General features: G+C 43.0%; 1 protein-coding gene across 1 annotated transcript; it reads right to left on the bottom strand.

Moving 5' to 3' along the window:
- Positions 1-25,599: 25,599 nt before the first annotated feature.
- LOC107119905 (proton myo-inositol cotransporter-like) lies at positions 25,600-61,639 on the bottom strand (the record flags this gene model as incomplete). Its single annotated transcript, XM_015422524.1, has 4 exons — positions 61,569-61,639; positions 61,150-61,538; positions 29,997-30,156; positions 25,600-25,808 (listed from the first exon to the last, which is right to left on the bottom strand). Coding segments are annotated over exons 1-4 (829 nt in total), but the record flags the coding sequence as incomplete, so codon positions are not given.
- Between the last annotated feature and the right edge of the window lie 10,450 nt (positions 61,640-72,089).

Genomic DNA, 72,089 nt, shown 5'->3' with positions numbered 1-72,089 from the left:
ATACCCCTTCCCTTCACTTGGGATGCCCAAATAAAAGCCAAATAATATTGGCTTTTATTCGGGTGGGGCTACTTAGGTAGCTGAACACCTGAAAAATACTGATAAGGTATTTTTCAGGTATTTATTCAGCTTGGTATATACTAAAGCAACTTGATGGCACACCCCAATAACCACTAAAAATGCCTGCTTATATGAAAGAAAAGGCAATTCAGACTTCACCATCAGTTCAAATGGTTTATAAATCAGCCTAGATAAAACTAGAGATAAACTCCATTGAGGGATGGGGTGTATAATAGGTGGGTATAAATTCAAGAAACCTTTAAGGAATCCTTTTGGACTTTGCAGCAGAAAAAATAGTAGAACCATTAACAGTGGCATGAAAAGCTGAAATCGCAGCTAAATGGATTTTGACTGATGAGATTGCTAAGACCTCATCCTTCACGGTAAAAAGCTACTCAAATATCATATATATACACACACATATATATACACATATATATACATACACACACAGAGTATATATGAAAATCACAGGATTCTGGGTTGAGAACCTTTTCCATTTATATCCATATGATTTTCTTGTAGAAGGTCTACGAGCTGCAACTAAAATCTCTGTCATCCTCCAAGTCAATGGCAGTTGAGGCTGAGCCACCAAGCCGTCAAATGTAGTGATCTCAGCCCTGGATGGCAGATAAGGCCTACTTGTAGAAGGTAATCTTCCAAAGGGAAGGGTTTGAACAGGTTCAAGAGAAATGGAAAAAAGACCCATCTTGGCCAGAAGCAAGGAGAATACAGGTTGTTTTGTCTGTGTTCAGTCTGGTGATCACCTCACGGAGAATACCAAAAAAACGGGAATGCATAAAACAGGTGCCCATGTCAACACAACTGGAAGGCATCTCCCACTGAATTGCAGTCCACTGATGCTCTAGAGCAAAAGCAAGTGCATTTGGTGTTAGCTGTAGTTGCAAACAGATCTATATCTGGGAATCCCTATTCCAGAAATGTTAGATGAAGTTAACAGTCTGTGATTGACCACTCTTGGGTTACAGATACATCTCTGCTGAGTATGTCTGCTAAGGTGCTGTATTGTCCTGCTATGCATATGGCTGTGAGATGCACATTGTAGCTTATCACCCGACACCAGACGTGGGCCGCCTCTCTGCATAGTTTGATGTCATCCCCCCCCCCCATTTGTTCATATAAAATTTTGCCGTCATGTTGTCCATAGCCAGGAGCACTCACCGACCTCAGAGGAATTTGGTAAAAGAAGCAAGAGCGTACCTCACAGCTCTTAGCTCCAACACATTAATCTGTAGCCTATCTTCAGAACAAAAGCCTTTGGCTGTATAGGCCCAACCATGTGCCTCCCAGCCTGTTAGGGAGGCATCCGTAAAGATTTGTAGATCATGCGGGTGGCTTTCTAGTGGGGTTCCCTTTGGAAGGTGGGGAAATTTGGTCCCCCAAGTAATAAATCTAAGGATTGATCTGGGGATTGAAAGCCTTTTCCATTGAGTGTCAAAGACTGGGTGGAATTCCCATAGGAACTAATTTTTTAGAGGTCTCATAAAAAGTCTAGAGTGCAGGATAACTGCTGTAGTGGATGCCATATACACTAATAACTTCTGAATATTTCTGGCTGACTGAAATCTACAGGCCAGGAATTTCTGAGCTAGAGCTTTAATACAATTAGCTCTAGGTAATGGTAGAAATGCCTTCCCCTTTATCGAGTCAAAATTAGCACCTATGGATTCTATGGACTGGGTGGAAGAAAGGTGAGATTTTTCTTCATTGATAAGGAACCCAGGATTGCTCAGTGTTTGTTGAGCACATTTCCCAGGAGTGGGCCTCAAAGTACCAATAATCCAAGAATGGGTATATGATGCATCCCTGTAATCTTAAATTCAAAACAACTACTGATGTGCATTTGGTGAAGCAGATGCTAGACCAAAAGGCAAGACTGTATATTCATACATATTGTCCTCATAATGGAACCTAAGGTACCTTCTACAGAATGAATGGATTGATATGTGGAAGTAGGCATCCTTTAAATCAATAATCACAAACCAGAGGTCATTGCCCAATAATGGAAGGACTTTCTTTAGGAACAGCATTGTGAACTTTGGCACGTGTATATATTTATTCAGGGCCCTGAAGTCTAAGATGGGTCTCTTAGCTCCCCCTTTTTTGTCTATCAGAAAGCATCTTGAAAAAATCTGTAAGGGCTGGAGTTTGGGGAAACCCTTAAGATAGACCCTCTTGTTAGTAGTGAAGTGACCTCTTGAGTGAGAAAAGCTGAAGACTGTGTGGGCCAATTCAGAGGTAGGTGGTAAGGAGGCAGAGAGTGAAATTCCAAAAATAACCAGTTTTTATTAATGATAATACCAAGGTATCATTAGTAAGCAGTTAATCAAAACTATGAAAATGCTGACAATCTATTCAGGAAGAAGTTATCACTGGTTCATCATGGTATTCCTGATGCCCTATGTGGTTGTTCCCTGGGAGACTGAGCCGGTTGCCTATTTCTGCTTCTATTCTGCCTCCTACCCCTGTGATTGCTGAGAGTAAGGGAGCATGAAAGTCTGCTGAGCAGGTGGAGTAGTTTGGTACCTATGCTCAAAGTACCTAAATGACCTTGAATAATGAAACCTTTGTGAACTTCTAGGGCAGTACCTGTGCTTGTTTTGCTGATTAGCACTGGATGTGACACCCAATGACTTTGCTGTAATCTTATACTTTCTGATACAGTCTAGGACTTCACCCATCTGGACACTGAAGAGTTCCCTACCCTCAAAGGTGAGGTCCTCAACTTTGGCTCTGGTGCCAGGCGGGAGGGCTGAGGATTTCAGCCAGGAATCCCTTCTCATAATGATTCCTGAGACCATGGACCTACTGTGGCAATCAGCGCTCAGAAGCTTTTAGTTGCTGCTTCCCCAGCTTTTGGCCTTCCAACATAACAATGCTGGCCAAAGGCTTCTTTTCATTTGGTATTAAGTCAACAAACTGAGACATCCTATCCCAAAGCAACACCTGATATTTGCCCAATATGGCCATAAAGTTCATCACCCTTAGTCCCATCGCTCCTGATGAGTAGATATTCTGGCCTACAAAGTCCAGTTTGCAGCCCTTCTTGTCCAACGAAGTAGAGTGGGCAACTGACCATCTTCTGGCTGGAAGAACTTTGGAGACCAGTGAGTTGGCTCTTAGGTGATGAAAGAGGTAAGTACAACCATCTTTCACCTTGTATAAATTCTCAACTTTTCTGCAATGGATGCTCTCACACAGGCTTTGCGTTGCAACGATCAGACTTCTACCCACTTGCTGGCATTCGCGGGGAGTCTGGATTGAGTCCCTTGCTTGGGCTCCTCTCCGGGGAGCCCAATGGAGATTCGGGTGGCCCCGATCCCCTCTAGAAGCCTGGTGATCCAGCCGCAGCACGGGGAGCTCATCCCGGTGCGACTGTCCTTGCCCCGATGAAACCAGAAGTGTAGCTGTGATTGCCGGACAAAAAGGGGGAAACAGCAGACCCCATTCAATACATCAAGATAACCAACACCGTAAGCTTTAAATGCACTAAGATCAGAAACTCTTCTATCAACTGAGCCCTTTAAATTCTACACTTTAAAAGTTAAGGGAAAGGAGGGTAATGGGACTCCCCCCCCCTTTCTACTGAAGTGGCTAGAAGGAGAACAAGAAAAGAACTTTCTAAATAAAAAATTGGGTGAAAGAAGAAACGGCTAACTTTAACTATTAACTACTAAATACCATATTGTGGATTACAAATATACTTAAAATCTCCCTTTTATTGGATTACAAGTTATGTTGCTAAAGTTTTCCTCTCATTGAGATTAAAAGAAGATTGTTTTTTACTAAAGTTTCCCATTAAGGGAATTATAAGTAACTATTTGGAACTATAAGAAGACTTCCTTGTGGATTACAAGTATGATCTGGATTGCAAATTAAACAAGAAAGAAGAAAATAAGGCTGAAATACTAATTAAAATTGACTCTTACTTCAAGGGGCTGGAGATCAGCCTGGTGGCTCTGCAGCGACCTGACCCCTATATCAGCGGTATCCTGGACGTGGCCAGCCAGGTGGCACGCTACACTTTTGGGCACTGAGCCAACGAGTGGGAAAAGACTGATGTTGAAGGGACACTGTTTGTTTATACCAGATCAGCTGCACCAAAATACACAATCGTACACAGCCAATAACTAAAGACCTGGATTTCCAGTTGCAGGACCCTTTCCTACTTTTTATGATAAGGAAGAATGCCAAAGAATTGCGGAGCTCATGAAAAACTTAACTAAGCAAGAGCAGCTAAAAGCACAGCAGGGGACTGGCATAGGACTCTCACTTTTAATGCATCACTTCCTTGTAACATAGACAAATTTGGTAATGTAATGTATTGCTTCTGCTTCTACTGACTGTTCTGTAAACAACTGATGAGATTTGTTACTGTGGGGAAAGCTTATGCTGATTATTATGACTACAATAATAGTGCAGTAATAGCATTAGTAACAGTTCTGTAAATTTTGTGAAACGGACTGCGCTAGATCTTTGTGTGGGGGAAAAAATCAGTGAGATTCTTTGTTTGAAATATCTTAAGATGGTTGCTGCAGAAGTTTAAAAAAGGTTCCTGTGATGTCACTTCTAGGTATTAACTTAGTAGACCGACAGGCCTTAATTCAAGAGACAGTGACCTCAGCTGTGGCAGTGGCATTAGAAACAGTTATGAATCCTACACAAGAAAAATAAACACATTTATCCAGAAAATGGAATTGCAAATGAAAGAAGACCAGAGAAAAGAGAAGAAACCAGAAGAACCAGACCTCAAACTGGAACCAGTAAAAAATAAACAAGACCTTAAAGAAAAAACCTTTATAAAATGGAGCCTGAGAAAACAGTCTACATATTAAAATTTCAAAATACTTTAAAAAAGAATGTTCAAGCTTTAAGAACAAAGATTCACACAACAACAAAATACATGGACACAGAAAAATTAGAAACAATCTACAATTAGATTGAATTTGCCTTGCTTACAGCTTCAATGTTTCAAAAGCAAAAATATCTTAAAGACCATATGACAATGAAGATACAATTCATATGGCAGAACAGGAGACCAAGAATAAAACTTAAAGATACATAAAACAAAGAGCTGGACTGGTACCAATACAGATGAAGACCTGAAATACTCCTAAAATAAGTAACAATAGACACTGATACCAACACAGAAGACAAAAAATACTCCTAAAATAAGCAATAATAGATATTAAACTTTAAAATCTCAATGATTTAAAAACTAAAATATCTGAAAAAAGTATAAAGAGCTGGACTGATTAACACTGAAGAAGATGTGATAAGATAAGAAATACAAAGTGTTGAAAAGAGAGGATAGACAACAAAATTTTTGAAAATATATAGTTAAGATTTTAAAAATGATTTGGAGAATATATCAAGTAAAATATATAGATTTACAGCCAATCTAGAAGATGATAAGCATTCTTTATTTTTAATTATTCGCAAAAGATATCCATAAGAATATAAAACAGAATTTAAAAGACAAGTATAGTGTACGAGGTCCTTGAATAGCCAATGTAATGATGTATGGAAATCCCCCAATGTATATGTGTGTATGTTTGTTTGTAATTGTTTGTCTTATAAAAAATAAAAAAAATTATGGAGAAACAAAATTCTCAAGTTTTCTTGCTAAAGCAGCATTGGAGACCAGTTTGGACCAGATGGGGGGAGGAGGAGGATATAATTTATACCCCGCCCTATCCCATGAATGGGCTCACAGCAGCTTATAGCATAAGATTCATAAAACAATAAAAGTGATAAAAATTAATAAAACAGATGGCACAATAAACAGTAACAGAAAGGACCCTTGCCTCATATCAGTTGAATAAAAATTCCAGTGCCCAGAATGGTTGAACATCCACCACTTCAACCAAAAGCCTGGTAAATCAGCTCCGCTTTACAGGCTTTGCAGAACTATAATAGGTCCCGCAAGGCCCTGATCTCGGTCGGAGCATGTTCCACCAGGTTGGGGCAAGGGCCAAAAAAGCCCTCACATTGGGTGAGGCTAAGTGGACATCCCTCGAACCGGGGATCTTTAGGAGATGCTGATTGGAAGAGAGTAAAGCTCTCCAGGGTTCATATGGGAAGAGGCAGTCCCGCAGTTATGATGGTCCCAGGCCACATAGGGTTTTAAAGGTCAAAACCATAACCTTGAACCAGATCCGATATTTGATCGGCAACCAGTGCAGTTGGCGCAACACTGGCTGAATGCATGCCTACAAAGGCATCACCATCAGTAAGCGTGTCGCCGCATTCTGCACTAGCTGCAATTTCTGAATCAAGCCCAAGGGTAGCCCCACATAATGTGAGCAACAGTAATCCAGCCTGGAAGTGATTTATATGCCTTGTAGAAATGGCAGAGCCATTTCTACAAGGTATATAAGACCAACGTACTGTGGAAAGGCACTCTAGGTTCAAAGCTTTAGCTATCCTAATGATTTGTTCAGCATAACACTTTGATTTATCAGTAGGCGATAGTGTCGATGACTCTCCCACTGTGTCATCCAGTGATGACACCAAGGTGTTTTCTGATTTGGAGTCTCAGGCTCAGTCTATGCCTCCAAGCCTGAGAAGTGTGATGCTGCATTGATGGCGGAGCGCTGACTACACAACTTGTTTCTGGCTCCCAGATTTTGAGGAGTGAGATGGTGTGTGCCACAGAGGAAACTGGTGCCGATCCCATGAGCCCCATTGTGTGGGGGAAATCACTGGAATTGGGACCCAACGCATATTTTGTAGTGGCCTATGATTTAAAAAATCTCTTCATCCGAAAGTATTGGAGATTGGCGCCACTGTCTCAATGAAGAGGTTCTGGGTCTCAGAGACAAATCAATCTAAATTGGTATCAGTGATGCCTGACGGCAAGGCATCATGGAATCGTGCTCAGTCGGCAAAGATGATCGGTTCTGGGACTTGGTATAGGGTTGGTAATGAACAGGTGACTCATCTTGGCCCTGAAACAAGAGAGACTGTCAACAACAAGGCAAGGGTGACTGATGATGTCGGGGCAACTGTTGGTGCCAAGTTGAGAAAAAATAGTGCAGTGAGGAGTGGCCTGTATACTTCATCTTTTTCTTGAATTTTTTAGGTGGCAGCTCCGATGCTGATCAGATAATAGCTGACTTTTCTCACAGTTGTGGCATTAAGGGGGTTGGTACTGAGCTTACCAAAGGGGCCCTTCATCTTTCCTCTGTGCCCAGGTGTTTATCTGAATTTGGGCGTGGGGCACCCAAAGCTTTCTCCCATAGAGCTGCTTTCAGTCTGACTGCCCTTCCCTCTCTGGCCTTCAGCATGTATAAGCAGCAGGCCAGGCATGAGGTACTATTATGACCTTCACCCAAACATAAGAGGTACAATTTGTGCTTGTCATTTTGAGCCATCTTGGCTCCACACTCTTCAAACTTCTTTAAAAGTGCCATTTTAAGTATGTTTTTAGAAGAATCCTTTCAGAAGCTTGCTGAGGTATGTCTTCTTTCGGTAGCAAGAAGAGAACTGAGGGAAGAGTGCTTCCCCCCACCTCACATGACCCTTGGGCAGGAAAGGCAACACTGACACCAGAAGGGAGGGGGAGTACTCTTGGGATCAATACTCTTCTTTGTAAAGCCTGCTAACTCCTCTCCATGGTCGGCCTGCAAAAATGCAGTCCTAAGTGGGACTGCACAGAAGCCACAAAGATGAAACTGATGCGCCTAAGACTACAAGATTTTGACAAAGGAAGGATTTGAATCTGAGATATTCTAGTTTCCAATTCAGTAAATTTCAAGACATTATACTAGAACTGCTAACATGCCATTTTGAAACATACAGTTAGCCTTCAATACAATTGCCTATATAATAATTTGGGAATTCGAAAAGGGAGGAGAAAAGCACTAATTCTAATAAACGGCCTCCCTCTGGCCATAGAGGAGATCCCTGATTCAAACACTCTCTTCTCCCCTTGATGAGAGATGCAAGGAAGAAACCCATAAGTCCAACAATAATCATGGGGAATCAATGCAAGCAAAAAGCTTAATTGCCAGAGTCAGGATTCTCTAAACAAAGAGATTATCAAGTGATGATCACTGGAATATAACAGCTATATAGAACTGAAGGGACCTGTGACAAAGATTTCATTTCATGTTAGTTTATAGCTGCTGCTCCCTGATAAGAGTTCAAGATGACAGTGGATAGAAATCCAGAGGTTACTGAGGAGCTTTTCCCTGATTATATATTTAGACTGCAATTCAAAGATTATAACTCAGACTTGTAGGTGCTACAACTGAAAGTCATTCTGACCTGTTGGTGAAAACAGGCCTTTCTAGGTTATAATCTTCAATATAATAAGACACAAGATCATTTGAAAATATCAGGCAACTTCCAGGATTGGGGAAAAAAGGTACTTTACTTCAGATTACATAGTACTTTCATAGTGTTAATGATATCTTTAGGTCATTTACTGAATTTGAACAGCTTCGGAACAATCCTTCATGCCAGCTCTGCTACCTTCATTTGATGTCTGCTGGAGCATAGACAAAGGCCATGTCTCTTTGTTGCTCTTACTGGATTTATCTTCAGCCTTTGATACAGTAGATTATACCATTTTGTTGAGGTACTTCAAGGCAGAAGTAGGTATCAGGGGATGTCCATTGAACTTGTTCGAATCATTGCTCACACACTGAACTCAAAAGGTTGCTACTAAAAACTAGTTATCATCACTTTGGGACCTACCCTCTGGGGTTTCACAGGGCACAATTCTATCCCCATGCTTTTCAGTCTCTATGTAAAGCTCTTAAAACAAATCATTCATAGCTGTGGGGTTGGTTGTCATCAATAAGTGGATGATATCCAACAGTATAAGCCTTATCCAAATTTCCTAGTGATGCGATAGAGGTCCTGAATAGGTGCCTGGTTGCTGCAGTTAATTGGTTAAGAATGGATAAATTGAAACTAAACCCTGAAAAGACACAGGTAATGCTGCTTGGGAAGGCAGAGATCTTGAAGAATATTGTGCTCCCCACTTCTGATGGATTTCAGCTGACCCTGAACTCTGTCAAAAGTGGGGAATATTACATATAGTGTATTTTTAAAAAAAATAAATTGAGGAATGTATGCAGTGTAGTCACCGTTTCAAATAAATACAACATATTTTTAATAAAAACTTTAGAGAAATTGGTCTAAGGATGACAAGATCTTTAACCCTTTTTACACAGCAAGGGTCTCAAAGAGATAGCTAATAAGCTACCAATAACTCACCGGATGCTGTAAAATAGGTCATGCATCCCCTAGAATATCCAGGAAAATGCAACAAAAAAGATATCCTCTGGGGTTTTTTTGTTGTTGTTGCTATTTTTAAGCAAACTTTTATTCATAAGATTTTTCTCCAGGCCAATTCACCAACAGCTTAATTTCTGATACTCTTGCCAGTTCATGTTGTTTCTAGGACATAACTAAGCTTCATAGCATGTTGGATGGGGGGGGGGCCTTGGGATCCTTTTCTATACAGAAATAGATCTCATTCAAGAAAAAGTTGGAGATCCTGATTCCCCTGAGGCCATCACCTTCTAGGGACCCCCATTTTTGGCATGGCTTGTTCCCCCTTTTTCTATGCAAATGTACACCTCAATGTGGGCCTAAGATTGATTTAAAAATAGCCTAAATTAAACTAATGATAAGCGGCAGGGAGTCATGATTTATCAAACATGCAGATACTCAACCTAACAGGGATTCAGTTAAGGGCCATTTTCTCCAAAGACCTCAGAGGCTCTTCCCAGATAGATAGATCCTAACTAATGACCCAGATTTCAAAAGCAATAAGCAACAGGCCATTTCTAGAAATCTCCCAGCTATCTCAATAACTGGAATTCTTCCCCAATCATGACAAGTACCTGGCTACAGATACTTACCTATTTAACTTCCAAATCTCCCCAAGGGAAATGATGTCTGGAAATATATGGCATCATATTCACCTGAACACCCAACATGTGATTACTCTCAATGCACAAGGGGAAAACTCCTCTCCATAGTAAAAAGGATTTTTATTTTTTTTAGGTTGGCTCATCTCATCTCTGAAAAACTACATTTTTATTATTTCCACATTCCTGTGCCAAACCACCTGTCCCTCCTGATCCCAGGCAAAAAGTTAGAGTTACCCCTCAGCCCCAACTCTTGTAGCCAGTTTGGAATGCATCCGGGTACCCCAGCCTCTCAGTTGGCCTCTTGCTTTTTTTCTGATTCATGGTCCTGTCTCTGCATCTCCTTCCCCTGCCTGGTCAGTTTCATCCCCCCCCCCCCCCCCCCCCTGGCTTTGACACCACTGAGGACAACTCCTCCCTTCTCTCCAGGAAAAGGCTCGTATGTCTTGATTTTCCCTTTATGTAGTTTTTATTTCCCAGTAAGCAGGCAGTTTTTCTAGGGAAAGGTTTTTGTGTGTCATTTACCACAGAATGGGATGTTGTTTCCATTCACCAAGATGTCCTCTGATGTTGTTGATGTTGGCATCCCCTTTTGAGCAGACTGCTGGTAGGGTGATTCTGTGGGCAGGGCAGGCACAGCAGGCCAACCAAGTCCCAGTTCTCGGCAACTTGTGTTCTTTCCTATGGCTCCTTTTACCACCCTGACCACATTGTCCACTCACATCCATCCCCTTTCACCCACACCACCAACAGGGCAACTGACTGCAAGGACACACCCTTGGTTGGATGTTCCTGGGAACAGGATGTTGGTGGGGGGGTTGATCCAAAGTTCCCACCGAATATGACCCGTCCCTCTCTCTTTGTCCCTGGGCTTTGGTTGTGTGTTGTTATGGCAGTGCACAACATAGGGTCTGACTGTCGTAACTGCCCCCCAATCAAGGTGATTGCCATGCCCACATTGCCAGAATTATTGCCAGGGACTCATCCTGACGTTTGGGTGGTCTGTTTCCTTTTCTTTCCTTCTTTGTCTCTTTGCTCCCTTTGGGCCTCGACTCTCAGCCCTTGTGTCACTCACAACTCTCTTCCACAACCCACTTCTACCTTTAGTGGGCAGAGCAATTACTAGGCCCAGACCTTTTGGCTTGAGTGATGACATCCACAGGTGTGGGACATCGCGGTGGCATCACCCTCATCTGCAATGGCATGGGGTCTCTCAAGGCAGCATGTCAATGCACATTGCTTGCATTGGTAGCTATGTGCCTTACTCAGCGTGGAGTACAAAAGGTTCTTGCTCCTGGGACCCAGGCCAACCCCTGTCACATGCACCACTAGCATGGTAATTTGTTGCCCAGCAAGCCTATCAATGTGTTTTTATGGAATATGAACTGTGCAAAGGGACTGTATAATATGGAGACCTAGGAATACCTGTTGAGACTGCACACCTGAAAGAGAAACACCTTCCTTTAGTGTTGCTGCCACAATGAGAGTCCAGAGTCACCAGCCATCTTACCTGCTGTGAGATGAAGCAGTTCCATAAGCCAGCACTAAGCCTCAGATGCCATGCCATGGAAAATCATGAGGACAGAGAACTCCAGACTCCATTAGGAGTTTCTTCCAGCACATGTAGGCAACCTCTCTTCCCCCCCTCCTCTTCCAGCTACCTGCAAATCTAATCAAGAGACAATAGCCCTAGCCTGATGACTCATTCAGCCTTCCTGATTCAATCATCCTTCATCCAGGTGCCAGTCTCCAGATCAAGTTTCTAGCTCTCAATATTGACCACTCCTTAGTCCCCCTCCTCTTTTCCAGCCAGCCAATAGTATGTTTTATGGGACGGACTTACAGGTAGTGTCACAGGGGGATGTGGCCAGCCTAGCCAGCCTCCCCACACCACGTTACAAAAGATACTGCCCGACCACATGGTCTCTCTCTATTACCCTCTCCACGACCCCTATCGAAGCTTTAACCCTCTTATGGCCAGCTTGCTATCCACATACCCTACCTCCATCTTTAAACTCGAGATCTGCAGCTAGAGTCCACGTGGTTCTGCTGGTTCAGAGCACGTGTTCCCCATTTTCTATTTCTAAACCCCTCCATTCTTCCATTGGAATGGCTCAACTAATGAAGACAGGTAAATATTGCCCAACCAACGAATATCCTGCTAAAGCAACTGTGTTAAGAATCTATCTTTATTTCCTAGCATATGTATAAATGTGTGTGTGTTTGTGTATTGTTTGAATGATACATACCTTCCAGTAAAGAGATATTATATTTCACTACATCCAGTCTCTGTGTCTGTTCAGATACTTACAGCAAGGGTGGCACTTCTGTACACACTGGTGAGAACCCAAATTTGCCTATTGCCCATTAATAATCATAACTTCACCTATACTAATTAATAATTTAAGGCAATTTGGCTAACAAATTGCAGCCATCCCTTCTCTTGCACTCTGCTGTAAAGGTGCTGCTTACTGGGCAGGGGCAAGGGCCTTGTTTTGGAGCTAGCTGGAAGCAGTCTCTGTGGACGACACTGTAAGGGGGCTCCATAGCCATCACTGCCTTCATTCGCTCCGCTATTGTGGTGATTGCAGGTTGGCCAACCATTTTCCCAGTGCCTTGCTTACGTTTAGGGATTGGCAGGTCTTCCTCATCATCATCATCCTAGAGCTCAAGTCATCTCCTATTCTCCTTTCACTCGCTCTCTGCTGTCAATCAAGGTGGTGGGGCTGTGTGCCTGGGCATGACCAAAGGGACCTGTTCAGGAGTGTCTTTCTTCTCCTCCTGTCCCCTTCCCCTTGTTCTAGGCTCCAGAGCCGTCCTGTTTGTTAGATGGCTCATCTTTCACTCTTGCCACCGGCAAAGTGACTGCAGTGCAGGTCGAATCCAATTCCAAGGGGTTCAAAATTCAGAACTGGTTCCACATTCGATGGACTGCATCCTCCTTTGCTTTTTCCTTTCTCTATTTTTCTACTTACATAGATTAATTTGGCCTTTTTGTCATTTATAAAATAAAACCCCTTTCTGTTGAAGCCCCCACCCACCCACACACACAATAATAATAATAAATAAATAATCTTTCAATTTATTAATCGCTCAATCCTGCAGAGTTGCTGGTTCTGAGCGATTTACAGTTACACATTTCACAAGGGACTAACAATGATTCATGGGGGTAAGGGAGGACAACATATATAAATCTTTTAAATCACACACGTTCGCAACCGACGGGGATTTTGTTCAGCTGTAGACTAGACATGTTCCATACGGCATTTTTCCACTCGGCTTGGCTTGATGATGTCAGCTTTCTCCAGGTCTGATTCGAGTCACAACGCTGCACTGCCACCACCTGGCCGGAATGGCCCATTACAGGTTTCTTGATGCCAAAGAGATCTTTCTAGGCTTCCGATCTTACGAGCTGGACATTCCATTCGCCGGCTAACACCTCCCCCACCGGGGGGTTTAGTGTGCCCTCCCTCTCTAAGGAGTGGTACCCATTTTATCTACTCGCCGAAGCTTTCGAACCACTGGGTGGACGGCGAGCTGGGGACAAGGCTGGTAGCTCACACCAGCACGGGGCTAGAACTGACTGCCGTTCCGTTCAGCTCAGATGTTACTATAACCAGAGGATAAATGCTCTGTGCCACCACAAGCAGGCAACTGACATACCTAGTCCCGACAAGTGTGACTCACAACCAGGGCTCTAGTCGGGGGGGAGCTCTCAGGTACGGAGCTCCGGAAGAGAACCTCTAGGGGGCGGGGCGGTCACGTGGTGAAGCCCCGCCCCCTTCTTTACCCCGCCCTCTGCTTCGATCCTCATTCCGTTTGGGAATGAGGATGAAGCAGGAGGGTAAGTAGCCGGGCCTTCTGACACACTTCCGGTGATGTCAGGGGGTGTGGCCTTCTGTCACTTCCGGTGATGTCAGGGGGCATGGCATATGCAAATAAGTTATGCTAATGAGTTATGCTAATGAGCTCCGGCAGCTCTTTTTCTACAACAAGACCCCTGCTCACAACCCACCTGAGGTTCCAAACAATGAAAAATCATGCTACCAAAATGAGCTACTCAAGCCTGAAGCTTACCAATACTTAGCCTGTAACTCTTTCCTATTTTCAATGAGACAAAAAACTACACACTAGAGCTTCATATTCTCTCGTTCTATAAAATTAGTGTTTCATTACTGCTAAATGAATTCTATCTGCACAAATGAAAAATCAGAGTTAATCAATATGACAATCAGTGCAATATATACCCACAGTAACTTAGCTTCATTTGTATTTAACAATTTTAGAAAGCTACTAAAATCTTGCTTTTCCAAAGGAACAAGCATCATGCAATTACAGCAACCAATAATACAATATTCTTTTCCACCTTAGCAGTTTTCTCATATTTCATATTGATTATGAAGTACATTTCTTTCCATTAATTTCAATGTATGGCATTGAGATGCCATGCAAATTAGTCAAAGTTTGGGTTTTTTGATACAGTCTGAAATTTTTTCAAAAATTGTAAAACGTGAATTTGTTTCCAGGCTTGATGGTACAGAACGAAGGCAATACCCAAATGCTGTTGGTTGCCTGCTGTAAATCTGACAGCTTTCTAAGTGAATCTGGCATCTGTTGGTACAAGGAGAGTTGTTTTATACTGTTTAACCCCTAGATTCATACCCCAGGCCCCTGAAGAAGTGGCAAACAATAATCATGGCCTCCTGCATCATATCTCTAAACTCTCTCCTCATTTCCACTCTTAACAAGTGAAGGAAATTAGACTTCACACCCTTCCAGCTCTTCCTGTGTTTCTGCAGATTCCTGAGTGGACATTGAAACAAAATATCTGGGCAGCTCAAATTTGCTAGGTGTGTTCCCCCTTGCTTGTGAACAGTCTTTGATCTCTTTGTTAGGGGGAAACCTAATAGGCAAAATGGCCGCCACCATTTCCCCCACCATTTTAGGGCCTTCTGTACCATCCTGTCCAGCTTCTCCTAATGCCCAGGATGTGGGAAAGTACTCCTTGTCCTTAGACTGCCCTAGGGAGGTTTCTGAGGGCAGCAGGAAGAGGGGCTTGTCCTTCCATTTGGACTAAGGCTCTCCCCCCCCTTTTGCTTTTTGTGCTTTCCTATGGGAAAAAAGGCCCCGGGTTCTCCAGGCCTTCCCAAGATTAAGCAACTGCCCTTTCCTCCTTTTGCCCTCAATGTCTTACCGAGGCTCAGGAAAGGACCGAGGTTCCTGGCCGTAGATCTATAGCACCAGTTCCTCCATGGCCTAGGGAGCTACTGGAGCTTCAGTGCTGCCCTACCACTCCCGCAGGCTCTACCACTTCCCCTGGAGCTCGCTGGCTGGTGAAAGGAATCACTGCCCTAAAGCTGGAGTCCAGTGGGAGCCTGCCTCTCTGCTGCAGCTGTCAGGGATCATCAGTGCTGTTGGCATAATTTTCCTTTCACTGCTGCCTGCGGCTGGAGTCATCTTTCTCCTCTTCCCCGTGGGTTCCTGGATCTCTGCACTCAAGGAGTGCAGCCAAGACACATTCTACATAATCGGCAGGGCCAGAAAGACTGGGAGGATCCCAGGGGATAAGCCCCTCCCCACCTGGATCGAAGCTTCAAGGTCAACCCTGCTTCAGGAGTCAGGGACTGTCCCACTCACTGAGCCACCGGAGAAAAGATTATAACCTTCTTTTTTGTTCCAGTAATATATCTGCCCTTCTTTTGCTGTCAACAGTGGACATAGATTGGTTTGTGGCAGTTAGAAACATCCAAGAACTGCCCACATCCCTGGCTCTTCCCTCATTTTACATCCATTCTCCCTACTACAGTGAGTAGCAGGAAACTCGTATAGTAGTTACTCACTAACAGTGAGCCAGCAGGATACTCTAGTGACTAACTTGTCCAGATCTTTCACAAACCTTTGAGAAAATCATGTAAAAGGAAACCTAGTGTGTTACCAATATCATTGCCAGCATTGTCAGGGGAATTAATGCTAATAAATGGAACAATACTGATTACACATAATAAAATGAGCACCATGATTCTCCTTCTAGCCTGGTGGAAGATGACTGCAGTGGCCAGAACAAATTACCACCAGCCCATGCACTTTAGCCATAAAGTTGTATGACTAAAGATACCACCCAACATAAAACATCCTGCAGTATTTTCCTGCCTTCGGATCTACACTATACTTGGCTATTCAGTAACCAAAAGTTTTCTTGTCAGTGACTGTTTTGACAGACAAGCCTCAATACAATACAAGGGGTAAATTCAGACACTGACATTCTTCTTGCTACACCAACAGCAACACAGAATCACTCATGTTACAAATAGTGTCAGTTAATTTAGCTGTGATGATTCTCTGTGTGACTGCTCCATTACTGTAGTCACTAGAGCACACTATTTGCTTTCAAAATAATTTACAGGGGAATTAATGTCTGAACAATCTCTTAAATAGTTGCCTTCCATGCAGGGCCGGCTCACTCACTAGGCAAACTAGGCATTCGCCTAGAGCAGGCCGGCCCTTAGGGGTGCCAAACTGCACCCGGCCTCCCCCGCCAAAAGCCCCCCTACCCAGTGCAGCCCATTCCTGTGACCTGCCAGCCTGTGGGAGGCTCCGCAAGCGGGGGCAGGAAAGGCGCTGGGCGGCTGGGCAGAAGCCAGGCAAAGTGGGTCAGTCGGTGCGGAAATCCTCTGGCCAGCAGCGGCGGCACCCGAGGGAGGGCGGCAGCCCTAACCAGCAGGGGCATTGCAAACTTTTGAACATTAATTGCTTTATGTGCTGGTCAAGAACATGAGAAGGCATCCTGACACAGACTGAGGGCTGTTTGTCTACATAACTACAGTCTTCCCCAGAGAAATAACTAGAACTTCCTACAAAGGAAATGTGCTGGGTGAACTTGTTCTGGACACACACTCTCAGCCTAATCCACCTCACTGGCTTGTTGTTATTCCTCCTCTAAAATAGTTCACATTGCTTTCTTACTGAGAAGGACTGGATCATGAGGGCATGAACACAGTGAAAAGGGGGAGGGAACCCAGTTGCACCCAGGAAAGCCCTGGCATAAGGAGCCCAACAAAACCCACACACAGAGAGAGCATAAGGAGCCAAACAGAATACACACTCACTGTAGCAAGGCACACAAAAGCTCATAATTTGAACAAACCTTTATTGGTCTTAAAGGTGCCTGGTATTTCTGCTGTGCAATTGAGACAGCCCAGCAAAGCAAGCTCTCCCTTGTTCTCTCCCTCCCTGCCTCCCTTCAGGGAGGAGCCTCAGCCGAAAGAGGAGGAGGAGATTGGATTTATACCCTGCCGTTCACTTGGAGTCTCAGAGTGGCTTACAAACTCCTTTCCCTTCCCCTTTCCACAACAGACACCCTGTGAGGTAGGTGGGGCTGAGAGAGGTCTGACAGAAACTGCTCTTTTCAAGGACAGCTCTGACAGAACTATGGCTTTCCCAAGGTCATCCAGCAGCTGTGAGTGGAGGAGTGGGGAATCAAACATGGTTCTCCCACTACACCAACTGGCTTCCCTTTGTCTCATATATGATTGAGGCAGCCTGGCCAGGAAGTATGCTCTGGCTAGTTCCTTCCCACACCCTGGGAGAAGGAGTGGAAGGAGCCTCAAGCCAGTGCTTTACCAGACTCTCTCAATCACACAGGAAAGGTTTGCCTATCTATCTCTCCTATGCGATTGAGAGAGTCTGATAAAGTAAGCTGTGATGTAGCAGCAGCAGCACTAGAAAAGGAAGCAGGAAACAGTCAGGGCCTTGTGGGCCAGATTGCAGCCCCCAAAGGCTTGATCCGACACCCGAGCCTCATGTTTGACACCCCTGTTCTAGAGGGCAGTGTTCCCTGAACAGGACCCTGTATGCAGGAGAAAACAGGTCCCTGCTGGAGACCGTATGTATGCAAGACCCTGTATGCAGGAGAAAACAGGTCCCTGCTGGAGGCCGTATGTATGCAGGACCCTGTATGCAGGAGAAAACAGGTCCCTCCTGGAGGCCGTAGCAGGCTGGCCGCTGGAGCACCCTAGGCCTAATGTCTTGGGTGACTTCAATGTCCATGCCGATGACGCGACCTCCATGCCGACAGCGGACCTGGTGTCGTCCATGGCGGCGCTGGGACTCTCCCAACTTGTAACAACCCCCACTCATCAGGCTGGACACACGCTCGATTTGAACTTCGCGGCTGGGGTAACAGTGGACCAGATTACAGCTTCGGCTGTACCATGGTCGGACCACCTAGCCCTGAAGGCCCATCTGAATATCCCTCCCTGACCCTGTTTAGGCGGCGAGCGTATTTTGGCTCACCCACGGAGCCTAATGGACCCTTTGTGGCTCCAGAGGGCTCTGCACAATCCGATGCCCCCCGGTGGCTTATTAGATGAGCTTGTGGAGGATTGGCATAGCCGACTCTCCACAGACATCGACGAGATCGCTCCCTGGCACCCTCTGCGCCTCCGCTCCAGACTCGCTCCCTGGTATACCCAGGAACTGAGGGATATGAAGCGGGAGATAAGATGGCTAGAGAGACAGTGGCAACGCATTCGCGACGAAGCTACAAGAGCATCTTATAGGATGTTTATGAGATCCTATGAGATGACAGTCAAAGCTGCTAAGAGAGAATTCTATGCAGCCGAGATTGCGTCTGCTAGTTCACGCCCAGCCCAATTGTTTAGGACAATTCGGTCATTAACAGCGTTGCCTCAGGGCAAGCCAAATGTTAGGGAATTGGAGATTGGCTGCAAGGCATTTGCAAGCTATTTTGTGGATAAAGTCTTGTCGTTCCGCCGTGACCTCCCACCGCCACAGTTGAAACAGTAAGGGAACTCGAGGCCCCTTCAACGTCCACGTCAGGTTTGGATCGTTTCAGCCTTGAGGAAGTTGACAGATTGCTTGTGACTGTACGCCCAACCACATGCGACCTCGATCCATGCCCTTCCTGGCTCATTAAAGCAGGCCACGAGAGGTTTCGAGGTGCCCTCAGGGAGATTATCAATAAGTCCCTCTCTGAGGGACAGTTCCCGGGGGCACTCAAGAATGCGATAGTCTATCCTCTCTGGAAAAAAACGTCTCTGGATCCGGCTGAATTGGCTAACTATCAGCCGGTTTCCAATTTGCCCTATTTGGGCAAATTAATCGAGAGGGAGGTGGCGGTACAGCCTTCTGGGTGAGGCTTCTGTGTTAGATCCCTTCCAGTCCAGCTTTCGCCCGGGACACGGGACGGAGATGGTGTTGGTCGCTCTTACTGACGACCTCCGAAGACACTTGGATTGAGGCGGTTCGGCAGTGCTGCTGCTGCTTGACCTGTCGGCTGCATTCAACATGGTCAATCACCAGCTGCTTGCTCGCTGCCTCGACGATGTGGGGATACAGGGGCTTGCCTTACAGTGGCTTGTCTCTTTTCTCCAGGGTCGGGGACAAAAAGTGGTGCTAGGGGAACAGCGGTCCGGGAGACACCCACTTGAGTGTGGGGTGCCTCAGGGTGTTGTGCTTTCCCTGATGTTGTTTAACATCTATATGCGCCCCCTTGCCCAGGTGGCTAGGAGATTTGGGTTGGGTTGTCATCAGTACGCTGATAACACTCAGCTCTACCTGATGTTGGGCGGCCGGTCGGACTCCAGACTGGAAAACCTGGGCTGGGCGTTGCAGGCCGTGGCTGGTTGGCTTAGGCTGAGCCGGTTGAAGCTGAATCCGGCGAAGATGGAGGTCCTATGCCTGAGTTGTGGCAGTAAGGGGTTGGGGCTCCCACTCCCGACCTTCGATGGGGCACTATTGGTGCCAGCGCCGGAGGTTAGGAGTTTGGGAGTGCACCTGGATCCCCTTCTGATGATGGAGGCCCAGGTAGCAGCCACTGCAAAATCGACCTTTTACCATCTTCGGCTGGTTCGGCAGTTGGTTCCCTTCCTCGACCGCTGCGACCTGGCTACGGTGATCCATTCGATGGTCACCTCGAGATTTGATTACTGTAATGCTCTCTACATAGGGCTGCCCTTGTCCTAAATCCAGAAGCTGCAGCTAGTGCTGAATGCTGCAGCCAGGCTGTTGATGGGCGTCCTGTGTCGGGAGCACATCCAGCCTGCACTTAGGCTGCTGCACTGGCTGCCAATTCCTTACCGGATTTGCTTCAAGGTGCTGGTGCCTACCTTTAAAGCCCTATATGGCCAGGGTCCGTCTTACCTGAGGGACCGCCTTTCCCCATTTGTGCCCCAGAGAGCACTACGGTCTGCGGTCCAACAACGTCTATCTATCCCAGGTCCCAAGGAGGCTAGACTTGCTGTTACCAGGGCCAGGGCATTTTCGGTGGTGGCTCCTTACTGGTGGAATGAGCTCCCAGATGAGATCAGGGCCCTGTGGGACCTCTCACAGATCCACAGGGCCTGCAAGATGGAGCTCTTTCGCCAGGCTTTCAAATAGGAGCCGCCACCAGTGTTCCCTCTAAGCTGAGTTAGTGTGAGCTAGCTCAGTTTTTTAGCCTCCGGTTCACACATTTTTGTCTTTGCTCAGGAAGGAGGGCTCCAGGACAAACTAATTGATGCAGTAGCCAAATCACCTGCTCACAACTTTAGTGCCAGTAGCTCACAAAGTAGAATTTTTGCTCACAAGACTCCACGGCTTAGAGGGAGCATTGGCCGCCACCACAGTTACCATCAATCCGGAATATCGGACTGGCCCACTCTGAGCCTCACCGGCGAACATCTGGACCATGGGACTGATTTTAAGATCTGAAGACAGAAGGAATGCAGATACAACGCCATTCATCTTAAGGTTACTCTGCTGTAGTGAGCACTTTATTGTTAAGATTGTTTTTTAAGGGATTTTAATATTTTTATTGTTTTATTTGTATCGGCCTGTCAGCCATCTCCTATAAGCTGCCCAGAGCCTGTTCACAGGGTGGGCGGGGTATAAATGTAAATATAAATAAATAAATAAGCACTCTAATAACTAAAGTATTGTTACAAGGCTCACACCGAGGTGGGGGAGTTTATCCTATCTGCCTTAACTTATATAGAAATAATTCTGCAGCTGTACAATTTGCCGGCCCTCCCCCCAAAAAACAACTGATCAGCTATGTATGAAAATTCAACACACCAAACTTTTCATTCTCTACTACTCTGGGAACATCCCACTACAAAATGCTTAACAAATAAAGCAAGCAACAAACCAAAATGTCATCGTAGAATTTCAGATTTAAATACAAAAGTTGAAAGATCTCAAAACCAAAATGCAGTAAACAGAGTTCTTCCTGATAAGATTAATAAGGTATAATGAAAACCAGAATGCTGAAGCCATGCAGTTCTGTATTTATTTATTCCATTTATTTCCCACTCCTTTCTCCTCAATGGGGACCCAAAGCAGCTAATATAAATTCCATTTTATCCTCAAAATAGCCCTGTGAGGCATGTTAGACTGAAAGGATGTGACTGGCCCAAGGTCATCCAGCAAGCTTCCATGGCAGAGAGGGGATTCAAATCTCATCCTCAATCCCTGTCCAACATGCTAACCACATCATTACACTGACTCTCAGTGCTTGACAAGCTTTAAAGCAAAGGGCAGTAAATTGCCAGTAATCATTTACTTCTTCACTGATTTTTAATGTGCGTTCATAGTCAACAAATAGTATTTATTTCTCAATAAGACCAATTCTCATCAGATCCCAGAAACTAAGCAGGTTCAGCCCTGGTGAGTACAAAGATGGGAAACCACCAAGGATCACTGAAAAGAGGCAGGTAATGGCAAACCGCATCAGAATGCCTTTTGCCTTGAAAATCCTAGGAGATCACCATTAGTCGGCTGTAACTTGGGGGCACTTTCCATCTAGGTCATCAAATTTACTTTTAATATCAATTTATAACCAAAATTACATGGCTAAATATTTTCAGATGTAATCAAAAGGTCAAAATTAATTCCCATAAACATGCTTCATTAGATTTGGAATATTGCGTTTCTGTAAGACATTTGCATATTATAGCAATGTAATTTTACTAGATTTTATTAATTAGTTTAAATGCTGTATCTTGACAGGACAGTGAAAAATCAGACTCTCTCTGTTTAAACTGGCAGAAATTGGAACCTTATTAGCAATTCTCACATCAGTAATGTCTTTCTGTTAAAATACGGAAGTATATTTGCATATTTTAACCAATAAAATTATAAGGAACAAGTTGCAAAAGGAGACAAGTTACCCACTGCTTCCTCACAGTACATGGTAGATCATGCACAGAACATGGTAGATCATGCCCAGTTACACAGCAATAAATCTCATTGGATGATCAAAGTGAAGGCCACTTTTTTGATCTGCCCTGTAGGCATTAACCACCTCTTGCACATTTTTATTGTTGTTGTTCTTGTTGTTGCTGTTCAGTCACACAGTCGAGTCCGACTCTTTGTGACCCCATGGACCACATCATTCTAGGCCCTCCTGTCTCCCGCTGTCCTCCGGAGTTTGCTCAATTTCATGTTCGTTGCATCGATAACAGTGTCTAACCATCTCACCCTTCTTCTTTTACTTTCAATCATTTCCAGCATCAGGGTCTTCTCCAGTGAGTGCTCCCTTCTCATTTGGTGGCCAAAGGATTTGAGCTTCAGCTTCAGTATCTGGCCTTCCAGGAAACAGTCAGGGTTGATTTTCTTTAGGACAGACTGATTTGATCTCCTTGCAGTCCAAGGGACTCTCAGGAGTCCTCTCCAGCACCATAATTCGAAAGCATCTATTCTTCAGTGCTCAGCCTTCTTTACAGTCCAACTCTGCATGAAACGTTCCCTTGATTTCTCCAACTTTCTTGAAAAAATCTCGAAGTCCTCCTCATTCTATTGTTTTCCTCTATTACTTTGCATTGTTCATTCAAGAAGTCCTCCTTATATCTCCTTGCTGTTCTGTGTAAATCTCTCCTTTTCACCTTTGACTTTCGCTTTCCCTCTTTCCTCTGCTATTTGTAAAGCCTCATCAGGCAGCCACTTCACTTTCTTGCATTTGTTTTTCTTTGGGATGGTGCTGATTGCTGCCTCCTGTATAATGTCATGAACCTCCATCCATAGTTATTCAGGCACTCTATCAAATCTAGTCCCTTAAATCTGTTCTTCACCTCCACTGTATATTCATAAGGGATGTGATCAAACCTGAATGGCCTAGTGGTTTTCCCAACTTTCTTCAGTTTAAGCCTGAATTTTGCAATAAGTAGCTCATGATCTGAGCCACAGTCAGCTCCAGGTCTTGTTTTTACTGATTGCATAGAGCTTCTCCATCTTTGACTGCAAATGATATAATCAATCTGATTTCTGTGTTGCCCATCTGGTGATGTCTATGTGTAGGTTGTTGGAAGAGGGTGTTTGCTATGACCGGTGTGTTCTCTTGACAAAACTATGTTAGCCTTTGCCTGGCTTCATTTTATTCTCCAAGGCCAAACTTGTCCATTATTCCGGTTACCTTTTGACTTCCTACTTGAGCATTCCAGTCCCCTACGATGAGAAGGACATCCCTTTTTTTGGTGTTAGTTCAAGGAGGTGTTATAAGTCTTCATAGAACTGTTCCACTTCAGCCTTCTCTGCATCAGTGGTTGTGACATAGACTTGGATTACTGTGATGTTGAATGGTTTGCCTTTGATTTGGACTGAGATCATTCTGTCATTTTTGAGACTCTATCCCATTACTGCCTTTTTCACTGTCTTGTTGACTAAAGGCCACCCAATTTTTTCTACGGGATTCTTGGCCACAGTAGTAGATATATTAGTCTTCTGAGTTGCCCATTCCTGTCCACTTTAGTTCACTTATTCCCAAGATGTTGATGTTCAGTCTTCTAATTCATTTTTGACCACATCTAGCTTACCTTGATTCATAGATCTTACCATGTTTTTTATGAGGGGGTTCAATTTATTGTGTTATTGAAATTACCAGAACACCAGACTATAAATCAAAGACTGAACGTGAGACCAAGTGTCATCTAAATTAAGTTGAACGATAGGGGTTTGAAATATGTCATTTAGAGAGCTTTTTGAAAGAAAAGACAGGTACAGATTAATCAATCCACCTACATTTAAACCTTTTCTGACCTTCATATGATGCATTAAGTCAAAACATTTTGAAATGTATTTGCAGCCATGATGGGGTTAAAAAAAAACAAGAAAAAATACAGAACACAAGTACCCTGGGGTTTCAAACAATTAATTGTAATCTGTGAATGCCTCAGAGAAGCTACAAAGTTTTCTTAAGACAATTCCCTCTGTCATATGTTAAACCCAAAATCAAATGAGGTAACTTTGCATATCATGTCACCATGTGCAGCTATTCAGGCAACAATGTGCAAAATGATCATTTTCTCCACACAATACTTTGTTCGCTCTTCAATTAAAATGCACATATGGCAATCTCACCCTGTTTCCTCCCTCACACAGAGGATTTTCCCTTTGCTTTTTCTTTCTTGCTGAGCAGCCTCTGTATCTATTTTCTTCTTATTTATTGGTTTATGGCTGTCCCACCCTGTCACATTATTATATATTTTAATGCTGGCCCAGCACAGGGACTTGAGGGAAGAGACAAAATCACCTTCTTATCTTCTGAAATGGCACACAAGAGGCTTCTAGAGGTTTAAAATAAAATATTTTATTTAACTTGGAGGGGAAAAGGTCAGGTGGAATCAGAGGTAGAATATATGAAGTAAAATAGACGATAAAAACTGAGGTAACTTTGTAATCACACCAACTCCAGATATTATGTTGCCAACAAGTGTTTTTGCTTTCCCACAAGGTCTTTGAAACTTTGAGGAGAGAGGCTTTCTTTTCAGTTTCTGCTTTAACTCACAAGCATAGGTTCCCGAGTTTCAGTGAAACTTCACATTTAGAAGGCAGGAATCTACAACCAAGTTCCCAAAATCCTTCTTCACACACAGACCAGGGATCGGTCCTCTTTCAAGAGCTATGTCCCTTTTCACTGGGCAGGGATTACTTCTCTTAACTTCCCTTTTCGCCTTGAATGGGGATCCTTATTGATCCAGGCCACTCCTTCCTTGCCTCTTTCCCAGTCCTCAGTCAGTGCCAAACTGTCTGTTCTTCCAGTTCCCAACTGTCATTTGTTAACTGACGCTCTCCATGGAATTCTGTATGAACTGCCTGTCACTCAAAGGTTTTCAAACTCTGTGGGGGATTAACCCTTGATAGTCCATCACAGCATGTCTAACAAAGAGTAAGCCACACTTCTAGCAAATACCTCTCCCAATACAGCCAGAAATGTTTATGTTAAAAGCTCCTCTACCAAGCACATAATGAACTCTGGAAAACACTCCCAATGCATACATTTTTATTTAAACAAAAGAACTGAAGGCTAAGCATCATTTTTTTTTTCTTTAGACCATTTTTTTTAAACATCACAAGCAAACTTTTGGGTATGCAGTCTACTGTGCTTTCATGTCTCCAGTTGCAATTCAGTGTATGTTACCTGGGAGTAAGCCCCATTACATACAGTGGGATTCATGACTGAGTGAACACATATAGGATTATGTCGGTAGTTACTATATGATAAAACTCTGGCAGCTCCCTTCAATCAAATGTTCATTCAATCTGAATCTTGTAACAAGCAATCCAAGAAACAGCTGCTACAAAGCTGGTCTTAATCTGCTCCTTGTTAATAATCATAATAAAAACAATTCAGCCTTACCTGAACCAACTTCTTTTTCTTCCTCTTCAATGTTATTCTTGATACTATCATATTCTTCATCTATTGTTTGGTTACCTCGCATCCGAGAAAGAATTCTACGTGCCTTTTGAGTTTGCCCTTTCTGAATAAGCCAGCGGGGACTTTCAGGAAGAAAGAGGAAGCCAAGAAATTGTATTACAGCTGGAATGGCTGAAAGGCCTAACATGTACCTGGAGGAGAGAAGGAAAAGGCTCTAATGCAGATTTACAAAATTCTCTTCGCAGTAAAACCAGCAAGAGTTTACAGCCGCAGCCATTTCCTGATGTATTTGTCTGAATAATAAAATGATGATGATTATTTAATTTATACCCCACCCTATCCCACAAGTGGGCTCAGGGCAGCTCACAACATAATATTCGTGAAACAATAAAAGCGATAAAACCAATAAAACAACAAATGGCACGATAAACAAGAACAGAAAGGGCATGCCTCATACCAGGTGAATAAAAAGCTCCAGTGTTCAAGTAATGTTACCTAAAGCAGCAGGGCTGCCTCAGCCAAAAGCCTGGTTGCCACTTTACTGTTGAACTATTAATATGAGCTGTCAGATGAGCTGTCAGATCAGTATGATCTGAGTGTCAGCAGTGAGACTGCTAGAAGCCTGTCTTGGCCGGTTTAGTCCAGATATGGTGTGAGGCCACAGGCATGACTCAGCTCTAAGCTGATTGGATGTAATTATGTATATAAGTGGACAAGTGCAGACCAGGGTATCCTCTTTGAAATTTATGGCGTCTGGCGAAGCACTCTGTCCGAGTGTAGTATATTCTGTATATTCTGTAAATAAACTGTATATAGTTCACCACAGAACTGAGTAGTGTGGTACTATATAAGGCTGGAATTACTACTGCCTGCTGGAGAGTGGCTGAAACTGTTGGTTTGGCTGCAATAGTCCTGGGGGTTGGCAAACACCTATCACTGGTACCCAGGCCGTCTGTAGCGCACGATAAACAAGAACAGAAAGGGCATGCCTCATACCAGGTGAATAAAAAGCTCCAGTGTTCAAGTAATGTTACCTAAAGCAGCAGGGCTGCCTCAGCCAAAAGCCTGGTTGCCACTTTACAGGCTCTGCAGAACTGTAATAGGTCCCACAGGGCCCTGATCTTGGGTGAGAGCATGTTCCACCAGGTTGGGACAAGGGCCAAAAAAGCCCTTGCCTTGGTTGAGGCTAAGCGGACATCCCTCAGGCCGGGGATGGGAGAACTCAGAATTTGTAACGTTCAACATTAGTAAGAGTAGAACAAGAAAACACGAAAAAGAAAAACAAGTTGAACTCACCTATAACTGTTGTTAGTGGGATGTGTTAGAACAGGGGTCCCCAACTCATACCTAACTCTTTTAACTGCAGATACTGAGGATGGAACCTGGGACCTTCTGCACCTAAAGCAAATTCTCTACCACTGAGCCCCTCCCAATAAAAAATTAATTCCATAGTCTTTCTGATCCAGCTTCAGTTCTGAGGGACCAAGAATGCAGACAGCCACAGAAAAATCTATTACCTCTATACTCTACCCTTGCCCATATGACTTATAACAATATCTAACTAAAGGTGATTTCCCTGCCGAAATAAATGCTTACTTAAAAGGAAATGGGAAGGCCTTCAGTGCCTTTCCTTCTAAAGAAGCATTCCTAAGCCTAATAAGCCTGTGTGGCAAACATCCACTTCTTGGAACAGGTACTCAAGCGAACGGTACCTACACAAATCCAGGTTCTCTTCGATGAAAATCATTCTCTATGACAATCATTGCCTGGGTCACAACACTCATCAGGAGACTGAAAGGCTAAGTCGATGTCCTTAGACTCTAGAACCTGCAGCTGGTGCAAAATGCGGTGGCTAGGCTGTTGATGGGTCTCACTATGCGGGAACGCATCCAGCCTGTGCTAAAGGCATTGCACTGGCTGCCAATAGTGTTCCGAATTTGCTTCAAGGTGCTGGTTTTGAGCTTTAAAGCCCTTTATGGTCAGGGGCCTGTCTACCTGAGGGACTGCATTTCCCCGCATGTTCCCCAGAGAGCACTTCGATCAGGACTCCAAAACCACCTGGCCCTCCCTGGTCCAAAGGAAGCCAGATTGACATCAACTAGGACCAGGGCGTTTTCTTTAGTAGCACCGGCTTACTGGAATGAGCTCCCTGGTGAGATCAGGGCTCTGCGGGACCTCTGACAGTTCCGCAGGGCCGTGACAACGGAGATTTTCCAACAGGCCTTCCGATAACCTCTGGGCCAACCTAGAGCTGAAGCTTTTCAGAGCAGTAGTACAGTTGACAGCATGTGAACGCACTTTACTCAGAGAACCGTCATCGATAATAACGGTTTTAAATTGTATTATGCAGTGTTTTAGATATTTTTGTATTGAATATATATTGTTTTACTGGTTTTATGTGAGTCACCCTGAGCCTGCTTTGGCGGGGAGGGCGGGGTAAAAGTCAAAATAATAAATAAATAAATAAATAAATAATAGACCTCCCAACACCTTACAGTACTATCAACCATGATATCCTTCTGAGCCAACTGATTCAGCTGGATATCAGAGCACCATGCACCAGTGATTCTAGTGCCGTCTAATAAATTCCAGAATGTGATGCAAGCAGATAGCTGCTTAATCAGCTGACTCTTATGCTGTGGGGCCCTGAAACTATAATCGAGAGTTATTGAATAAAATCTCCTAAGAATGCTCAACGCTTCTCCTTTTCAGATGAGTCAGATTTGACAATGTAAGTTCCAAAAAACTGTATAGAAGCAGTAATGGAATAGAAGCAGTCAAATAAACTGAAGCTCAACAGACCAGAAGGAGGTACTTTTTGTTATCAATATGGCCAAAGAACTCTGAAGTCAGACTGTTTGGAGGAGGCAAATTCTAAGCTTGAGAGAGCTATTAGAACTGTACTTACAGATAGACATCTGAGTCTGTTCTGTGACTTTTAGTTGTTTTGCTCGCTTACAGCTACTGAACCAGCTGGAGTCTTTTTCAATAGCTGAGACCTCCTCACAGTTCTCTACGCTCTAATGACATGTATGCTGGACTATTACATTCTCCAGGAACTGCACCCTTAAACACTAATTGAAAATTTCAATTAGTGTAAACCTCAGCAACAAGATCACTGACTGGTGGGGAAAAGGCACTCACATGAAGCAAGACACCATTTACATAATTTTGTGGTGTACCATCCAAAGCATCTATAGGGAACACTTTCTACATAGGCTGCCTAGGAAGAGGGAAAAAGCACATGCAACCTGAATAATTGGGGGAATGCAGAAAATAAACCTCATAGCTTGAAACAACATGCAAAATAAGCAGGAAGAAGACAAAGCAAAATAAGCAGGAAGAAGAAAAACCAGAAATTGCTAAGCCCTCCTTAAGCTCTATTCATGTATCCCTGTCACAACTGATCTCCAATAGGGATCCCTTTGAAAATGGACATTTCAGCTCATTCAAGCTCATAGCGGCCAAAAGTGGAGAAATCTCAGACAGAAGCAATCCTTAAAGCTCAGGTGGATACCTGACAGAATCTCCTCTAACACCACAGGAGCAACTGTGGGTATCTGCTTCCTTCTACTGTTCCTGAGAAACCTGAACAACACAGTTGCTGCCACGGAACTGAATGGCTGGGCTGCTCAGCATCTCTCAGCAGGCACCATATGAACATGGATGAGGTAATATAACCAACTAAAGCACATACAGTGTGTTATTTGTTGTTGCTGGAATGTTGTGATATTGTGCCTAATAAAGCTGGTTTTAAATCATGACACTAGTAGCCATGGTTTTGTCTTTGTCCAGCTAGGATCCACAAAGAATACTATGTGCACTTGAATCTAAACATGATCTTCTGCTTACATGAGGGAGATAATTTTCAGTTTCTCCTTTTCACTACAGCCTCCCCATGAAATATCCCCATGCACTTCTTCAGGGGCACCTGTTCAAGGGCACTTGTTTGGGGGTGGGGGTGGGAAATACAGCAGGGAAATACATAAGCCGGTGTCCCAAGATAGTATTTTTCTTTGTTCAGCCCATGAATATATTTTAAATGGATATGCCCAAAACATACAGTAACTATTCAGACAGACTGAACTGCCAAAATCACAAAAGGAGATAAGATTCTAAATCACAATTTTTTTAAAAAAGTTATAAAACAACTTATAAAATATTTGAAATGTTCATGGGCTGGTTCTTGTATAAATATATTTGAGTGGGATTTCTGCTATGCCCTTGGAATCTTTCTTCCTTGTTGCAGCTATTCAAAAGGGGGAGCTAAACTTTCACAGTTCGACTCTGCAAAAGAAACTGCCACTAAGAAGACTATTACGCAATTTGTTATGGCAACTTCATTTGTAGCTTTAAATGTTAAAAAAAATCATACCAACCTCCATCCATTTTTTGGAAGGTAACTGAAGGCTCCATCTATCACACTCGCAAAAAACTGGCCACCTGTGATGAAGAGTGCATTTATAGTAACTAATCTGCCTCTCAGATGGGGTGGAGCAACTTCTGCAATGTATACTGGAACTGTCATAGAAGCAATACCTGCAAGGGAGACATTAAATCAGTAATCATCTCAACAAGACTCTAAGCATGAAAGCAGAGCATGTCCTTAATATCATAACAGTTATCTAACAATCATGACACTTGCCCTTAAAGAGGAAAAAACGTATTCATATCTAAGTACTGGCTGGTAATATTTATAAGCAAACTGACTGTAACATCCAAAATAGACACAAGATTATTCAAGTGGAAAATAAAGTTTAAAAGCAGGTCACTGAAAACAGCTGAAACATAAAGGATGTCTAATATGTAACCACGTATTGTTAGTCATCTTGTGTCTGACAAGAGGAGGTAGAATATAAATGTTTTAAATTAAATAAAATAAATATATACACACACATACCTAGAGACAAGTCTGAGCTAGTTACTTCTAACAAACCATTCTCACACAAACGATCCTCATTCCATATATACAAATGACAGACACAAGAAAAAAAATCAGTTTTTATTTCTGAAAAGACATATTTGTATCATGGTTACAGGGTTACAGACCACACCAATCCTACTCCCCAGCTCCTTCCATAAAGCATACCCAGGTGCTTGGGCACCACAGAGGATTTCTATGGACAAAAGAGGATTTTTACAAATACCCCCTTCCCTTTGCTCTGCTTCCCCCAGGAGAACAATTTCAGGAGATAATTTGGGCTGCAGTGAGAGGAGAGAGGTGGGGAAGTCCTGCTCCATGGACAAAAATCCCTTCCTTCTACAGAAATTTCCAATGAATACAAGTCATTCTCCCCCACCAAGAGCCCTAAATATACCTACAAAGATCAAGATGGTAATCATCTTGTATATTGCAGCATTTAAAGAAACATTAGCATCAGCATATATACTAATATCAATTACGAATACACATTCCCTGGGATAAACAAAAAGTACCAGAGCTCAACCTGGGCTGCAATTTCAGGGGGGGGGGAGGTAAGGCGTCTCCACATTATTTCTTCACTCTTAAGATATAGCATCTCACCATATTTCTAAAGCAACTTAAGAAAAAAAAAGTAAGCTAGCCAGTTGCTGGAGTTTTATTTTTTATATTTTTTCCAACTTGTTCTTCAAAGTGCATCCAGCAGTAAACCTAATTCCCTCCAGCCTCCAAAGTTATTTTGTTGATCACATGTTCAACAAAACAAGAGTTATATTGCCTGAACATTCAGTCAACAAACTTGCTCACAGCAAGTCTGAGGCCATTCTTTCTGGCTAAAAGCCAGAAAAACAACATCAAATAGTTGTATTTTAACTATTACCCCAAAACATGCTCTTAAATACCAACATGGTTGGGGGGAGGGGGACCATAACAGTAAGGAAATAATTATTTAAAATCAAAATGCTATTTATAAAAATGTAGTTGAATAGTGACTACATCTGTATATAGTTCAGGTATTGAACCACAGTTGTTGCAATTGCCCACTATGTAACTGCTCAAGTAGGGAATACCTTTGTCATGTTCTCACAGTATGTGTAGCTGCTAATCAGAAGTGGCTACCCAACATATTGCTCAAACCACCCACTGAGCTAAATTACAGGATACAAGAGCCCTAAGCATAACTGTAATAAACAGCCTAGTTTATTTGATCCATCTCTGGAAACACCTTTTTCTTGTAACACCTAATACAAAGTGTACATGATACGACATCATCATCTGGGCTTCGTTTCATCAGTGATGGCAATGGGAAGGTATCAGCAAAGCAAGGTCATGCACACTTTGTATGCAAAGAAATTCTCAAACATTTGCAACATACTTTAGGCAAATAATCAGTCACCTCTCTCCTATTTGTGTGTGCTGTCAAGTGTTATCTATAATTACAGTGAAACTGTGAAAAAAACCATTCCAAAGTTGATCTGAACTTCAGGAATATAACATATTAGCTATACATTTATCTATAAATGGTAAAAAAAAAAAAAAAAGTCCTTCTGACTGGCAGCTGTGCCAGCACTGAAGCCAGAATGGTTTCACAGTCAGGTTCATATTACGACTTCCTATCAGAAACATTTTTCTTAATGGCATGGGCCAACACAATACTCGAGGTAGATAATAAAATCAACCTTAATATTTGCCAGTTTTAAGAATTTGAGCATCTAAGACTAACCATTTCATATTAGAAAAATTAAACAATGTTGAATTAGCAATTAAATATATTCAGCATAAAGACACAAAGAATGGAAGACCATATCCACAAGCTCGTGTTCTAGATAATGGGTCCCCAACCTTTTTGAACCTGTGGGTACCTTTGGAATTCTGTCACAGTGTGGTGGGCACAGCCACAAAGCAACTGCCACCAAACAGTTTCTGCAGGAGGTGGAGCCAGCTACAAAATGGCTGCTGCAGCCTACCTTATTTATTTATTTATTTATACATTCGGCTTATATACCGCCCTGACCCCGAAGGGTCTCTGGGAGGTTTACATAGGAGTCTAGGTCTGCTTTCCCTATCTACGGCCACATAGTGCAGGGGCGGGGGGCTGCCTACTGGCACCCAGGTGGTGGGGCTCGCTGTTTTTCCGGCTCGGCTCCTTCCGGCGGCCTTCGGGTCGATGCTTCCGTCCTGGCAGCCAGGGATAGGTCTTCCCTTTTTTGGTGGCTTTATTTCTGGCGGGCCCATCTGGTGCACGGATTCGCGTCAGCACGGCTCCGGCTAATGTCACCTTCAGCCACACAATGAAGATCCTTGTGCTGTGATGGCAATTGCTGCCAAAGCAATGTTTTTTAAAAATGTGCACAGTCACTCAGAAGCCCTGCTGGGCAAGAGCCCCACCTGGCCCCACCCACTTTCTAAAAACACTTTGCAGGTACCAGGAAAGGTACTGGCAGGTGCCATAGCACCCACAGGAACCACGCTGGGGATCACTGTTCTACATGAACGAGGCAGGGTTACTTCAAATCAGTAATGTTTCTTAAGCATATTCCTTGAAGCAATCAATGTGCATCATCTCAAAGTAGTCACATATTAACTTCTGTGCAGTCCAAAAGAGGTACATTCCTAACAAAAGAAAGATGACTGGGGCATAATTATCCCACTGTCCCACAAGAGACTATTCTAAATTATGCCAAAGAGTGCTTATTAGTCCATTCTTTGACATGCTACATAAATGCAGTTTCCTCTGGCCAAGCACAGCAGCTGCATTATAGAGAAATATGCAGCAAAGATTAAGCTACACAATGCAATAAGACAGTCATTTTTCTACAAACTTTGCTCTATAGTGATCTGCTTAACTGATGAATGGGGGACAAATCTCTCTAAGTCTGCAGAAGCAAGTAAAAGGAGAGAGATATTTTATAGCTCATTTAAGATTTTAAGTATTTCCAACTATGTTAGCCAGGTAAACTCAATAGAACTTACTGAGTTTCCCAAGGCAACGAAGAGGATTTTAGCAAAACTAATTAGTAGTACGGGCTCATTCCTAGCAACATTTATTTTCACCAAACTAGCAGAATTACAGTGCCATCCTAAAAGTGTTACACCCTTCTAAACCCACTGACTTCAATAGACGCAGGATGGTGTAATTACCCTGTTTATTGATTATCTCGTTCTCTTCACCAAATAAGTATTTAAGTAATTTTTTTAAATCACAGCAGCGCAATTTCTGCCTTCACCCAAGCAATCTTTTAGCATGTGACTTGGGACCCATGGATGGACTGAAAAGTAGCATATGAACATAAAAAATAATAAATCATACACAGGACAAATGGATATGACCAGCACACAAAATTGTTAGTTTCTCTACCACAAGTTTGCTCAGATCATTCTATTACTACATGTGGTGTATTTTTCTTGCCACTCATTATCATGCACAATGAAGTTAGGGTTCTTTAGAACAACTTTGCAGCTTAGTATAGATAACAGTCAACAGTACCTTGGATAAGGTATTCTCCCCAGCTACCGAATTTCAAAATGTATTTATTTAGAAAATTTCTATACCGCCTTTATTTTATTTATTTTATTTATTTATTTATTTATTCTCCGCCCTTAAGACAGCTAATGTTTAAAAGTTTAATCATACAAAAGCAATGTAAAACAGTATCACATATCTAATTCTGAATAATGGCCCTAGAATGCAAATCAAACCATCCTCAAAGTATCTACACACCTGGGAGAGGGGGTGTTAAAAGTTTTAAAAACCTTACCAGGGGCAGGCTGAGAACTGACAGTGCTAGATCATGAGATCTCAGCTGCCATTTTGAGGACTGCTTAACAACCCAATAAGTAGGCAAAGATAGCAGGGACTGCAGGGATGTGCCACTGCCAGGAAAGTCAAACAGGCAGAGGAGACAGTGACTGTAAAGGTGGTGGAGAAGGTGACTGAGATGCCACTGCAGGGGAGGCATCTGCAGTGCTGCAAGTGAGTAGGCAGGCAAGGCAGAAATGGGAAATGCAGTGGGGGACAAATGAGGGAAGGGAGAAGGGTGGGGCAGGGAAGTGGAGAAAGGTAGTGAGGGAGTCACAAAAAGAAGTTGCAGGAGGAAGCAGGGAACAGTGGCCAGTAGCTCACAAAGTAGAATTTTTGCTCACAAGACTCCACGGCTTAGAGGGATCCAGGAATTCCCCCACCCAAAGAGCTGCTCACAGGTCCCAACTTGCAACCAACTATTTTTTTTTTAAATTCAAACAATATTGTATTGCCTCTACTGTATTCGCAACCAGAGTCATAAACAGCAAGAATTCAAACAATAAAATCCAAGATTTTAACGGTAGTAGAAATGTAATTTGCATGTGATTAAAAGCACGTGCAAACAAGGACATAACCTCCAGGTGCCTAAAATATGATAATTTAGGCACCAGGAGGCTTAAAAAGGGAGCTCCACAGTTAGGATGGCACCACAAAGAACGCCACCTCTGTAGTAGCCATTAAATTTCTAAAGGTTGGCATTCTCAGACAAGGACCTTTCTAAAATACCTTAACAAAGGGAAAGGAGCGCTAAGACCATGGGGCTGGATCCAAAGAAAAATCCCCTGCCGAGTAAAGGGATTTCTTTCAGTGGATTGGACCCTCCTCAGCTCCCGCCTCTCACTGTAGCCTAAAACGAACCCCAAAACACTGATCTGGTGACAGGGGAATCAGCAAAAATCATCTTCCCTTCCATCAGTGGAAGCTTCTGCTGGATTCAAGTCCTTAAGATATTCAGGTCCCAGACCATTCAGAGCCTCATACATCACTGCTGAGTTTCAACTGTGCCCTGAGAAGATGGGAGTCAAAGATGAAATTTAATAATGAGAAAAAAGTTGCTGTGGCTAGTCCCAGTCTGGCTGCCATATTCTGGACCAGATGCAGTTTGCAGTACAATGCATTACAGTGATCATCCTTGATGTTACCATTGTATGAACACTATGGCAAGTTCATTTCTATCCAGGTAGAATCTGAATTAGCAACCCATGGAAGGCTCTTTGTACAACAGTAACCACCAAATTAAGGAGCTGCGGTGGCTCAAGTGGTTAAGACGCTGAACTGCAGGCTGTAGAAGGTCAGTAGTTCAGCAGTTCGAGACCCGGGTGCCGCATGATGGAGTGAGCTCCCATCTCTAGTTCCAGCTGATGCCAACCTAGCAGTTCGAAAGCAAGAAATTGCAAGTAGATAAATAGGTACCACTTCGGTGGGAAGGTAACACAGCGTTCTGTGCGCCTTGGCGTTCAGTCATGCCGGCCACATGACCACGGAAACGTCTTTGGACAGCGCTGGCTCTTCGGCTTTGAAACGGAGATGAGCACCGCAACCCTAGAGTCGGATTCGACTGGCTTTCGAGCAAGGGAACCTTTACCTTTACCTAACCACCAAATTACATCACTTGTTTCTACAAGGCATCATAACCCCATCCCAAGTAAGAGAAAGATTACTATGCTGGGGTTACCAACAACACCATTGCCTTATTTGAATTATGCTCCAGCCTACCTGCAACCCCAAGTATTTACTTAGAACTTACACTTCACCTGCTCCAAATGGAAATATCATAGTTCACTAAGACCACAGTTTATTTGTGATTATTTACCTGGTCTAAGGAAGCAAGCAGTCGGGACCTCTATGCAGGAAGGATTACTAGGGTTTTGCTTGCTCTTTACAAGTTTAAACGTCACTTCTTAGGGGTTTTTTTAGAATTGCAACCCACGAATATTTGATTACCTGAACCCTGTTATACCTGAATTCTATACAGTGAAGAACAAACAACTGTATATAGAATTAAGTGCAAGATAAGAATTTGTTAACGAGTTGCTTAATAACTGGTATGTTTCTGTTTAAATAGTCCCGGGCATGGCTCAGAAAGGGGAGGGGGAGTTCCAGGCCAGTTAGTGAGCCTTTTAATGGCAGCCCTCCCCCTTTAAAGCAGTTTATGATGGATAATTATCTACAGCAATGTATATCAGATAAGAGACAAGTTAACAGCGTGTCTTGGACCTTTTACAACTTTTAATCACTTTAAGCATCTAGATGAGGAAGACATTTTTGATCCGCCTTGTGGACTTCAAATTAATGACAGTGTCCAAAACTTTTTTCCTGATTTATCTCAGTGTGCCAAGGAACAAACTATGTTTGATTTGGATTTCATGGGCACACAGTGTCTCACGATCAGTAAATTGGCTGCAAAGTTATTCAAGAATCTATCATAAATTAATATAAATATGGACATGATTAAATCCAGTATTGCTGACATACAAGGTTTTCTCACAACCTACTCATTACCGAAATCTACAGCAAAAGTATACTTCAGACAGAGGGTATCTCTGGATTGACTGGGATTAAAGAAAGGCAAATTATTGCTGAGGACTTCAATGCAAACTCCTCAAAAACCCAACCCAACAATAATGGTGGAAGCATGTACCTAATCAAGAATTCCTTGGCTTTTTTTTTAGTATTTCCATTGCCTGGTAGTCATACTTCTGGATGGAATTCAAAACTACAAATTAGAGCCAACTTGGAACACTTAATTCATCTGCCAGTTAGACTTAGTGGTATCATCAATGTAAATGTGCTATCAACTTCAAGGCCAAATAAGAGACATGTTGTTACCGTTGTTACAGCAGAGCTACCTTCAGTTATTCTGGAACGTAAGAATTCATTACTAAAATATAATGTGTAGGTTAAACATGTGTTCGGTTCTGGAACCATAACCCTTTATTGAGTGTAATGAGTAATGACATCATGGATAAACAGATAAATAGCAAGGGAAACCATAATGCTCAGATTCCATAAAATATGGACACCCAGGATAAGAAAAGGAAGCAATACCAAGTCGATGAGTAATCTAGGAAGAGCCTAGTACTGAGTTAATGATGGTGGAGGATATAGTTATTCTGCCTGAACAAATAAAAAATGATGCAGATAGGGCAATTATAATCTTAGCCCCTCTGAAATGACTAATATTTCTGTTTCAGCTCAAATTGATGATTTACTTAATCTATCTAATCATTCTGGCCCAGATAACTAAGTCTGAAACTATTCTTTTGTCACCTGTTAAATTAGCTGTTAAGAAGCCAAACAGAGTGGTTTATGCTGAGATCTATCAGCCCCATGAGTCCACTGAAATGGACTCAAGAAGGAATTTAGACCAACAAAGAGATAGTAACGTTCACCTTTGTCTTTCCTGAACTGTCCTGTAATAACCAATGCCAGTCACCTCTCAGATAGAGCAAGGGGCATAAGGGCCATATGATACGATCCCCTACAGTATATGTCTCCGATTTCCACTTTAGATCAGGGATCCAGTGGTAACATTGTTTAAACTGCATTTCAGGACTGGTGGGCACCAGTTCCATTAATATGTTCACCCATATCAATAGAACAGGTAAATTCCTCTATTGTTATACCCATCTAAAAGAAGGGAGAACGAAAAGATCCCGCTAACTATAGGCCAGTAAGCATACTCGACATTATAGGAAAACTCTATGCAAGGCATCTCTTATTTAAACTAGACATGTGGATGTCTGAAAGAGATCTACTGGTACCAGAGCAAATTGGATTTAGACCAGTACATTCAACCTTAGATCACTGTCTCTTATTCCAAAGCTTTTATTAACAAATATGAGAATGGACTATTTAGACAACTATATGTCGCATTCATTGACCTTAAAGCAGCTTTTGATTCTATCCCAAGAAAGCACCTTCAAGGTAAACGGAGTAATTTGAACATAGAGAATAAGTTACTGAAATGTATTAAAGAAATTTATACCAATACCACTCTTAAGGTTAGACTAGGTATTCACAGCCAATTGTTTAGCCTTGTTGCAACTTCAAAAGGAGTGTGCCAGAGTTGTATCTTGGCCCTTCTGCTTTTCAGTCTTTTTATAATGATATTGTTAAACATCTTCCAGGAGTACAACGTCTCCCAGTTAGACTTGGTAAGAAGCCCATTTCAGTACTTCTTTACACTGATGATATTCTGTTTATATCCCATACACAAGTTGGCCTTAAGGCTTCTGAAACAGTTTAGCCTTTACTGTAGAAATAATTTACTACATGTAAATTGTGACAAAACAATGATCATGGTCTTTAGTAGAAGGACCCATCTTCACAACTGGACAATGGTCAGGATCCCATCAGAGCAGGTGAGCTCTTTCAAATATCAAGGGATTACTCTTCTACAATTCTGGCTTTTGGTCAGTACATGATCTTGACCTTGAACATGCATAGCAGAATTTCAAAAAGATTCTGTTCAGCATCCTCAGATTTTATAGAAGAGGAGGCCAGTTGCTGCCCCCACTTTTGGAAATTTACAGAACAAAGTTACATTCTGAGCTATTACATGGAGCTCCAATCTGGGGATTTGGAAATTTCAACCCACTTTAAGTTATCCCATATCTCTCCCTTATAATAAAAGAGTTTTGGGTGCCAAAGTTCTAAAATGCACTCCTTTAGTGTTAGGCCGAAAAAACTGCCACTCGGAAGACACTGGCTGGGTTCATTGGCTGCTTTGTGCAGTCCCGGCCAGCGTTCCAAGGTCATTTACATATGGAAGCTGATTGGACTACACTCCATTCCACACCTGAAACTCCCCCCCCCCCCCGCAAGGCAGTTGGAATTTTCAGTTGGAAGAGCAGAATGATGTCAGCTGCTCCCTAGGCAGAGGCTGTGTGGGTGTGTGGGGGGGGGGGTTGTAAAACTTAAGACAGACAGGCAGATAGGGTTGCCAACTCCAGGTTGGAAACTTCCAGGATATTTTAGGGATGAAGCCTGCTGAGGGTGGGATTTGAGGAGGAGGAGGAAGAGGGGGCCCTCAGACAGATACAATGCCATGCTGCCCACACTCCAGACAAGCTGTTGCCAGTCTCCAGGTGACAGCTGGAGAGATCTTAAAGCTTTGGTGCTACTTCAAAGTTCCCCAGGAGCCCAAAACAGAGAAGTGTTTTGGAAAATCTTGAGGAATTGTTTGGTGCATTTACGATGGGGCTCCTGGGGAACTATTGTTGCCAATCTTGGCCCAGCAACCATCAAACCATTCTCTTCAACCCCCTGCTGTGCAGCTGACTTCCCCCTAGGGTTGCCAATCTCCAGGTGAGGGCTGGAGAGCACTCAGTATTACAACTGTTCTGCAGAAGGGAGGGCAGAAGTCAGCTGAAGTCAAAGGGGCAGATAATGGTAGGTTGATGGCTAGCTGGGAAGGAGATGGGGTTGCCAACTACATCCTGACAAATTCCTGGGGATTTGAGGGGTGGAGCCTGGAGCGGGTGGGGTTTGCAGAGGGGTGGGACCTCAGACAGGTACACTGCCATAGACTCCACCCTCCAAACCAGCCATTTTGTCCTGGGTAACAATTGTTGCCAATCTCCAGGTGAGGGCTGGAGAGCACTCAGTATTACAACTGTTCTGCAGAAGGGAGGGCAGAAGTCAGCTGAAGTCAAAGGGGCAGATAATGGTAGGTTGATGGCTAGCTGGGAAGGAGATGGGGTTGCCAACTACATCCTGACAAATTCCTGGGGATTTGAGGGGTGGAGCCTGGAGCGGGTGGGGTTTGCAGAGGGGTGGGACCTCAGACAGGTACACTGCCATAGACTCCACCCTCCAAACCAGCCATTTTGTCCTGGGTAACAATTGTTGCCAATCTCCAGGTGAGGGCTGGAGAGCACTCAGTATTACAACTGTTCTGCAGAAGGGAGGGCAGAAGTCAGCTGAAGTCAAAGGGGCAGATAATGGTAGGTTGATGGCTAGCTGGGAAGGAGATGGGGTTGCCAACTACATCCTGACAAATTCCTGGGGATTTGAGGGGTGGAGCCTGGAGCGGGTGGGGTTTGCAGAGGGGTGGGACCTCAGACAGGTACACTGCCATAGACTCCACCCTCCAAACCAGCCATTTTGTCCTGGGTAACAATTGTTGCCAATCTCCAGGTGAGGGCTGGAGAGCACTCAGTATTACAACTGTTCTGCAGAAGGGAGGGCAGAAGTCAGCTGAAGTCAAAGGGGCAGATAATGGTAGGTTGATGGCTAGCTGGGAAGGAGATGGGGTTGCCAACTACATCCTGACAAATTCCTGGGGATTTGAGGGGTGGAGCCTGGAGCGGGTGGGGTTTGCAGAGGGGTGGGACCTCAGACAGGTACACTGCCATAGACTCCACCCTCCAAACCAGCCATTTTGTCCTGGGTAACAATTGTTGCCAATCTCCAGGTGAGGGCTGGAGAGCACTCAGTATTACAACTGTTCTGCAGAAGGGAGGGCAGAAGTCAGCTGAAGTCAAAGGGGCAGATAATGGTAGGTTGATGGCTAGCTGGGAAGGAGATGGGGTTGCCAACTACATCCTGACAAATTCCTGGGGATTTGAGGGGTGGAGCCTGGAGCGGGTGGGGTTTGCAGAGGGGTGGGACCTCAGACAGGTACACTGCCATAGACTCCACCCTCCAAACCAGCCATTTTGTCCTGGGTAACAATTGTTGCCAATCTCCAGGTGAGGGCTGGAGAGCACTCAGTATTACAACTGTTCTGCAGAAGGGAGGGCAGAAGTCAGCTGAAGTCAAAGGGGCAGATAATGGTAGGTTGATGGCTAGCTGGGAAGGAGATGGGGTTGCCAACTACATCCTGACAAATTCCTGGGGATTTGAGGGGTGGAGCCTGGAGCGGGTGGGGTTTGCAGAGGGGTGGGACCTCAGACAGGTACACTGCCATAGACTCCACCCTCCAAACCAGCCATTTTGTCCTGGGTAACAATTGTTGCCAATCTCCAGGTGAGGGCTACAGATTACTCACAATTACAACTGCTCTTCAGGTAGCAGAGATCAGTTCCTCTGGAGAAAACAGTGGACTCTGTCATTATACCCTGCTAAGGTCACCACAGCAAATTGACACTGTTTGCCCAAAGCCAGAGCACTGCCCCAGAGCCTCTTTCTAGATCCCGTTGTATTGCTTTCACAACGGGCTTTACTGCTAGTATATATATATATATACACACACACACACAATGTATTGACACTTTCCGGCTCTCCCATTGGCTGTGCTCTGCGCAACTACCACTCAAGAGTACTCGCGTGCCATATGGCTGTGTGCTGAGTTCGCTCCTCTCCTCCACAGCTGGCTTGGTCACTTCCCTGTCAGAATAAACTACCAACACTGCTGTCTCTCCTAACAAAGACACTTCTACTGCTGCTTGGCACCTCCACAACTGGCTGGCTACTGAGGTGAGCCACCGACCATAAAACCATTCTCTTCTCCTCCTGCTATGGGGCTCATTCTCCCCTCAGTGGCTGTTGCTAGGCAACCAAGCTTAGTTCTGTCAGTAAAAAGTCAGGGTAGGAGGCCCTTTCCAGGTCTACTTTGGCCTTTGTGGGGAACTCATTGGGGACAGTTGTCTCGAGTTCAGTTGTGATACTAGGCAATACCACACCCACTGTGGCATAGCAGTTAGCACTTCAGAACAGGGTCTGCCAGACCCAGATTCTTGCTGTGTAAACTGTGTGTGGTTTCGGACCAGTCATAGACTTTCAGCCTAACCTACCTCACAGGGTTGCTGTGCAGATCAAAAGGGGGAGAGGAGGAGGATGTAAGTTGCTTTGGTCCCCACTGCAGAGAAAGACTGTATTCTTCCTAGATAGAGGCTGTAGAGAGGGGGAAGGAGATGGAAAGCTGAAGTCAGAGGGGCAGATAAAGGTAGGATGATGGTTGGCTGGGAAGGAGATAAAGTTGCCAACTCCAGGTTGGGAAATTCATGGAGATTTGAGGGGTGGAGCCTGGAGAGGGTGGTGTTTGAGGAGGGGTGGGACCTCAGGCAGGTACAATGCCATAGACTCCACCCCCAAACCAGCCATTTCCTCCTGGGGAACCATTGTTGCCAATCTCCAGGTGAGGGCTGGAGATCACTCAGAATTACAACTGCTCTTCAAGTAGCAGAGATTAGTTCCCCTGGAGAAAACGGTGGACTCTGTGTCATTATAGCCTGCTGAGGTAGCCACAACAAATTGATGCTGAGTACCCAAAGCCAGAGCCTCTTTCTAGAGCCAGTTGTATTTATTTCCACAACAGGCCTTATTCCTAGTTCCTACTTCAGAATAAATTCATCCACATTTTGTTAGCAGTCCCAAATTCAACAGCATCAGCTATAGTTAGTTCTGAGTTGTCCTTACCCCTCCAATATCAACTCTAATCTCAAAGTTATCATTAATTTTTGGTTGAAAATAATTTTCTGCCGACTTTCAAGTTTTTTAACCCTGGCTTACAAGATGAAATTTAACTCATGAAGAAGTCGTGTTATGTTTAGAAGGTGTGATATATGTTTGTATGTATGCATGTCCTTGTTAATGTTATAAAAAATAAAAAACTTTAAAAAAGAAGTCATGTATTAAATTGTCAGTTAACAAAACAAATGCTGTTGGATATAAGTGGGACTGCACAGAAGCCATAAAGATGAACATGCTAGATCTTCAGAGCCCCAAGGCTCTACATCAGGCACATAGCATCAGTCTATAAAACAGACTCTCTCCTTATCTCAGTGAGTTCACCTAACAAGGGCCAGAAAATGTCTACATGTTAATATGTCTGAGGCAGTGTATACTACATGCTTACTAAACTAGTAAGCTCCAGGAACCACCTGGAACCACAGTTCATTCTACTCACAGCAAACACTAAATACAGTGGGACCACAGAGATACTGAGTACAATAACAAAAACAAAATACACCATGGAGAGCACAAATTACTCAAGGTCAGATAACATTCAAGTGCTGCTTAAACACATATGTCTCAAATTCAATTAAGGAAAAAATCATGCATAGAGACTGGAATGTAAATCCTTTAGCATGATCCACAAAAACTTATTACTTATTAAAGTAATAAGCAGGACCAATAAACGGGCTATATGCAGTCCTTGAAAACAACTGTTATCTCCTGACTGCTTCTTAATTTCCACGCTTTCAGGTCTGCAGAGAGGCTAAAAAACTGGCTGATGTCTCGTCGGCTGTGAAAATTTCGATCATTCTTCTTCATAAACAATGTATTCTTATGGAACTAATACAGATAACAAAACAAGCAAAGCATCTTGTATGCAGATATTCAAAACACACTTCAAACCTTATTACAAACAATATGAACCCTGACTCACCCACAAGGTTTACATATTTTGCATGCCTTATCAAACTCCCACATGGGCTCAGTTGCACTCCTTTCAGCAAAGTGGTTCTCAAATGCATAAACTCAGCTTGCGTGCTTAAAGCTAATCACGCCTGAATTATTTAAAGTCACAGAATGCATTTAAAGTCACAGAGTACATTTATCAGAAAAAAATGAAAGGTCTACAAATAAGAGGATAAGTCAAGTTCATTATTTAGACCACAAGGTGAAAAAGTTCTGTATTCAAAGATGTATCTTGCTTCTTTTTGCCATAGAAATTTCTGTATATCATGACAATTGTATTTTTGTGGTGTATATTTGTAAATAAAACATTTTAACTTCTCATAGTGGGTCATAACAAAATACTCAACGAGAGGAGCTGTCATAACAGAATTGCTAATTTGAGAAAGATGTTCCAGAATTCTGACTTTAATTATTCCCATGGAAGTGCCAACGTATTGCATCTTACACTCACATTCCAAAAGATACACAGAATGGTGTGTTCTGCAATTAGAATAATGTAGAAGTTGAATTATATATCCTTTCTGTGGATGTGCATATGCCTTAATGTCCAAAGAATATTTACAGGCTGCACAATTTTGAAAGCATTTATGATGCCCTAATAATATAGGGGTTACCTTGTTCTCCTTCTGAAAATCAGATCTTATAATGATTTCTCTTCTGTTTCAGCCCCTTCTGTATCCAATTTTTGGAGTCCCAAAACATCCAGCAATTCCTGACACCAAATGCCAATGCCTGTGAATTATGTTACTAATTTGTTTGGCCATAGGTGAAAAATCAAAAGCAAAAGACATATTTATTTAACTCTTTGGGTACATTTATCCTGGAGCAGAGTCTTCCTGTCAGTATGTGCTGCTCTTCTTTTAGCCTTTGTCACTATGTCACTATGGTACCCTCGCTCTAGAACATGGGCTTCCATAATCTTGGCTTCATTATTATAATCATAATGGTTGGTGGAATTTCTTTTTATGTGGAGGAACTGCGCATATGGTATATTATTTCTAAGATGAATAGGATGATTCAATTTTAAATGCAGTTAAGTATTTCTGTCAGTGCGCTTTTTATAAGATTTAAATGCCAGTTTATTCAGATGATCCCTGTAAATGATGGTGTCCAGGAAATTGATTTCAGCCTCACTGGCTTTACCCTCAAACTTAATGGTAATGTGTAAACTATTAAGCCACTTCAAAAAATCCTCAAAAAAGCAGGTTCTGTAAATACCAGGAACAGATCATTAATAAATCTATGGTAAATTGTAATGTACTTTTTGAACCTATTTGACTCATTATTCAAAAAATATTTGGATTTTTTTAAAAAATCATGAAAATATTTGCCAAACTGGGAGCACATGGGCTCCCCATGGAAATGCCACAAATTTGCAAATAGAAATCACTGGGGGAATCTAAAATATTTTTTTTTTCAAAAACAATGTCTACAATCTCTATCAGAAAAAAGTGATTCCAGTAGGTTCTCAACTATAGTCTAATTTGTTCATGGGGGAAGAAATTCCACTCATAGTGCTGCACTAACACAGCACTGGATACTGAAGCTTCCACTGAGGAAATTTATAAGGTGGCCACATGGTCACCTCTCTCAACCTTTTATCAGGCCCTACAGAATGAATATCCTTGCTCAGCTGACAGAGCCTTACTCTGTCTTTTATTACAGCAAGTTGTGCAGGGTATTACAGCAAGTTGTGCAGGTGGACTGATTTTCCCACCAGCATGAAGTACAACTGCTTTTGGATATCATTCCTAGCCCCACAACTAACATTTCTCGAGATGAGATGTAGGAGGGAAGAGGTCCGAACAGTACAGTACCTCCAATCTCCTCCATTCCGTTTAATGGAATGTCTCCTAAATCCAATGCTGTATCTCCCCCGCCCCTCTATCACTGGTATCCCCAAACCCTGCATGGCCTCCCTGCTGGATGTTATCGGCTCCTAATTGACCCACCTAGCATCCAACAGAGGACCCAAGTACAAAGGCTACCTGAACCCCAACTAACTACTTCTAAAAAGCTAGCCCCAACCCAACCCCGACCTCCTTGACTCACTAACTCAACATCCCCAAAAGTTCATCCAATTGAACAGTAAACAACAATTTCCTACTCTAATTAATCAAATAATCCAATTAATTAATTGACTAATAAATCTAATCAAATCAGCAGGGGGAAAAACATTTAAATAGGCTACGGGACAAAACATTTAATTATCCACTATCTCCCTCCTTCTAACTCACAACCCACCCTACTAGTAAATACCCTAATACATTGATCACTAACAATATAAAATGTAATCTAAAAAATCAATTTACAAGTTAAAGTAATCAAAGCAGGCAATCAATTACAAATTTTGGCTATAAGTTAAGGTCAAGTTAATATAAGTATTCTATGGCAGTGTTCCCTCTAAGCTGAGTTAGTGTGAGCTAGCTCACAGTTTTTAAGCCTCTGGCTCACACGTTTTTGTCTTAGCTCAAGAAGGATGGCTCCAGAGCAAAGTAATTTATGCAGTAGCCAAATAGCTCTCTCACAACTTTAATGCCAGTAGCTCACAAAGTGGAATTTTTGCTCACAAGACTCCACAGCTTAGCAGGAGCATTGCTCTATGGGACTTGGGTTTAAAATAATCAGACCAGCTTCCTAGTTAGTACATCCTCTCTGGAGCGTGTGGTAACCCACCCGTCAGTTCACTGATACCAGCTGTAGTCACAAACAGCTTTGTTGAAGATCAGTAACAGGTCTGTGATCTTTTAACAGCTTCCTCAAGCCTTGCTGGGGATCAGTAGCAGTTCTGTGATTTCTTAAATAGAGTTTTATTAGTTTATATATAGAAAGGGGGGAAGGGAAAAGAAGGGGGGAAGAGTACAGAGTTGTATTAAAAAATTAAAATTAGCATTCTGCATGTAAAGCCTCTCCTGAAAGTTTCACAACTATAACCATCTTTCTTATTGTTCTTCATTAAGTCTTAGTTTCTTACTACTTATGTTTTAACCAGTCATAAAACGCCCTCCATGGTCCCATAAATTCTTCTCCCATTTTTCCTTTTAGCATATTTGTCAATCTGTCCATTTCAGCACATTCCATAATCTTCGTTATCAACTCATTAAGCATTGGGATTTTCAATGTCCTCCATGTCATTGCAAATAAGATTCTGGCTGCTAGCTCTATGATCTTTTAACAGTCCCCCCCAGTCTCCCCAAGGTGGTAGAGAGAGGCAACAGTCTTACAGCAAGACAGTGACACAGCATAGCAGCAAACTGACCAGGCTCCTTCATTCTTCACCACAGTCGCCCAGCTTGTGACCATTTGGCCCTTTGCTGCAGCTGCTTGTTGTACCTCCACCTCTGAGTACAGGGGGAGACCAGGACCAGTTCAGAACATGTCGGAGCACCAGATTTGTGCTTTCGGGGTGCAGACCTGGGGCGCCAGGCCCAAAGATTACGGAGGACTGCCTGAATGCAAGTCCCAGCCACAAGCTTGCCCTCTCATCCCAGTCTGCTTACCAATATTTTCTTCCAAATGAGGACCCACATTAGCGACTTCTCTAACACAGGCAGGCTAATCACAGATGTTTTCAGCCCCTGTGCGATGATGGAATTCTCAGCCTGTGCGGCAATGTTCTCCACCCGTATAGCAGCATCGATCTCTGCAATCAGCAAGCCAGCCTCAGTCAGCCACCATCCGGAGAAAGAGCTGGGAAAGTCCACGGCTGTGCAAACGAAGTGGGTATCTGCCAGGCTGCTCAGTGAGTGTGCAAAAGATTAGCTTTGCCGTCCCATTCTTTCAGCCGCCCAGAAGAAATTCATCAGTGTCAGGTCACAACGTGAGTCAGTCTGATTTCCAATTAATTTCAGTCCACCTTCCATTACATTTTGGGCTAGAGTGAGGTAGTTAGATAAAGAAAACCAGGAGCTCCCTTTCAGATCTCCTTAGTAGTCACCATCTCAGGTAGTAGGTCCAATGCCTTCTCATTTCCTGTCCCGTCTTTCCTGTTTCCTAAAATGCTGAATGATTTACTTAGTATTTTAGTATAGATACTGCTTTGGGAGTTACCAAACTGAGGGAAATGGATGACTCCAACCAGGAGACAAGAAGCCTGGAAGAATTTTAGTCCTGCCTCTCTGATGGGCGGATGGGAATCACTCATGTCAAGATGCCCTCCCTTCCTCAGAGCAAAAGGAACCCTCATGGTAAGTACCAATGTTCCTCTTTCATTTTGTAGAATGAAATATTACATTCATCTTCCCAAGTCTTTAATAACTAGTCCTGAACTCAGTCATTAAAGACACCATATCTCGCAGAAAATGAAATGAAAATTAACAGAAAGGATAAAATCTTAAACATGCAAAGTTTAATGCATGTATATGCTAGCCACAGTATTGGAATAAAAGCTTAACAATGTTACAGAGTGGGAAAATATAATAGCATGGTGCATTGAATGGTGCTGTGATGAGACTGAGCAAAAATTCTGAAGCTGGTATTAAAGTTAATTTCCAAATACCCCAAACAGCAGAGAAAAGAGGTGCAAAAAACGTGACACAATTACAGAGCATAAACTAAACCCTTTAAGTGCAACACTGAAGTTCTCTTAGCCAATGTCAACCTGAGGAGCATGTAAAGCTACAAACAGTTTTCTGGTTGTACCATGTTGGCCAAATACAGAGCTCACTAGGTGACCTTGGCCCAGCCAACACATTCTCAGTCTAACCTACCTCACACGGTTTTTGAATAGATACAACAGAGGACAGGAGAATGATATAAGCCATTCTGGGTCCCCAATGAGGAGAAAGGAAAGGCTTAAATAAAGTAAATAACTTAAGTAAAAAGTACTACCAATGTCTTCACTGAACTGGTTTTAAAAAATCAGGGAGAATGCTCACATGCTCCCTCCCCACCCTCTCTTCTATCTCTGACATTAATTCTTGCTCCTTCCCCATATCAGCATTAATAACAGTTATGCAAACCATGGTTAACATTTACAAGGATGAAGTTTAGCCAGGGTTTTCAAATCTGCTTTAAAACCTAATAAAGAGCTAGCCATGGTTTTCTATAAACCATGATTAGCATTTGTGCAGGCATAATCCTACATCATGTTTAATGCCAAAAGAAATGGAATGAATCCACACAGGCACAAACTTTGCACCAGCTCCACCTCTCTCTGGATACATCCAAAACTGTCAAGGGGGTGCTGTTGGTTCTCTGGACAACTTCAACCACTTCAAGAATAAGTGATACACCCTAATGCAGCTTGTCAATGTCTCATCTCACTTCACACTCAGTTGGCAGAGAGCTTATTTGTTTCAACAGGATGCATTCATTATCTTCTCCACACCACCATGCAACAGAATGAGAAGCTCTGAAGCAGGTACAATACAATACATACCTCAGGAGGACACCCATTTTTTAAAAAGAAATGAGGAAATGTTTGTCAGATTTCCCTGAAATTGTACATAGTAACTCAGAGATCTAGTGTGCTGACATGGCGGAATCCTCAAAAGTGCAACAATGAATCATGGCAAGCATCTGCTTGTTGTTTTTCAGACATTCAAATATTAAAATATCTTTCTTCCATAACTAATTATGATTTCCATGCTGACTTGACAAAAAGCAAAAATTCACTATGGTTCTAAAAGTGTTTCAGTATCAATTCTTAAACAATACTAAAATGTTCAGTCTCCTATGTACACTAAACAATACAACAATAAAACGAAGATGAAGTCTTTGTTTTATTAGATGCAGTGTACTAGGACTAACAGAAGCTCACTTTGTGACCCACCCCAAGCCTGCTTGCGGGAAGGGCGGGATATAAACTTAAATAATAAATACATTTTCATGAGCAATATTAGATTTGAGAGAAAGTTGTGCAGAGAAAGGCATCTGTGGAAATAAATGCTATCTGTCCTGGGAGCCTTGCTGCTTAATTCTGTATCACAGGGGTGTCGAAATCATTTGTTATGAGGCCCAGATCTGAAATAAATGGGACTTTGTCAGGCCAGGGCCATGTAAGGCCAGGTTGTGGAGATATTCCATTGGAGCCCCACATTAGAGAAGGGGGTGTTAAAACTAATATTTCTCTGCAAAACTGGAGTTCCTTGAGTGTAGTACTATATATTTTAACTGTGGTTGGTCCCAAACCTCCCTCCCCCACCCTTAAAAGACGCCTGCCTAAAATGGAAAGGCGGGAGGGAGTAAGATTTGGCAACACCGTTTTTAAAATGAAACATCAAGTAGAAGCACAAGGGATCACAGCAGAAAGACACCCCATGGCTCCTACCTGTGAGAAGGACGACAGAGGCCAGGAGCAGTGGCTGGGAGGAGGAGAGGAATACACCGAAATGCCGAGGGATCTGGAAAGTTCAGCAGCCCTTCCCTCTGCTCCCTGCACTCAGAAGCAGCCCCACCCTCTAATCCTTGCACTCAGAAGCAGCACCACCCTCAGCTCCCCACACTCAGCACCAGCTCAAGTTCAGAAGGGTCAGTACGGGCAGGGGGAGGGGGCAGGGGAGAGAAGAGAGCCCCACTCACAGGCCAGAGTAAAGCCCTGGGCAGGCCAGTTCTGGCCCATGGGCCGTAGGTTTGACACCCCTGCTATATCAGAAGAACTAAGTTCAGTGGTTGGTAACAATTCACTCTGAACATGTTTAGAGACATTTAACAGGAGAAACCAATGCTCCTATGAAGACATCTTTATGGATATTCTTTCAGTTATACAGAAGTCCTCCTCAAATGGACATCTGCAGTGTCAAGCTAGCAGTGAAAGAAATTTGAAATGGGTAGATAAACAATGAAATGAGTGTGTGTGAAAGAGAGAGGCACAAAATTCGTTAAGACATCTTTTGGCACTAGAAAAATCTGCCTTCTGCCATCTTTACCATCTTGTTCCATACTCAGAGTCCTAACGAAGAACAGTTCCCACTTAACCCACAGGCATACATACATAACTGGTACAAGGGATTCTACACTTCTAGTATTGTTGCAAGTAGTCCAGAATTATTAATTAAATAAAAGAGAGAGATTACTAATCCTGTGTCAGTTATTTCACATATGTGCTTATACTCCTTGTTAAATGTAATGACTTTGGCATTATGCAACTGATCACAGTTATGAAGAGATAATTATAAAGGAAGATAAAAGAAAGTACAAAAAACTTACTGCTCAGATATGAGATTCAAAATAATATTTCTGTTTTTCCTCTGTTTGCAAAAACACAACAGAAGGGGGAAATTGTAGGTTTCACCATCACAGTGGTTTCCATGGCAGCCTGGGTGTTTTGGATTTCAGTAGCATGCCCATTCATGATACATATAGGCCACCAGTCTAAGGGGAATGGAGTTAGGGATAAAGAAGATCACCTAGATTACCTAATTTAGAGAGAAGTATGTCTTAGGCTAGCCATGGTTTAGGAGAGATGAAACCTGCGCTCTCCCCCCCCCCCCCGAGTTCATACACACTAAAAATAATTGCTAAATGGTATTGGCCATCACAGGCCACCCCTTCGGTTGGAATACAAGTATTTAAACAACCAAGTAAATCCTTTTCCCCCTCCAAAATGAAGAGCACAGTTCCTGTCAAAGTCAGTTCACTCAAATATGGGTTCCATTCATTACATACTGGGGGAGGGGAGTTAAATCAAGACATTTAGTAAGAAGCGAGATACTGAAGCCTGTTGTTTTTTCTGAAGCCTGTTTAATTGGCTGTATTGACTATATCTGTTATTTCTTTTAATATCCATGTTGATATTTATTCCGTCAGTAACTGTAGATTAACTAACAATTCATTTTTTAAAAAAGGTGAGAGACTACCCCTAAGAATGCAAGGTTTAATGCCACTTCACTTCAACTGAAGAAGTGTGCTTTTACTTCTAAAAATGGGTAGCTGTTTTTGATTTTGTACATTTAGTGACTTCTCAAGCAATGTTATAATAGACCTCCAAGGCAACTCAAAACAGAGCTAATAGCTTTTCCAGGTATGACAACCACCCATAACAACTTAAAATGACTTCTACATGTACATCAGCTCTAACAAAAGCTTACTATATAACAGACATTAGGAAATAACCAAGACTAAATATCTTCTGGAAATATATATCAGAAGACACACATCCAAACCAGCAAAGGGTAATGTTCTAGCATTCCCTCTCATATTTTCGTACAGCCTACACAACCTGAAATCAGAACACACCTAGCACCACAAAAAATGAAACAGTAGCATGTAGTTCGACATCTTCCTATACTGTCAAATGATGGCCAACGGTCTCTGCATTCTTTAGATATATCTCTCGTTTTATTTGTCCTAGACACGATCCTTATGCAAGGATCCACATCTTCCTGAATTAATACAAAGACACAAAATTAGAAGTCCTCATAAATGCTCAATTGAAAGGTATAAATGGCATTTAGTGAGCTGATTTATTGCTAGAAAACTCATCAACAGCATGGCTTGAATGAAATTGTGCCCCTATACCACTAAGGGAGCAATCGTAGGAAAGTATGCTCAAAAGTAAGTCTCATTTTATTTAGTGGTGCTTACTCTAAGAAAAGTGTTCATAGGATTATAGCCTGTATCACCTACTGCAGGATTACAAGTAGCCACATGCCTGAATAACTATGGCAAGTAAGGACTGCCTTATTCTGGGAAGCCTTTCATTTGTGAACTGAAAATAGGTGGGCTTTTGCTTCCTTGTTTTTTTCCTGCCTATATGTCACAATGATATAGCTATCTGTAGGTAGGCTGTCCAGATATTGCTGTGGTCTTGCTTATTGGGCAATATAAATAATAAAGACAATACAAGAACTCGTGGGCACTCAATGAAATTGCTGGGGGCTGGGTGGGAGAAGAGAAATTTGGCATCTGCCTGCTGGACTTTGTACAATGCCTCAAATCGCTTTGACATTGGTGGAACTGATGCTGGTTTCTCCCAGGCATCTTTCAGACCCTCTACGTGGACTGGGAGCATTGGAAGGATTGCTCCAGCAGGAACCTCAGATTGGACCAGTTTGTGGACCACATCCGTCACTTTTGGTGTCTCAGAGGTCATCTGGATCTGCAGGATGGCCACCATCTGAAGGATGAGCTCCAAGTACACTTTCAAGCCCTCCAATGGAGACAGGGACCCTTGTGGAGCAACCTCAGAATCCAGAGAGGCAGGTGACATGGCACCAGTGTCAGAATCAGAATCACTGGAAGTGATGTCAGAAGGTTCCAGGGAAGTTTCCAGCTCATCAGGGAGGATCGGAACCTGAGGAACTAGGGGCATTGGCTGGGCAGGTGGCAGCATCAGTGCAGGATACGAGGTTGCATCATGATGCTTATGGTTGGAATGTGGCCCAGAGCTGTCCCTAGAATCTACTGGGGTGCGGGTACGAGGAGAGTAACCATGAGATGACTGGTATGAACAGGTGGAACGCTGGTTGCGATTGTGCCTTGAGGTGTAGGAACAGGAGTGAAACGGACATCAGTAGCAGTCCATGCTCGAATGAAATGCACCGACGGAGAATGGGAAGCAATAGGGATAACACCTCGTCCTGGTGAAATAAGGGCTGTTGGTGGAGGAGTCAGCTCTTCTAAGAGCGGAGATGGAGGTTCCCTAACCAATGTTGAAGAAGAGGGAGCATCCAAACACAGACGTTGGATTAATGACATTGAAGAAATGCTGGAGATGACCAGAGGTGCGATCAAAGTCATCGTGTCCGCCTGGATCAATTTAGGTTTCTTATGGCTAAGGCCATGATCAGAAAAAACAGAAGGATGCTTAGATGGTTTGTCAGACTTCTTCGGTACCAAGGACACCAGTGATGCCACTGTCGGTACCAACATGCCCATCCAAGCTTCAGATGGTGTAGAGGACATGGACTAAGTAGAGGACATCAGTGGAGCCAAGGTGGATTCAAAAAAATGACTTCTGAGCCTCGGGGCACAACTACAACGGGCTTGTTTGGTGCGCACAACGCGAACAGGAGTCGACTCAATGTCCCTCTCTAAGGCATAAAAAAAAGGGTTGGTAGCAGTCAGAGGACGGGAGCTTAGCCCTGCAGGAACGACACTTCTTGAAGAAATCCATACCTCCCATATACCAAATCCCAAGATTTCCACAGGGGAAGAGGAAAGGGAAGGAAGATGGGAGGGACAAAAAGATTGGAACACTGAACAGACTAACAAGATTTTTTTTTTAGGACGAAGATAGAAGAAAAAAGATGAAGTAATGATGAGGAGAGGAAGAACTGATGAGAAGACAAATGGAGGTCTGGCTCGTGTGGCAGTTGGAAAGGAACTGGGCAGAACGCGCCTTCCCCTCAGGTCTGGGCATGCACGGTGCATAACTACTCCCCAAGGCCTGAGGGCAGAGTGCACCAAAATGGCTGAGGACAGCTCTACAATTCCGACACCTGGTTTGGCATAGGTGCAGTAACCATGTGGGATTGCACTGAAGCCCCACAGAAGATCTTTTAAATTCCTTAAATATTTCAAATATTACAATTTTATACGCGAAGTAAGTTATAAACAATGCATTTTCTGTTGTTAAAGAATAATAATTTAGGTTCAATAAGACAGTAAGTAATTCATGTACTTCAATTTTTCCCAAAAGTTTGATTTTTTTTCCCCAAAAGGGGGGGAGGTACGCCCAGGGCTTCAAAAATTCTGGAAAATTTACATCCTTACATGTATATGCTGCATTCCAATTTAGAATTACAGTAATTACATTTGTATTTAAGTACTTTTCCAGCAGTAACTCAGGGGGTTTTCCCAGACACAAACTTGTCCATCAAAGTGCCTGACAGGCCTAATCTCTAATATTATAAGCAGACTTAACTATAGTAGACATTTTGATATCAACTAACACATTCAGACTTTGCAAGCTATTCCCTTACAATCCATTAACAAAAACAGTGTAGAGCTTGCTAAAAGCTGTACCAGATTCCATCTCCATTATCCAGATTTTCAGGCCATTTTTCTTATAGAAAAGCTAGTATGTTACAATGTTCTGATGATGTTGTTTCTGCTGCTGATATGCAACAATTTTGTATATAAGTTTACTAGTTGCATTCTGAGTTATAAAAGTTTACAGCAGTCAAACAAACCAATGCAAATATGTTCATACTAGCAATTGATACATTAAAATGAAACAGAAAATAGCAAAATCCAGAACACTAATGGATGTTAATTCTTCACATGTATGTCTACTTCTAAATCAACTTAATTGACCACCACAGCATTTCCAAGGTATTTTTTCAATCAAAGACATAGACTGCAAGCCATTACATGTAAATACTAAATTATGCATTTTATTTCACAAGTTAATTTATATGCCAACTTTGTGGGCATAATTCCTGCTCGATGCAGATATAAATAAAATAAAGTACAACTGCCAACAATTTTTTTTCTTATTCACATCTTATAATTTTAGACTAACCTCTCACTGGTAACATTTAACATGCTACATGTTTATGAAATTGTTACCCAAATGGCTGAGAAATTGCATTCTCTTGCTGTTAATAAACATGCAATTTGATGCTATCATCACTTGTTTTTTCACCCAGCACTAACAGTGCTGTAGAACAATAGAGTCTCCTTGTATCAATTTACAGAAAAAAAATGTTGCACTGTTTGAAAAGCTCATTGAGTGCTTTTGATGGTAAAGATGGCAGCAGTACAGTTTTAAGATTAAACTTGTAACATAAAACAGGACAACAACAGTTTAGAATTTCTATATATCTACTTGGTAAGTTCTGATTTAAAACAGGAATAAATTTGTGCATTAAACTGCATTATAACTAAGCAGTTATGACAAAACAGAAAAAAAAAACCATGCAGTTATCAACTAGTCAATCAAACTCATTTGCATTAGTGGTCCCGCCTTCTATCCAGGGTCCAAGTACTGATATCTATTCATATTGCCAAATATGAAACAAGGATAAATTTTTTTTCTAATCTTCTAGTCATCTTGAGTAACTCCACAGAAAGGCAACTATTCATTATCATCAGAAGCAGAAACAATATTGCCATATACCAGATTAATTTAGCTCTGAAAGCACAGGTGGATTAGGCATTGAACTTACTGGGAAATTTCCCAGAAGGCCAATGACAGAAGTCTCTCCTCTCAACCTTGGCTCCAAGGCACAAGGGGGTGACGGTCTTGGCAACCCAGCCCTCACACCGGCCCTAAGCACAGGAACCGAGTGCAAAAGGAACTGAGTGCAAGGGGAGAAAATGAAGCCAGTCACAAGGAGGTGCCCCTGCACTGACAGGAGACAGCTGGCCAGAGGCCCCAATTCCCTTCCATGGCAGAATCCCCCCCCCCATCCTTGGGGTTTCTCTGGCAATTCCAGCATAGCCCAGGTTTCTTGAACAGAAACCCCATGCTATTAAAACAAACTAAACCAACTATTTCCCAACTATGCTGTGCCTAGAATTGCAATCCAAGCCCATTGCATGTTTATTTGCAAGTCCTGTTGAATTCAATGGCTCCTACACCTTGGCAGGTGCGCACAGTGCATGAAAGCAGCAAAAATTGGCCAGACTCCCAAGGGTGAGGTAGTGATAAGGACAGTTCTTTCTTCCTGGAGGTGGGGCGGCCCTCAGAGGTGAAAGCATTTTTTTATTTACTCCATTTACACCCCACTTTTCTCTCCAATGGGGAACCAATATTTTCATATTTCTCTTCTCCCCCATTTCATCCTCACAACAACCCTGTAAGTAGGTTAGGCTAAGTGAGTGTGACTGGCCCAAGGTCACCCAGCAAGCTTCCATGGTAGAATGGGGATTCAAACCTGAACCTCCCATATCCTAGTCCATCACTTTAACCACTGTATAACACTACCAATACACTCCCCATCTGGCTTATCTGTTTGAAATTTGTAGTTCTTAATGGAGCTTTAAAAGACAAAGTTCCAGCCCTTAACAAACTGAAAGGTCTCTCGTAGATTCTGGGCAGGGATTCCTCACTACTTTGTGAGTTACACAGGGAGCATTCCAGGGGCTAACTGGAAAATAAGGGTGGATATTGTGTATAATTAAAATGTTATACCTTTCAGCCTGTGTGTTCTATTAAATAGATTACTTCAGAGGAATAAACTGACTTTTCTCCCTAATGAAATGATCCTTCATAACTAAATCCACAATCAGCTGCTGCTTTAAGTATAGGAAAGAGTCTGCACAACATAAGAGTCAGGAACTGGAAACCTCTGCCTCCAATTTCAAACAAAACTACATTTAGGAAGAGCCTCAGACCATTTCTGCAGTAGTGAAATTCCCCGCACTGACGTTTTTAAAACTGCATGTGAGGGACTAAGGGTTTGCCTGGTCCTTTCCAGCTGGTTCCAGGAAGGCAGAGTGGTTGATTTTAAGGCTGGGGAGCAATGTTCAGACACCTGCTTGTGCAGGACCAACAGGAGATTGTGTGTCTTGTGTTAAATAAGTTGCCTGAGCATCGCATTCTTCTGATAGTAAGTAGAGAGGTACTTCAGAGGCGGATGGGAAGAGCTGATGTGGGGAGGTGGGCTCCTCTGCCACACGGACTAAGTTCTACAGGGGATAATATCTTAAAGCAGATACATGCAGAAAGGAATCAAAGTTGTATATTTTACTACTGCTATATGCTTAACCTAAATTAACTTCAAATCATGGCCTTTTGCAAGGTAGCCAGTTCTCATCTCACTCCAGCCACACTAGGTGCCTTCAGAAAACCCTTTTCTCTCAATCCCCATCTAAAATATTTGACTGCCATTTGATGTAGCAGGTAGAGCACTGGACTAGGAACTGGAATGCCCAAGGCCAAATTCCCACTCAGTCACCGTTTACTTGGTGAGCCAGTTACTCCCCCTCAGCCCAATCTACCTCACACAGTGGTTGTGAGAATAAAATCAGAATCATATTCACTGTCCTAAGCTCCTTGGAAACCAAGTGAATTGGATTCCTCACAGGAGGAGATGCAACATATTCCTTCCATTCCTACTACTGCCAAGCACCTTACACTGTCGTTCTGTGACCTACAGATCAGAAACATGATCAGAAGCACAGAAGGGGGCCACAGTGGGGGGGGGGGTTGCATTTTAGTTACCCAACCAGTCCCTGCCTCAGAATCTTTCTGTGGGCAGCTTCCTTCCCCTCCTATCAAAAAGAATTCAGCTTTGCTAGTGCCCCGGAGACTGCAGAAACAATATGAATATGTTGCCACTGCGAGACTGCAAACTTGCCCACACCAGCAAGTAAAGATCTGCTTCCCTAACAGTATACAAATACTTCTACCTTTTCCATCCACACCCATTTTGTGTCTCATATTTAAGTCTGAGGGCAAGAGGGAGTTATGTATCTGACCAAACATGAATGCTTTGGAAGAAATTTATTTGAAAAACAGAAAATACAAAATTAAGATAGGCCCTGCCCATAGGCTCATATTAAATACTGAAGGGGAAGGAAACTGAAAGGAAAAAATGAAATTATTCAAATTACACTGGAAGTAATATGGTTTTGAGTAGCTGTAAGAGCTATGTGAAACAACAGTAATGTCTTCCCATAGGAAGCAGCAGAGAAGAAGCTTAAATGAAAAGAAGGGAAATATTTCATTATTTTGGTAAGTATACCTCACTTAAGCATGCAAGTACCTATGAGGTAGCTTTCAACATTTTTAAAGGAAGTTATCACAAGGTAAGTCATGAAAAGCTGCAGCAAAAAGAAGACAAAACTACTAATTAAAAGGATTAAAACAGCATCACATTAAGAGATTGATGTTAATGATCCTCCAGGTCTCCTAAAAGCAGAATACAAAAAAAGAGTTCAAACACACAAGTCAGTTACCACCAGCCTAATCTATTTTACAAAACTGTTAAGAATTGGGGGGCAAGCAAGATTCCTAGAACTCAAAGGCAGACCAACATAAAAACTAATAACTTCACACCCCTACAAATGTTAATACTTCTTCCAAATGCAGGGGGAGAGAAGAGAGAGAAAGATGTTACCTCCTGCATTCATTCATGGGTTTAGGGATTTCATGGCATGATAAAGTAAAGGTAAAGGTTCCCTTGCTCGAAAGCCAGTCGAATCCGACTGTAGGGTTGCGGTGCTCATCTCTGTTTCAAAGCCGAAGCGCCAGCGCTGTCCGAAGACGTTTCCGTGGTCATGTGGCCGGCATGACTAAACACCAAGGTGCACGGAACACTGTTACCTTCCCACTGAAGTGGTACCTATTTATCTACTTGCAATTTCTTCCTTTCGAACTGCTAGGTTGGCAGGAGCTGGAACTAGAGATGGGAGCTCACTCCGTCATGCGGCAACTCGGGTCTCGAACTGCTGAACTACCAACCTTCTACAGCCTGCAGTTCAGGGTCTTAACCAGTTGAGCCACCGCAGCTCCTTCATGGCATGATACTGAATACCAGAACAGGGGCAGCTGTTAGAGAGACCATTTCACAGCCACATGAATGTTCAACTGCATCAAAATGCGGGTGCTCTTCCATAAGGAGCAACAAATGTAACACATTCTTCTTTTGTTTGCTCACAGATCTACACATTAACTCTCACGGCAGTGATGGTAGTTGTTCAGATGAAGGGAATTTCTTAAGCAAATGGAATTGTTTCTTTGTCATGGCATGCACAATCATAGGTACAACTCAGGACCTCTGAGTCAGTAAGCCCTCCTGCACACTTCACCAAAAAGGTATGCAAAGACCACGGCCACTTTCAAGCAGGAGGAGTCATACACTTTTCACAAACTAGGCAAAGTAAGAGTTCTAGCGCCAAAGGACCATCCAGGGGCAGCCAAGGTGGTCTAGATTTAGGTTATTCAAAATAGACTTGCCAAATCTTGAACAATGGCTCAAGGTTACCAGAATAGGGCAAGCATGACTAATTTTCCTGAAGAACCATGACAAGAGCAATGGCAAAAGCCATGCAAAATCCTGACTGAATGACAGTAAATTTTCTTTCCAATTGCATTGGAAAGAGACCAACATTTTGTCAGTAGATAAAGGCACTGTGTTCAGGTCCCAATTCTTAGAGTTAAGTAGCTTAATTTTTTGTTGCTTAAAATCACATTACTGCAAAGGCTGAGACAAAATAAAAAATGTGAAGAACAACTTTGAGTTTAAAGAAGTGATAAGAACATTAGAAATGTAGATAGAATTTGAGCAATTTCTAAGTCACAGAGGAATAGCCCTATTGATTATATACTTAATTTGTACCCTACTTTTCTCCCCAGCAGGGAACCTAAAGCAGCATACACCATTCTCCTCTCTTCCATTTTATCCTCTCAACATCCCTGAAGGCAGATTTGGGCCAAGTGCGAGTGACTGGCCCAAAGGCACCCAAGCAAGTCTCCATGGCAGAGAGGCATTTCAACCCGGGGTCTCCCAAATCCAAGTCTAACATTAACCACTACACCATGCTGCCTCTGTTGAAACACTAATCCTGTGGCAGCTTGCAGGCACCAACATGTCTCTTAGGCATTTTGCAGCACCTGAAACACCAGCAAGATTTTGTTCCAGTATGAGCTTCCGTGGACATGAGTCTCTGATTAGATGCCTAGAAGCAAGTGCTTAAGAGTTGTTCAGTGTCCAGAAAAACTAATGAGATTTCAACACGTCATAAACTTTCATAGACAAGAGAATCACTTACTCAGGATAGGCTAGAACAAAATCCTGTCCACTCTTAAAAATCTTTTAGTTCCTTTAACCCATATGTTACTTTTGCCAATTTATGTGTGCTTTGGGGGTTTGGCTAACAAGGTATTATACCAACATGTCTCATTAGGCATTTTGCAGTACTTGAAAGACTAGCAAGATTTTGTTCCAGCATGAGCTTCTGTGGACATGAGTCTCTGGTTAGATGCCCAGAAGCATATGCTTAGAGTTGTTCAGTGTCCTGAAAAACTGATGAGATTTCAACAAAACATATGCTTTCATAGACAAGAGAATCACTTGTTCAGGATAGGCTAGAATAAAATCCTGTCTGTTCTTAAAACTCTTTTAGTTCCTTTAACCCATATGTTACTTCTGCCCATTTATGTGTGCTTTGGGGGAGCTGACAGCTTCAGGTGGATAGTTGTTGGTCTGCAGTAAAACAGCAAAATTAGAGTCCAGTAGCGCCTTAAACCAGATTTTCCTGGGTATAAGCTCTCCGGAGTCAATGATTCCTTCCTCAACTCCCCCAGAGCTGGGGAAGTTGAGCTTCCTCCCAGAACACTGACAGCCTTGAGCAAAGACTACTTTATGTTTCAGCAGCCACAAGGGTGGTAACTCAGCACATCCACGCCTGTACATAGAGAAGAGGAAAAGAAAAAGAAAGCCTGAGTTCAAAGGAGCAGGCAAGGAGAACTGGCAGCAAGGGGTGCACAGCTAGCCCCGACCGGGCAAAGCAGGATGCAAAGCAAGAGGGGGGAAAGTTTGCCGAGGCAGCGACGGCTGCTCTGGGCGCGCGCAAAGCTAGTTCTGGGGGGCGGGCCCCGACTCACCTATGCCGAGCCCCACCACGATGCGCCCCCCCAGCAAGGTCTCCTTGTTCTGGGCTGCCGCCAGCAAAACGGCACCGGCCATGAAGATGCAGCTGGCCAGAAGGATGCAGGGTCGGCGGCCCCAGCAGCCGTTGAGCGCCCCGCCGGCCAGCGCCGAGACGGCAGCAGCGCCCACCGTGCTGGAGACCAGGAGCTCCTGCCAGAAAGCGTCCAGGTGGAGCTCCTTCTTCAGGAGCAGAAGGGCTCCGGACACCACGCCGGTGTCGTAGCCGAAGAGGAAGCCGCCCAGGGCAGAGAAGACGGACACCACGTAGACGAAGGCCGGCGTCTCGTCCTGTTGGAACTGGCGCCGAGCCGCCCGCTCAAGGTCCGCGCAGCCGCCGCCGCCGCCGCCGCCGCCGCCGTGCTGCTGCTGCTGCCGGCGACGCTTCTCCCCCATCAGGTTGCTCAGGCTCCGCAGAGTGTACTCCACATTGGCCTTGCGGGACATGGAGCAGCCGCCGCCGCCGCCGCCGCCGCCGCCGCCGCCTCCTCAACCTCGCTCAGCGGCCTCTGGCGGCGGTGACGGGGAAGAGCCGGTGTGGCAGAGCGGAGCCGCTTCTCGGGGGAGGGAGGAGGAGGGGGGGGTTCAGCGTCGCTCGGACCGGCTGACTGGGCTAGTGCCACTTCGCCTGGCGGCCGGTGCTCATCGCCCTCCTGCGCGCTCCGACTGAGGAGAGGCAGCTCCGCTTCCCTCAGTCAGCCCGCGCCTGCGGCTGTTGCTGACGACGACAGTCACCTCCCCCTCGCACCCACCCGCGCCCGACTCCACAAGACCGGCGGGAGGAGGAGGGAGATAATAATCATATGCGCCTCACTGCCGCCGCCACCTCAACCGGGCTCTGGCCTTACGCGGAGCCGAACTGGGTGGGCAAGAGGCGTGACTAAAACGTCGAGAATGGGCGGGACAGAACATGTCCCTTTTAAATTGTATTTTAACGGGGAACGTTCCTTTCTTACTTTTCCACAGAGCAAGCGCAGGCCGGAAGGGGGGGGGGGCGCGGTTCTTTTGAGCACGCGTATTAAGCACGAGAGAAGCCGCCCGTCATGCCCTTACTTATGTTTGTCCATCCCGCCAGAAAAGGGCTCAAGAAGGAAGGAAGGAAGATTTAAATTCTGTTAACTGGCATAATAAACCTTTGTTGATCTTAAAGGTGCCACTCCACTCTAAATTTGTTCCTACTGCTTCAGACCAACACGGCTGCCCACCTGGAACTGACATAGCCAACCTGAGTCTGTTGCTGCAGTTCTCTGGAAGTATAGCCGAAAAATTAAAAGCCATCTGATATGGAGCTATATCTGTCATGTTTTTATCCTGCTACCTCGTTTCCCAGGCTTATGTCTATCAGTGGCTACTACCTAGTGTGGTATAATGTCAGACTAGCTCAACCTACCTCACAGGGTTGTTGTGAAGATACAATGGAGAGGGAAGACTCATGTAAACCACCTTGACCTCCTTAGAGCAGAGCAGGATATTTAAAATGCACTCAATAAATACTCCCTGAGAACCAGGAACTCCTTGCACCAGGCACACACCCAAGACTTCTGTCCAGTGGGCAGATAGTCATACATGTGACACTCTGTGCAAAACACTGGATAGCCCCCAACTGGATAGCAAAACACTGGAAGCCAACTGGATAGCATTCTGGCTTCATAATTGCTTTTAAAATAATTATATATAATCACCCTTTTAAAACACTTTGCATATATTTGGTTCTCCTTGTAGTTGTCTACTTACCTAGGACCCTGGCTTTCTGGCTCTTCCTGTGCTAAGAGCCAAAAGCCAAGAGCTCTTCAGCGCCTGCCTCTGGTAAGGTGCTGCCTTAAATAGAAGCTTCCCTCAGCAGAGGGTGTGGCTAGCAGCTATTCAAATTCACCCAGGCACTCAATCACAGTCAAACAATGACCCTTTCACACCCTATCTCAAGCAGCCAGGACTCTGCAACAACTCACCCACACACTCCCAAATACAGTACCCTCTCAGCTAAATCACCTCAGCTGAAAGTACATAAAAAACACTCACCCCTCTAGCAGCTCTATCTCCTGCTCCTTCTTAGAGCTCAGCTGGGTTAGCTCTGCTTCTGGCAATCCACAAGGCTTACTTTCCCTGATATTCCAGGATGATTTCCAATCCAGTTGGATCAAGACAGTTCACTACCATATTCATAGAATTGACTTCTCACCTCAGCTACTCTTATCCTGTGGATTTGAACAAGCCAAAGGGCTAATCAAACAAAGAGTTGAGGATATTGAGTGACAATCTGACATCTCTAAGGCTTCCAAACTAGGGGGGGTGTTAAATATCAAAAGCACCATTGAACTGGCAATATATTTGACTTCAGTGGAGGGAAAGAATTCTAGAAGGGCATTTGCCCTAGCTAGATATTCTGCCTTTCCATCTGTGGTTATTCAAGACAGGTATAATTAAAAAAAACCCTGCTCTGAAAGGCTATTTCCATGCCTTTTAAGCGAGGTTGAATCGGTAGAGCACATGTTCTTCAGCTGTCCATTTTATAGGGAGGTTCGTCTTAAAATTATTACCCCATTAGTCGATAGGGCACCTGGGCACATTAATACAAAGAAAGCAAGGCTTCACTGGCTCCTATCAGATAAGAATGCAGCGATTACACATTCAGTCACTGAGTTCTGTGCATTAATTCTTAGATTGTGGGAATCGCATTTTAAAAGTTCTTAAATTCAGATTTCTATTTTTGTATATTGTGACCAATGTTCCCTGTAAGCTGTGGAGTCTTGTGAGCAAAAATGCTGCTTTGTGAACTACTGGCATTAAAATTGTGAGTGAGTGATTTGGCTGCTGCATAAACTAGTTTGCTCTGGAGCTGTCCTTCCTGAGCTAAGTCAAAAATCTGTGAGCCAGAGGCTAAAAAACTGTGAGCTAGCTCACACTAACTCAGCTTAGAGGGAACACTGATTATGACTGTTTTTTTCTCTCCCTCACACATTATGCTTACTCTGTATGTTGGTCTTAAGACCGTAATAATAATAAAATTATGACTTATCTCCAAACAGAGATCAATTCCACTACAGAAAATTGCTGTTCTGGAGACTAGACTCTATGGGGTTACAGTTTTGAGGGCATGAATTCAAAACAATTCTCTGGTTTTCAAGTGCTGAGTCGTCTGCAGGGGGTTGCAAGGTCAAACATATTCCAGAGCAAAGAAAGAGAAGTCTCTGTCGTTGTGTCCTGCTGCAGCAAAGTGGTCGGTGAGGGGAGCATTTTTTCTTCTTCGTCTGATGCAACTTCTGTGTTCTGTGATTCTGATCTTTATCAGCCTTGAAGTACACCCTATGTACTTTTTTCACACTTACAGATGATACAATAGATAAGACCCTTTGAGTTACAGTTAAAAATGATCTAATAGAATACTTTTTCTGTTTAGCTGAATCATAACAAATGTTAGTACGTAACATCAAATCACAGACCTCACATCTTCCACAGGGAAAGTTGCCAGTTGGTAAATTTTGACCATCTATTCCCCTTTGTATTGCTGGTGAAGATTTTAAGCTGCTTCTCACTAACATATCTTTCAGATTTTTAGAACTTCAGTAGGCAAAGAGAGGAGCAGTCTCACATGAAAGAATGTTAGTTAATAAATGCCAATGTTTTCTGATGATGCTACTTTGGCCCCTGCCACACTGGGGGGGGGGGAGCATGGCCAAAGTGCAGCTTTTTAGAGCCGCCCCAAAAGAGACACTCGGCGGTGGGATCTGACAGGTCCCCTGAGCGGCCGCACAGTTGCTCCCTGGCACGATCAGATGCGGGGGGGGAAGCCACGGAAGGGAGCACGAGGCAGCCGGCTGCACATGTGTGCGCATGCGCAGTTCAGCCGGGAGCCTCGATTGCTCCTGAAGATGGGTGTGCCGGCAATCTCACGGCCACGCTTGCTGCGCCATTTCAGGTAGGTCCTACCTTTTTCTAGGTTTTTTTAATATGCGCATTTTCGGCCTAAAGGGCCAGATCGGGGATGGGTGCGCGCCACTTCCCAGATGTTGTGGTGTGATCGCGGCTGTTTGTTGCGCCCCTGATCCGTCCCTCTTCCAGGCCTAAACCTCCCATGTGACCAGGGCCTGACCTGTGTTGATCTTCCATCATAAATCAGTGGAATAATAATCCTGTCAGATTGACCTTGTCTTTTCATAGGTATCAAGAAGGAGGACCTACTAGTATTTTTTGTCTTATGAAAAGCCTGCTTAACAGTCCTAAAAGAGTAGCCCTTGTCTCTAAACTGGCCCATCAATATTTTAGCTTGTTCAACAAAGTCAGAATACTGGCTACAGTTTCTCCTAAGCCTCAACAGTTGGGAATAGGGTAGGTTCTTTTTTAGATATGGTGGGTGGAAGCTGTCACTAGACAAAAAGGAATTGGAATCTGAAGATTTTCTATAGGTGCTGGTCTGTATTATGTTTCCCATCCTTCTAATACTGACATCCAGGAAGTTAATTTCCTTGTAATCATATTTCATTTCAAAATTGATAGTTTCATGCAAGCCATTAATGAACTCTTTAAATGCCAATAAAAGTAGAACTGGACCTTTCCAGAGTAGAAAAATGTCATCCAAAAATCTCTTTAAAATAGTGATGTTCTCAGCATAGATGTTGTTTGCATTAAGGATGAATTGATTTTCAAATCTATTCATAAAAAGATTTGCCAATTCTGGTGCAAATTTGCACCCCATTGCAGTCCCAGACACTTGCCAAATTTTTTTTTTCTGAAATTGAAAATAATTCCATTTTAAACAAATTTCAGTTACATGGCATAAAAGAAAGTGGGAGGATTGGGATCTCCTTCCCTCATATTCAGTGTAGTTTGAAGTACCTCTAGGGCCTCACTGTGGTATATAGCAATACCACATCCAAAGTGATAAAGAGCATATCTTCATGTTCCATCCTGAGCTTATTAATATGTCCCAAAAAAATCCATAGTGTCCCTTAGGTATGTATTAATTTTTGGGATGAAGGGTTTTAAGAATTCATCCAAATTCAGGATGTGGGTCTGCCAGGAACAGGCAGTACGCCTTTGTGGATTTGGGGTAAAAGATAGAATTGTGGGGTTCTATTTTCAGATTGTAGAAGGAAGTCATAGGTGAATCTGGATATATAGCCTGCTAATAGGGCCTCATCCAATACTATAATTTCCTTCCTAATTTTCTGAATGGGATCCTCCTTGCTTACACTATAATGTAGGGTATTATTAAGCTGTATATTGGACTCCATAATAGTCTGTTTTATCCCATATAACCAAAGCACCCCCTTGTCTTCTGACTTAAAAATAACATCCTCTAGGTTTTTCAAACTGTTCAAAGATATTTTTTCTGTTCTAGTCAGATTGTGCCAAATTGTATTATTGGTATCATACATTTTACTTATATCCTCCATAACCAACTCCTGAAAGGTTAAGACTCTAGGGTTTTGGGAGGGTGGATTGAAGGTGGATTTTGGTTGAAACTTTACCACCTGCCCAATAGGTTGGTCAGTATTATTCTTTAAAAAATCAGCCAGTCTTATCTTTCAAAAAAGGTGTTGCATCTCCACCATAAGTTTGAAATCATCATGCTGAGGGGTGGAGACAAATTAGAGTCCTTTTTTCAAAACAGAAATTTCTGATTGGGTAAATTGTCTGTTGGATAGATTAACTACCTGTTTGTCTTCTGTATTTTCTTTCTGTGGAATATTCTTGGCTCCTGTTCTCTTGGTCTAAAAAACGTTTGTGGCTAGAAGTAGTGAGTATTGAGGTACTGGATTTATTGGAATTCCATCTATTGAAGCTGGTAGAAGGAGTCTCATCACCAGAATCACTCCTTTCATGCTCTGAACTAATATTGATAGTAGTATTAAAAGAAACTAACTTTCTTTTTGTGTTCTTCCTATAGTTATCATTCCAATCATAAACCCTGCCCTCCTCATAGTCTCCAAGGTCTCTCTGGAATTTTTAAAATTTAACCTCCTTGATGGTAGCAAATTCCTTTTCTATATTTCTCTCTAAAATAGACAATTTCTCAGACAAAGGTTTCTCACCCAAAGTTTTGTCAACATCCATTCTCAAAATTTTTATTTCTTGCTGCAATCTAGAGCTGTCAGTCTTGGCTGTCTCTATTAAAAGAGTCATCAAATCATGAGAACATTTGTCCATGATGGCATACAATTTCTCCTTAAATTCTGAATTGTGTGGGAACATGCCTGGTTGTTTCTTAATCCTTAACCCTCTAGGTTTCTCAAATAGTCACACAAAGCTCCTGAATGTAGGTCTATTTTCATTTTTCTAAAGCTCAAATTCTCACATTTATTCCAACCACTTTTATCATTTGAAGAAGCCCTTGTGTTGAAAAACTAAGGTTGTTGTAATAACGAGGCTATTTTTATTACTTTCGGAATTAAGTTTTAAAATTGTAGAATGCATTGGTTTATATATATTTTTTGTTTCTAGATTATTACCAGTGAAACACCACTTGGCATGTGATTGCATTTTTGGAGGCCTCATTTGTACTTTTATTCTATGCCTAGTGGTTTCATTTTGGAAGTCAGTCAATATGTTTTTTAGTAGAATATACTTATAATTTATGTATTCAATTTATTGTATGTATTTAATTTCCCATTTTTATATCTTTTACAGCAACTTTTTTCTGGTCCTTCTTGTATTTATATTTTATATCTGTATGATTGTACTGTACTATTATATAAGCCAATAAGTTCCTCACTGTGTTTAACCTCTGAAGAAGGCCTATGCAGGCCGAAACATGTCAGGTCAAGTCCATTAGCCCTTGAGTGTTAGATTCTGGTATTTTTACATGAGGTGTGATTGGGCCTTTATATATTTTAAAAATTCTTTTTTAAGAAATACATGTATCTTTTTATATACTATATATATTAAGCTTTTATTGTTGGCCCTCTTTTCTTTTTGACTCACCTTTTCAGGTTCTGGCAATCCTCCTAAAGGCATTTTCCAAGGACTGAGCCCCGTTGAATAACATGGGAATTGCGTTAGAGCAGATATTCTTATGGTGGTTCATTGAGAGTACAGTATTATGCACAGTTAGCTCAGTCAAACCCAATTAAAATCTATAGGTTTTGATTTGGCGTAAGTCTGCATAGGATTGCACTGTGACTAGGCAATGTAACAAAAATGGAACACAGTCCAGGGCCTATGCATGTAAGTCCTAGTGAATCAATGGGACTTACATACAAAGAAGTATGCCTAGGATCGCAAACATACTTTAAGATAAACAAAAATCACGTCCATTTATTCAGTTAATGTTCTGGATGTTTCCTGTAAATATTGAGTGAATTTAACATAAAACTAAGTTATAATAGTTAAACCTGAATTTTTATACAATCTGGATATTTGAAATGCACTGAAAATATTCTGCTATCTGGGCACATTTTGTTTCTGGAACTGTTAGAGATGTTGCACCTCCTAGTGGCTGGAAATGTTATTAACAAATTTCAAAAGGGAGAAAAATGCTTGAACTTTTCTTCCAATAGCATGTCTGTGGCTCTATATAGCAAAAGGGCCATCATGGAAGCATTTGGAGATTACTGGGTATTTCTACTGTCAATTTTAACTTGAAGAATTCAGTCACTGCTCAGTAGGAGAGCCAGTGTAGTGTAGGGGTTAGAGCGTGGGACTAAGATGTGAGAGACCTGGGTTCAGATTCCCATTCTCCCATGGAAGCTTGCTGTGTGACATAGAGCTAGTAATACACTCTCTGCCTGAAAAGTACTGAGCCTCATGCATAGCGAAGTGATTTCAGCTCATACTTTATTTAGAGATGTAGAACAAGATAGAGAATGCTGGCTCGCAGGCCAGCTTATATTTAGGAGTCAAACCACACCCAAGCACACACCCTTCACCAGTGATAGGGTATTTACAGTGGCCAAGAGTTCCATAGGTCCTACCTTGGATCCTAGCCCTCTGATAGGTGCAGCTAGAATCCGTTTGGTCTATTGTTCCTTAGAGCGAAGCGAGGGCTCTTCGCCTGACCACGTGTGGACCTGGCCTTAATGGAGCCTCACAAACTGATAATCTATATGTTTAGACTTGAACCTGGTACTCTTGTCTCCTGGAATGTTAACTATGCTCATATGCCAAGGGCATATACAGGGCAATGCTTTCTTGAAATATTATAGCACTAGCTAGGCTGCAAACCCTTGTGAGATATTGAAACAAAGACTACAAATAAAGAATGAATAAAATAAAAGTCTCAGTTACGTGTAATTTCTGCCACAGTCTGGTTGCCCTTTTGTGCACCTTTCCTAGCAGTAACAATATTCTTTTTGAGACATGACAGCCAGTACTGTACACAGTATTCCACTATATGCGAAGGATTAGTATTATCGAAAATAGATGCTTTATTCCAAAAAGATAGATTAGAGAAATCCTAATAATTTAATCTAAATGCTATTACTAACAACTGGTGGCATTATAAAAAAGAAATCAGCCATTACCTCTTTGTTCCTGGGATGCATATGTTAGTTTCACAGAAACAGTGCTAATAACCTCACAGTTCAAAACATATGCCTCTTTCCTCATTAGCTGGGAGCTTCCTGCAGAGAGTAAATATTAATAATAGCAATAAAAGCAAATTAAAATCAACAATGACAATAGACTCAAAAGGAACAGCCACAGCCTTTTGGAAATGGTAGGTCCTCTCTGAAGGGCTGCAAGAACAGAGCAGGTTCATACCTACAGTTGTCAGCTTCCTGGAGGGGTGTCCTGGAGATCTGGAATTATGTTTCCAGACTATAGAAATCAGCTCCCTTGGAGAAAATGTGCAAACAAATGACCAGAATAGTCTGTCACACTGTACAAATCACACTTGAGACCACTGTCTTCTTATACGGTTCTACTTACAACCGTAAATGATACACATAACAAATGGTTTTGCCACCATGCATAACTGTCATCTGCACCAGTTGAATAGCGACCTAATAGTCCTTGAAAGTACAAGTCACTCTTTAGAATGATGTAGTCACTGGCTCATGATGCACAGAAGAGTTTTCAAAAGAAAACACACAGTAGATGGCATGGGCTCAAGACGAGCTGTAGCGTGAGCCAAAGGAGCGGCGACAGCACGCCTAGGTTGCTTTGCTGTTTCTTAGGGCTTCATCAGGTTAATAATAATAATAATAATAATAATAATAATTCAATTTATTGATCGCTCAATCCCGCAGAGCTTGCTCCTCTGAGCGATTTACAGTTACTCATTTTTCACGAGGGACTAACAATGCAATGTGGGGTAAGGGAGGACAACATATATACATCTTTAATTGCACACATTCACAGCCGACGAGGGTTTCGTTCAGATGCAGATGAGACGTGATCCGGAAAGGCATTTTTCTCGGCCGTGTTTGATGGCGTCAACTTTCTCCAGACTCCTTGAGTTGTAGCACCACACTGCCATCACCTGGCATTACAGGCTTTATCTTAACGCCGAGGAGATCTCTCTAGGCTTTCCATCATGCGAGTTCGACTTCCGTTTGCCGGCTAACACCGCTCCACCCCACGAGGGGGGGGGGTTCAGTGTGCCCACTCTCTCTAAGGAGTGGTACCCATTTTATCTACTCGCCGAAGCTTTCGAACCGCTGGGTAGACGGTGAGCTGGGGACAAGGCTGGCAGCTCACACCAGCGCGGGGCTAGAACTGACAGCAAGCCTGTTCAGCTCAGATGTTACTATGCTAACCAGAGGATAAATCCTCTGTGCCACCGCTCCCCTCCTCTGTGCCACCGCTTCTTAGTGATGGAGCTGCAAACATTGAACTTGCTGTAAAACACATTCCATACTAATAGAGGAAGCAGACTGATGGACTTTTAGGACTTACCCCATCAAGCTTTGGCAAGATTCAAAATGTCATGAAGCCTACAAGTATATTCCAAATAGCTAGGAATCAGAGCAAACTCACCTGTCAGAAAAAGATTACCCTTATTTTTCTGCACAACACCAAACTCACACTCAAATAGACCCTATCTTGATATCAACATCACTATATAACAGAGTTGTTTCCACATCTATAGGGCCATCATACTGATCACTCCTGGTTAGAGTGCATTATCGCCAAAGATGAACCACTCCACAGAACCACGCAATGGTCTTTGAACAAATCTTTGTTATCTGATCCGCTTATACAAAAGGAACTAGAACAAGACATTAAACATTATTTTAAAGAAAACAGTCACAGTGTTACTTAGCCTTCTGTTTGCTGGGATGCTTTAAAACCAGTCCTGTGAGGCATAGTGATTTCTAAGGCCTCATGCCTGGTGGGGGGGGAGGGGGAGAAGAGTTAGAATCTATTATAATTGCCAAAATTAAAACCCTAGAACATTTACAAAAAGAGAGAGGTAACAAAAAAATATACCAACAGCTCTTATGTTTGTGTAAGAAACTAGATTTATTGGGAACCACAATTTTTTTAAAAAAATCTTCTGTTTACCGAGCAAAAATATTGGCAGAGGACACCTCAATCCTTGAACCTCCTAGCACATAAAGTCAAGGAACAAATGGCATCTCAGAAAATAGCATCTTGTCCCCAGATCCCCTCCTGCCGCTCCCATCCAAGAACATGGGAGTTCAGGGACCTGAACCAAGAGGAGCACCCCGGAGGAAGCACCTTGGCAAACCGGAGAGGGCCACACCAGATGGCCTGAGTTCGGCTGAGGGGTTCAGGGGATACGGAATACCTGCCTTCAGATGCCAGGAAGAGGCAGGAAGTGTCCAAAAGAAATACCCCAGTGGACCAGGGCTCCTGCCCTGTCAAACAGCAGGAGGATCCCCGGCCGCAAAGGAAGGGCACAATCGAGACTGTGGCTGCCATCCCCAGAGGCATTGGCCTGACTGGGAGGAAGAAGGATCAGAGCATACTGACAAGATTGGAGAATTGGTCACTC

This window comes from Gekko japonicus, unplaced genomic scaffold (genome assembly GCF_001447785.1).
Source record: "Gekko japonicus isolate JY-2015 unplaced genomic scaffold, Gekko_japonicus_V1.1 scaffold1338, whole genome shotgun sequence".
In the NCBI taxonomy this organism is placed as follows: domain Eukaryota; kingdom Metazoa; phylum Chordata; class Lepidosauria; order Squamata; family Gekkonidae; genus Gekko; species Gekko japonicus.
This window is presented reverse-complemented; position numbering and strand designations above follow the sequence as displayed.